We start from the raw sequence: 65,015 nt of genomic DNA on the forward strand, positions 1-65,015 counted from the left end.
AGCGGGACTTCGCCTTGAATGGCAACGTCCATTCTACTAACTCTACTCCCACCCATCTGAGACCTACTGGGAGTAAGTGTCATAGGGCAGACTGGAGCCACAGGACATAAGCCCCATCACTCCACCCCCTTCCTCCCTCCCTCCCTCCTTCTCATCCCTCCATCTCCAACCAGGCCGTACTGCAGTGTACCGTGTAGCTGCACTGGGCCTGGGGTCAGTGTAAAGCTGGCTTGGTAGGAGATGATTGCAGCCTAATTGTGCCATTGAGGGATGTGGTGCACTGGGGTTAGTATGGCCTGCATGAGGTCTGTCTGGCCACTGTGGTGGACCATTGGGACTAATGCATTTTCAGGATGACAGGGATTCCCCAAGCATCAGTGGGGAAGGGCTCTGTGGAGCAGGGGTCAATGGCTGACCAATTGGTCTCCTGTTGCTTGGTGCAAGTGTGGCACTTCTATGAAGGCCTTTTGATTAGCTGGTGCTTGTTTGGGATTCTGGCTTATAGATATGGATGAAGGGATGTAAATAAGTATTGTCGCAGATGTTGTCTTGTTTTGCCTTTTTGTTTTCTACGGTATATTGCCTGAAGAGTATATCACCCTGCGGTTAGATTAGAATTTCAATTTTTCATGTTAAGATAAAGAATATAAGTGTTACAAACTCAAGCAAATACAACACACCTGCATTTTCTGATATGCAAATCATCCCTTACCTTCTACCCTGGAGGAAGCTGTGTGATCATCAGCATCTTTCTCCATCTCCCTCTCCCTCAATTCTTCGATCAGTTGTGTGTGAACTGTACGCGTCTCCCTACATCCTCCCCTCCTGTGGGCCCTATCCAGCCCTCTACTCCCTGCTATTTTCTTCACCCCCCCCCCCCCCCCCACACACACACACACACATTCGTCGCTGCACTTATTATCCAGCCTCAGACGGCTGGTGGCTCAATGGCTAAATGGATTATGGAACAACAGAGCACCTTCCCCTCTTCGCTTGCTCGCCTGAATCCTCGTAGGCGGTGGCTATTGAGCGGGCCCAGGCCCTCCACTAGCCAGGCTTTATTGAGGCGTCTATGGGGCTTTATGCTGCCAGTGCTCGGCCTTGCCCTCGCCTTCATCAATCATCTAGGCTCCAGGGCTGCTATCACAGCGGAGACAGGCCTCCAAATGCACTGCAGCACCCTTCCAGGAAACTCTATAGGACAGAGAGAGAGAGAGAGAAGGGAAGGGGAGAAAGGAAAGAGCATCAGTCTGTTGGTGTGTTTCTTAGCCTGCCACTTGTTTCTGGGGGGTTTGAGTGCCATAGAGTGCATGACATGACAATGCAATGATTAACAAGGGTTGGGCTATTGCATTTGGTTTAATCATAACGTTGTGAACGTATATGTCATAATGTTGGCCCCTATGTATTCCTGATCATAGTGATAGTAGTTATGATATCAATAATGATCATTTCTGTTTGAAAAGAATGACTTTATTCAAAAATAGATAGACCATTGACAGATAGCGAACATACTGTATCTATGCTATAGGATATTGTGTAAAGCTAAATGAAGAAAGGTTATTTAGGGATAATATGTCTCATATAGGCTAAGGTCTGTTGGTGTTATCACTTTCCCCGTTTTTCAACATGCCTCAACAGTATGTCGAATTTTACTCTGTGCCTAACTTTTTTAATAAAGATTTTTTTTCCCTCCCCTTCAGCCGTAAGCTCTCACTCTCTCCTCCCTGGTGGAATAGCCTAATGCGATTATAGTTCTATTTTACAGCAGACGCCAGGGGCGCAATAAAAGGAGGGGAGCACGGAAACGGGACTTCAGCCATCAGTTAGATCTCTATTAGCAGCCAATGCAGACCTCACCGCAGAAAATACTGCGGCCGGCCTGCCTCAGCCAAGCGCCGAAATTAAAAAATTCTTAAAGCCCCTCGACAAGCTTGAGTCAAGTCTCCATTGTTTTGGCCAATTTGTTTTTCTATAACCGATACGATATCGTCTGAGTGCTAGGATTATAAGGCCACTTATGCGGAAGCAGTGACCTTGTGATCTGAGGCGGTGCTAACATGTCAATGTGAGGTAATTAGCTGCAACAATAAAGGAAATTAATGGGGAATACCTTAGAGAGACGTTTGTCTGAGATTAAGGGCTAGATTGTATCAGATCCACACTAGCCGACACCCGCATAGTGGTTGTTTTGGCGGTGTCTCAGATGGAAATCCATCAGAGCTGTCAAATCCACAAGCTGCTCCCGGCATTAGCCTATACCTAAAGTGGACATTGGCCGCACAGAGTCTAATTAAGAGAAATCCCATGCAGCCTTGTTTTCAAGTTGAACACTGAGATGTAATCTACACCTCGATTAGGCTGATAGAAATCCTCATTATTTTGTTTAAGAATTTAAAATTTGACCGTCATTATTTCTATATAGCCTAGGTCTACAGACTTTCTCGTTCTGAACTTCTAAGGCGAGTGGGACGGGTGTGGCTTTGTGACAAGGATCACAGGAGCAGATGCTCACCAATTTGACAGCTTCAACACAGTTACACCTCTGACACTGCCAAAACATCAGCTATGCGGGTGTCAGCTATCGCTGGTTAATGCTGATTGAATCTAGGCCTAATTCGTGATTGCAAAATGAGATGTTTCTGTCTATCTGTTTCCTGGCTAATTTGCTCTAACAGCACAATGGTGATGGGAATGTTAGTGATCTTCAAAACATCCATTCAGGTCCCAGGGACTTCTAGAATTGCCTTCAAAACTGGCCACTAGGGGCAACAGTGAGCCAAGTAAAAGCAACACTCCATTGCATGTTCAATCCCATTGATAGGCAACTGTTTTTTGTTTTTCTGTTTTAAGCCTTTCCCAAACCTTAACCACTCTGAACTTCACCAGATGAAAACTTAAACCTATTTTAACGCTATACCACACCTTAAGCGTTTAACTTCACCAGATGTGAAACCCCTAGGCCAATGGCAGTTTAGTGTTTGGTTTCACTTGAGTTAGGCAACAGTGGCTTAACCTAAACATTAAAAGTAACCGTTTTACCTTGACTTCAGCCACAGACGTTTGGAAAAAACGTGGACAAATGTAACATTTCCAAAGTTAAAAAGTGATATACGGGATTTGATCCACTTGATTAACCAACCCTAGCCTCCCATTAGGACAATTTGTGTTGTTTTGTGTGGAAACTTAATTCAGAACGCTCTCATGTGTTTGTAATGCATTTGTGTCATGTGTGAATTGTTCTGTTACGTGTTTATTATCTCATCTGAATGCCACAACCGAAGCGACCTCTGAGAAAAAGTCATTCTATTCTCGCTGATATTTTTTGCTATCAGACAGAGCAAACTGGATGTCTGATTTCACATTGCGGGAAAATGTCTCAAATAAATGTAACTATTGTTATACTAAACAAGTCGTGGAAGAGACACTGTTATGGCATATGAGTATGCTCTGCTCGTTCTCCATTGATGAAGAGAACATGCAGCTTGGTCTTGCTAAACTTTCCCAAAATTCACAGGTTATTCCAGAAATCCCAGATGGAATATTCCTGGAATCAGGTGGGAATAAGCAGGAAATCCACAAATCCTCCAACCAATTTCAAGAAAGTTAGGAGAATTTTGCAACCCTTTATCTGTTAGCAGTGGCACAGTGATGATGAAAAATACTTCCCTGCATAGGTAAAAAAAAAAAAAAAAAAATCCCTGTACCAAACCTTAACTAATGCAGCATTAAAATGTCCGTTCAAAGAGATATTAATGAAATCATTGACTTGAGCTTTGGAATTGGGCAAAGTTTGGAGAGGGACTGAAGTAGTGTACATTGTGTGCAGCACTATTATTGCAATGGCAGAAATATGTCACCAAGATGTAGGGCTGTAGTGTTTGTGCTGCATGTACAGTGCATTTGGAAAGAATTCAGACCCCTTGACTTTTTCCACATTTTGTTATGTTACAGCCTTATTCTAAAATCGATGAAATTGTTTTTTCCCCTCATCAATCTACACACAATACCCCATAATGATAAAGTAAAAACAGGTTTTTAGAAATGATTGCAAATGTATCAAAATATAAATATATTTAAAAAATTAAATCACATTTATATAAGTATTCAGACCCTTTACTCAGTACTTTATTGAAGCACCTTTGGCAGTGATTACAGCCTTGAGTCTTCTTGGGTATGACGCTACAAGCTTGGCACACCTGTATTTGGGGAGTTACTCCCATTCTTCTCTGCAGATCGGTTGGATGGGGAGCGTCACTGCACAGCTAATTTCAGGTCTCTCCAGAGATGTTTGATCGGGTTCAAGTCTGGGCTCTTGCTGGGCAACTCAAGGACATTCAGAGACTCTTACGTTGTCTTGGCTGTGTGCTTAGAGTCGTTGTCCGGTTGGAAGGTGAACCTTCACCCCTGTCTGAGGTCCTGTGTGTTCTGAAGCAGGTTCTCATCAAGGATCTCTCTGTACTTTGCTCCGTTCATCTTTCCCTCGATCCTGACTAGTCTCTCAGTCCCTGTCGCTGAAAAACATCCCCACAGCATGATGCTGCCACCACCGTGCTTCACCGTAGAATTGGTGCCAGGTTTCCTCCAGACGTTTCGCTTGGCATTCAGGCCAAAGAGTTCAATCTTGGTTTCATCAGACCAGAGAATCTTGTTTCTCTCGATCTGAGAGTCCTTTAGGTGCCTTCTGGCAAGCTCTAAGCCGGCTGTCATGTGCCTTATATTGAGGAGTGGCTTCCGTCTGGCCACTCTACCATAAAGGCCTGATTGGTGGAGTGCTGCAAAGATGGTTGTCTTTCTGGAAGGTTTTCCCATCTCCATAGAGGAACTCTGGAGCTCTGTCAGAGTGACCATCAGGTTCTTGGTCACCTCTCTGACCAAGGACCTTCTCCCCCGATTGCTCAGTTTGGCCAGGCAGCCAGCTTTAAGAAGAGTCTTGGTGGTTCCAAACTTATTCCATTTAAGAATGATAGAGGTCACTGTGTTCTTGGGGACCTTCAATGCCGCAGACATTTTTTGGTACCCTTCCCCAGATCTGTGCCTTAACACAATCCTGTCTCAGAGCTCTACAGATAATTCCTTCAACCTTATGGCTTGGTTTTTGCTCTGACATGCACTGTCAACTGTGGGACCTTATATAGACAGGTGTGTGCCTTTCCAAATCATGTCCAATCAATTGAATTTACCACAGGTGGACTCCAATCAAGTTGTAGAAACATCTCAAGGATGATCAATGGAAACAGGATGGACCTGAGCTCAGTTTTGAGTCTCATGGCAACGGGTCTGAATACTTATGCAAATAAGGTATTTCTGTTTTATTTTTGTTTTATAAATGTATAAAAAATCTAAAAACCTGTTTTGATGTGTCATTATGGGGAATTGTGTGTAGATTGATGAAGAAAAATAATAATTTAATCAATTTTAGAATAAGGCTGCAGGCAACAAAATGTAGAAAAATAATACTCTCTGAAAACATTCCGAATGCACTGTATAACCATTCATTAACACCCATGCCATGATTCTCTAGTCTAGGGATGTGCTTGTCACAATCTGCAACCAAGACAACATAATTCTTGCATTTTAGGTTTAAATAAATAAATAAATAAAATAAACAACGTTTGTGTGAGTTCATGTTGCTTCAGTAGTCCTATAATCTTAAAGTTCAACAAAACGTCAGTACCCAATCTTTAGCTGTTTCTTAGTAGGCCTAAAGGCTCGTATTTCTCTATTTGTTCAATCAAAGGATGCCCATTTATCATCAAGAGGGACAGCTTCGTATTTTCTACCTAGTTCTCTGAAGCCCAGACCCAAATTCAGCATTTTTATGGAAAACTGCAGTCATTTTGATTGATGAAATCTAAAGATGTCTAAAACAATGCAAGAGATCCCCAACTGTGGCGCGCCGAAGGGGTGCTCCACTGTTGTCATTGTTCCGCACAAATGGGGAGCGTTGGGAGAATACGCAAGAAAAAATAGAGATTTCAGTTCAAAAGGAATAGAAAAGTAGCATTTCTTTGCAGGCAGTGGGAAAGTTTCAGAAAACATTTTCCACTTCACTCGAAAACAAAGCTAGCTTTGGTCTTCTCTTGACTAATTCAAACATATAGGCTTGCATAGGAATAGGATATAAAGAATAGATTATTTTACTGAATATGAAAGTCGTTTGTTTGCATGCATGAGTGCCCTTATGTCTCCAATTGATCCAATAATAAAAATGGTAAGTTTCATGTGTCCTATATAAAACGATTATTAGTTGACTATCATGTAGCCCAGGGTTTCCCAAACTCGGTCCTGGGGCCCCCCTGCGTGAACGTTTTGGGTTTTTGCCCTTGTGCTACACAGTTGATTCAAATAATCAAACCTTGATAATGAGTTGGTTATTTGAACCAGCTGTGTAGTGCTAAGGCAAAAAACAAACCGTGCTCCTTGGGCTGGACCGAGTTCGGGAAACCCTGATGTACCCTACTGTAGATTTGTGACACATGGATTTGTTTCCTTGGCATGTAATACAAATAAATAAAATAAAGTACCATATACATTTGTTTTTGATAGAGGCCTACTTGTACTTGCTTGTTTTCCCTTCTGTCTGTCTTGTTTAGCGTGATACATAACGTAACCTGCTTAATTTCCACGTTATATTATTAATACCAGGAGCGCGTGGCATCCTCATCACCCGCCGGGAATATTTTACTTAATACCGCGACACCCAAAGGGATCAATAAATCTCCCTTTAAGTGCCTTCTCCCTCAAAATTCCTTCAGGCGATAGGAGGCCGTGTCAAGATTGCGTTTGTGTGCCAGTGCTTAGGACCAGCTGCTCCTAAAGACAGACAAGCCCTTGTCAATTAGCCGGTGACAAGCAGGTCCTCTGGTTGCCTAAGGCGCTCCACCACCCAGCTAGCATATTTGGCTGCTTGGAAGTTGTGGGAACTTTTGCTTTTGTTTTCAAATTGGTTGTTGGAACAAAGCAATACATTTCCTGACCATTTAAACTGAACCTTTTTTTTTTTTTTACAGGTTCTGAGAACAGAAGGGAAAACTTTGCCTGTTCTGGGAACATTTATTTTCAGGTTGCAGGGAGGTTCTGAAAACATTTGACTCTGGTTCCTTGATTTTTTTTCTTGGAGGTTTTAATTAAGCTCTGAGAATGGGAGAATAGGTTATTTGGAGGTTTTTTAATAACTTCCTTAAAAATTTCACTGAATGTTTCAATATAATTTTTAATAACACTACTAGCCTATTTTGAGTTAGTATTTTTTTAAACTCTAAGCACAAATGGGACACAGAAATTATTGTACTTAGGCATTTATACAACCACATGTATTTTTTTATTGTGATATGTCATTAGTGGGATTTGAATTTAAGATATTCTATTTTCTATCTTTTGAATTATTCAACTGCGCCACCAGAATGGAGCTAGCGTGCGTTTTTAAAAACTTTTTTTTAAAAACATACAAAGCTTTTAATTTTAGTCTATTCAAACAAACCCCATTTTAAAGGAAACACGCACTCATTAAGATCAGGTGTGGCCAGTTAGTGTGCGTGGCCAACACACCTGAACACACTTAACAAGACAGGGGCTCGAGTGAGTTTTGTTGAAGCTGAATGTCTATGTTTTAAATAACATTCTTAGAACGTTATCTGAACGTTACTAAAGTTTTCTTGTGTTTTTTTAATTTTCTGGAACATTTTCCATGAAGAAACCGGTGGGAAACTTTATGCAGAAGTACGGAAATTCCCACAGAACAACGCTGTTTCATAATGTTCTTGGCACAATTTGAGAACATGAATTTAAACAGAACCCTGAGGAAACCTGTAGGAAACATTATGCTTTATTATTGAAATTCCCACAGAAAAACGTAGATTTTTAACATTCTCTGTATTATTTGAAAACATTCCTGTCAAACCAATTGGAGAACCTTCCTAGAACATGACCAACATGTAAATGAAATGTAACCATGTTTGAACTTTTAGGAAAGGTTCTGTTAAAGTAATGGAATATCAAGAAAACGAAGTATTTTTATACCAAGAAAATAACGGTTTTTTTTGTCAAGTTCCTTAAAGGTGCTGAGAACGTTCCAAAGCCAAGCAACTATCATGCACCATTCCCAGAACGTCATGGGAAGGTTGTGTACAAAATAACCATAGGACAACCACGCTCTCACCAAGCTCTAAGAAACATATGGTTCTCAGAACGTTATGTGCAAGCTTGTCAGCTAGCCGTGTACAGTCCCTGCAATTAGTATACATTTCTGTCTGGACCTCCTTGGATCACACAAGGAGGTCCAGACAGAAATAACTGGCTAGGCCACAAATTACAGTGCGTAATAGACCATTTTAGCTGCAAGAGAAGGAAATGCTGGAATAGTAAGAAAAGGGAGACTTTTTTAGGGTTAAATTCAAACATGAAACTGTGTTTGGTTCCATGAGACTATTAACAAATTTCAGTCCAACACTGTCACAATACTGACATCCCTTAGAACGATTGCTCACCGCGAGCCTTTGTGGCCGGTGTCACCTCTAGCAGCTGGCGGTGCCATTCTGAGCCACGGACGGTGCCCTTTGGCCCGGGGGGGGGGGGGGGGGGGGTGGACTTCGGACAGGGCGGTCCAGCCGTTTCAACAGCGCAACTGAAGAGCTAAGTTTCCAGCAAGACATGCAAAGTCCAGAGTTGGAACACAATCCCAAAAGCTCGCCAGGCCTGCCGAATCATTAGTACGAGCGTTTATTTAACCAATTAGCAAGCTGGGCAGTCAAGGGAGGCTTGTAGTCGACAGGGCATTTATTTTGAGGAATATCCAGAGTTCAAAGTACAGGATGGGGACACGGCAGCGTCGCCTGGTGCGGCACACTGAAGTTCAAGAACAGTGCAAACAGCACATGCCAACAATGGGGGGACACACACTATTCAACTGTGGAGCCAAAGAAGTCCCAACGACTGCAAAATAGAGAGCGAGGGGGGAAAGATCCCCAGTTAAATATGGGAAAGTTTAGGGAACGGGTCGGCGGGTCAAGAAAAGTCAACAAGAGAGCAGTCTTGATGACAGAAGGAATTTAATATCAAAAATACATAAATCTTCGAGTAAGGGCAGGCGCACAATGGGCACAAAGGGGGCGAGTGTTCCGAGTCAACGTAGATTTGTAGTTGGCGGTAAAATGGATTAGGCCAAGTTGTTAACATTTAACACAAAACGTTGGCACTAGAATAGAAGTTGGGTGAAATAGAAGGGGGTTCCCTGTAGGCCAGGGCGGTCTACAGGGAAGAAAAACAGCTTATGGTTTTGCCTCGAGGCTAATTGGAGACAGCTAATTCCACTGAGGGTGGCTATTTTTTAAGCACGTAAAAAAGTTGGTCATGCGAAAAAGTGCACTGGCTGATTATTTTTTTTTATACAATTTAATAAGCTATATGCAAAAAGAAAGCAAAACTCACTCGCAAGAGCTATGAGTTAATGAGCAATGATATGTCAGGCCTTCATGCTGGAATAGTTCGGTGCACTGAAATGCATCATCAACCTAGTTGATTTTATGAGTAATAAAATTGTCACTAAAATTGTCGCATTTTGGAATATCGGTACTTCACCAACTGTAAACATTATGGGTTGAATGGTAAAAAAATACGATTTACATTTACATATAGCAGATAATACCAAGTCCCAATCCAGTCGTAAACTACAAGTGGCGCCACTTGTGCCTCCTCTCTCCAGTCATTAGAAGATGCCACACACTGAACAGTGAGTGACCATTACTGCGGAGAACTTCATCTGACCTTCGCCAGTTTCTCAGCGGTTGGCCGCCCTCACCCTTCCTAACTCCACACCAGGTCCCCCAGCAGTCGCCAACAACCCTGAATTCCATAATTCTTCGACGAAAAGGCATTATTAGGGAAATCCTTCCTTTTTGACAATTTAATAGTGAAAACTAATCATCTGCGTGACACGGGACATTCATCTCGTCACAGCGAGACAAAGACGAGGCTTCTTTGCATGTTGAGTCTGGGATCCTGCAGCTAAGACAAGGCTCTATTTTAAGATCAAGTGCACAATAAAAGCATTGTGACTGCTTAACGGTTATGTTTGTGAAACCAATCCCAGTGTATTAAGTCGATCTTTGCTACGGATTAGAAATCTAGCCTAACCCACAGAACTCACAACTTCCATGTTCCGTTTTCAATTTAGAAGAGGAGCGAAATGGTATCTGAAAAAAAAATAGCTATATTGAAATGCGTAAAAGTAAAGACAACATGATGGAGAAAGCAGGGGGGAGATAATGGTAGGGTGCCACACAATTAGGCCTACTGTCTGTAAAACCTGAAACAATTTAGTGGTTCCAAATCGTTTTCCAAACATTCTCTTGCGGGATGAACAGGCCAGAGAAATTGATCCGTTGAGACCTCACCTTTCAGTGCGCCTCAATAAAAGAGACATCAGCCTCGCGCGACGACCGTTTAATTTTTAATATATATGCAATAAATGTTCAATTTGTTTCCTGAAATGACGGGAAATAATAACGTCACATTTTAAACCCATCCATTATATCGCAACGATGTGCTTGCTCTATTGCGTGGCGCTTGATTAATTCATTTTCTGATTGTGTTTGATAAAGCAATAAAGATAGCGCTTTGATCTTGACATTGTGCTCTCCACGGGGCAGGTAGACCAATTCCCCTTTAGGGGGAAAATACTATGCAGGGATAGGCAGTTGTTTAAATATTATCAATTATTAATTTATGAATTCGACGTTATTAAGCTACGCCATATCTGGTTGCCCCAAATGTCAACATCAAAATATGTCTACAGATATGGGCCCATCTTTTAGGCCTTACCATTAGATTGGCGATCCGATCCAAGAATCTCACACACTACTTTTAATTTGTATGCCAACACAAATTGTTTATGTCTTCTACGGTGAAAGTGTCCTCTGTTTAAAATGACCTACAATAGGCCTACACATTGTTTAGTTTATAAACATCATAAGAAATATGGCGATTATGGTAGCCTTCCGGCTACCCCATACCATTATCACCAAACGAACAAAAGTGGCCTATCAGCATGCCTTGGCCACTGCACAACGAATAAATCAAATACGCCTTAAATTGGGTAATATTCCTCTAACCATTTGATTAATACTATCGTATTCAACCAAAAGGAGGCCTATGAGCTAGAGGGACGTGACATAATAGTCGAGCATCCCTGCGCGCCCAGATGAGTTGTGGTGACAGCCCAGGGGCCTCGTTTCCTAGTTGCAATGTAACTTAAACATGACGATTATCGTAGCAGTTGCGTCCTTATTTACAAGACAACTTTTTAAACCAACTTTTTAAACAAGCACGTAGAGAACGTTCGCTAAGTCCATCGTTAACAGATGGTCTTTAGACCATGCGTCGACACTGACAGGATCGACAGAGAAACATCAAAGCTGCTCTTGGATCAACCTTCTCCACTCAAATCTTACCTTAACATTATAATTATTCCACAATACTGAAGATGGATCAGCTCCTAGAGAAATATTACCACATATGGCTGCAAATATTGAGGCGGCCTATTATGCTTACCCAATAATACGGTACTAAATCACATCGGGCACATCATTGTGCATGATTGGGAAACAGATCGGCTATTAAAGATACATGGTACAATGGTTTTAAAGATGATCTTAACGCTACGAATGCTCTGGGAAACGAGGCTTCCTCGTCACTTTATTCACAGAAGATCTCCGCTTAACATTGAATCAATGTTGATAACTGCTGATAACTTCGGCTTGAAGTTGACTACAAATACAAAGTTGTCAAAGTATTTGCAATTGTTACAAACAAATGAAGGATAAAATGATGCTTCAAATGAAACCCAGATGACTGCATTAAAATATAGATAGGCTACATAGGCCTATGGCCATTTCAATCATATTGAAATCAATTTCATGTTCAATCAATTGAGTCCTATTTTGCGACTAGGCTACTGTCTGTCATTTTTGTCTACGTTTTTGCCTCAATGTGTGACAACATGTGTGCAATGATGTGCCCAATTTGTGATATCCTTATAGAACCAAAAAGGGTTATATCGCTTGCTTCGTATATGGAACCTCTAAAAGTTCTATATAGAACCCTTTTACATAGTTCTTTGATCAGAACCCTAAACGTTCTTCTTCTCTGATCCAAAATGGTTCCATATAGAACCCTGCATGGTGCCATTTATGAATTATGGATACTGCTATTAGTCATATTTTTTGTTGCAAATTATATAATTGAATAAACAATTAAATAATGGACAAAAAAATACCAGCATAGCTTGAATAAATGATTGTCATCATATGCAAACATAGTTTGGAAATATGCACAGGTAGCCAGGGAGGCATTTCTTTGTTTGAATAATGGCCCATGTCATCTCCATGTCAACAAGTTCTTTACAATACAATGCAATACAACTTTGTCCATTAGTTACAGAGAACAACACAAATATGTCTTCTGCTCCATTCTCAACAGTGGAGGCTCCACAGAGGAGGAGCATCCTCCTCAGTTCATTTCAGAACAATGAAAATAGTGAAACATTTAAAAAGTTATCCTTTTTAGATACAAGTACACTAAATATATTCACGTCAACAAAACATTTATTAAAACACACTGTTTTGTAATGAAGGTCTACAGTAGCCTCAACAGACTCTGTAGGGTATCACCATGGTGTAGCCAGAGGACAGCTAGTGTCCGTCCTCCTCTGTGTACTATGACTTCAATACAAAACCTAGGAGGCTCATGGTTCTCACCCCCTTCCATAGACTTACACATTACAACTTCCGGAGGATGTCCTCCAACCTATCAGAGCTCTTGCAGCATGAACTGACATGTTGTCCACCCAATCAAATGATCAGAGAATGAATCTAGTACTGAAAGTATAAGCGACAGCTAGATAGCACTGCAGTGCATAAAATGTGGTGAGTACTTGACTCAAAGAGAGAGAAAGACAATAGTTGAACAGTTTTGAACAAATTCATTTCTTTAAAAAAATGAAGGAGAAGCAAGAGAGGGAGAGCTAGCTGTATTCCGTTGTATCTTTTTCCACTTACTAAGCTTGCGAATGCAGCTAGCTAGTTGAGTCTACTCAAACACCCTGCACAAACAGAGAGGGATGCTATGTTAGCTAGCTGGCTATGGCTATCCAACAGTGGAACTCTTCCAAGTCAAGGTAAGCTTTTGGTTTTATTCAGTGCCTGATTTGGACTGAAATAGGTGCTGGTAGTCATTTTAGGTGCTGGTACTGTTTATATTTGAGTTCAGGAGCTCCACAATACTTTTGAGCTAATATTCTAAAAGAGGAACATTAGCTCAAGCGTTACAATATTTAAGGTGCTAGTACTCAGCTACGGTGAGCTCTTGCCCAAGTCAAGCATTGGTTTCATTAATTTATTGCCACCGGGGCCTGCTGGTGTAAACTGCTTGCTGACTGTACACTGTACTGCATGATTGTAGTCGGTTAACTAACACGTTAGTTGTAATAGCTATGTTGACTATGACATTAGCTAATAATGGTGACAACGAAATAGGCTGTGTGTAGAGGTTAGCGGTTATGATATGAAGGTTTGGCTTGGAGACGTTTTTTTCGCCTGGTCACAGACAGCTGATGTGCTGTGCACGGAAGTCCACAAGTGAAAGAAAAAGATGGGAGGAGGTGTGAGAAGGAATTATACAATGAGCAAAGTAATCATACTGTTTGTATGTGGCTGCTGTGAAAGTGAACTGTGTTTTTGCGTGTGATCAGGGGTGTATTCAACCCTCTGATTCTGTTTCTTAAATGGATGGAAACGGAACAAAACGGGGATAAACATACCCGAATTTGTCCAATAGAAACTTGTTTGCAACTGTTGGACTTATGATTACAGCCGAGATCAGCTAGATGCAGGCAAGAGTGTGCAAGCTTGTACTGAATGTGTCACTGACTGTCACCTTGATTACTAAAATGTTTCTCTCGACCTGTGTGCACCTACGTTGTAAACTTTCCCCCCCAAACAGCTGACCTCACACAAACAGTTGAGATGAGCACAGGTTCCAATCAAATTGTATTAGTCACATGCACCAAACACAGTAGGTGTAGACTTTACTGTGAAATGCTTACTAACGAGCCCATTCCCAACAATGCAGTTTAAAAACTATGACAATTATCTGCTAAATAAAAAAATATGGAAATAGCAACAAAATAAAATAACAATAATGAGTCTATATACAAGGAGTACCAGTACAGAGTCAATATGCAGCGCTACGAGGTAGTTCAGGTACTTGAGGTAATAGAGTATGTACATGTAGGTAGGGGTAAACACGACAAGGATAGCAGCGTATAGCAGGATAGCAGCGTATGTGAAGAGTGAAAGTGTGTCTCTGTGAGTGTGGTGTCAATATTCATGTGTGTGTGTGTGTGTGATTTGTGTGTGTCAGTGTAGTATGTGTGAGTGTGTGGACAGAGTCTAATGAGTGTACATAGAGCAAGAGAGTCAGTGCAAACAAATTAAAATAGAAAATCTATAATAAAGGGGGTCCATGTAAATAGTCAGGGTAGCCATATGATTCAATTTTCAGAAGTCTTATGACTTAGGGGTAGAAGCTGTTCAGGAGCCTTTTGGTCCCAGACCTGCTGCTCTGGTACCTCTTGCCGTGCAGTAGAAGAGAGAACAGTCTATGACTTGGGTGGCTGGAGTCTTTGACAATCTTTATAGCTTTCCTCTGACACCGCCTGGTATAGAGGTTCAGCCCCAGTGATGTACTGCCTTGAGGTTGGATGCCGAGCAGTTGCCATACCAAGCAGTGATGCAGCCAGTCAAGATGCTCTCAATGGTGCAGCTGTAGAACTTTTTGAGGATCTGAGGGCCCATGCCAAATCTTTTCAGCCTCATGAGGGGGAAGAGGTGTTGTCATGCCCTCTTTACGACTGTGTTGGTGTGTATAGACCATGATAGGTCCTTTGTGACCTATCATGCTACAGTGCAACACCCCTGGATGGAGAGAATGCTGTGGGGTTAAGGGCTTTGCTCAAGGGCCCAACGGTAGGAGAATGTTTTGATGATGTGAACCCAACAGCCCTCCAGTTGTCAGATCAATTCCGCCTGGTTTTTTTCCAGCACCTGGCCCAGGTTACCTACTGCCAGTACAGTATGGGTTATTGCCTGACTGGTTCCAGAGGATAAGACAATAGGAGCAAAAACATGAGTTAATCTTCAGAAATAAGCATGAGTTAAACTGACAAAATGAAGACAAAATTCTATGCATACATATAGTTATTATGATGTAGAAAAACAATTTACATGCAGTTGTCAGCAGCAGCCAAAAGACAGATGATCTGCCTCTGATAGTTCTGGGTTACTGCCAGACTGAGAAAAACATAGTGTGTTAAAAGTAATGTAATGCTTAACTAGGCTATTGAATCACCAATACTTATTATACATTATTTATTATAAATAATTTATGCATAGGCCTACCTCCTCTCAGTCAGCAACAGTCTTCTAACGGCTTCATGAAACATAGTCCCCTCTATTGATTCCACACTAAAATACTGAAATAAAACTAACAGTTAGCAAATGTCCTTTGTCAGGCTGTGTCTGTAGCTCCATTTGGCATACCCCATAATAAAAAACAATGTTTATTTGAAAGAGTTAACATTAGCCGGCTAGCTTGTAAAGTGGCAGATTAAAGTAAATCCTAGCCTAGCCACCTTTTTCTGTTTAACGCCAAATTAGCAAGCTAAGTGCTGTAGCTAGCTAGCTTACAAACGTGCTCAGATTCTAATAACATTTCAACTTTATTTATCTAGCCTATAGTTTATCATATGAATTTGCCTTCCTATATTTCAAATAAATAATCTACTTTGCTTACCTTAATACATTGAAAAATAACTTGCTTATTCATGCTAGAATGGCAGTTGGTTTTGAATTGACCAAAGGTTCTATACTTTTTTATCTATGCTTTTATGAAACACATTATTGGACGTCAAGCTAGCCATTCTTCTGACCAGGCGTAAACATGCAGCAGTATCATTAATATGTATATAAATGTCAATGCTAAAAAGCTGAAACAAATTAAAAGGGCACGTTAGCTGTCATTTCAGAGTTTGATGTGACTGGGTTCGCTTTTGTAGGCTAGATGTTGTTTTCTACAATCCCCATTACACTCTGGGCTAGGGATAGAACCCTCCAGGTTATTTGCCTTCACAGTATATAGTACAGTAGCCTATATATAAACTTTTTTAGTAAAGGGATCTTTAATCTCGACCAAAGAACCAAAATGATCTATATTGAACCCCAAATATCAATTTTTCTAAGTGTAGGAGCTGATCTGTTGTCCGTAGGCTATTGTGGAATCATTGTCATGTTAAGGTAGATTTGAATGGAGAAAGCTGATCTGAAAGCAGCAACGCTTTTCTTTCGATCCTAACAGTAGCGAACACATGGTCTAACAACACACTTAGCGAACATTCTGTCTACATGCTTTGTTTGGGAAACACTCTTTCTTAAAAGTTGGCTCATAAATCTACCACCTCTCACAGTCTCACGTCAGAATTAGACATTCATCCATGCCTCTCAAATATCACATTTCGAAGTTGTTTCAAATGTCAAACGTTGAAGTATTTAAGGTTAAGTTCAGGCATGAAGTCTAATTTCTTAAGGTTAGGCATTAAATCCGAACGGTCGATGTAAGGGTTAAGTTATGGAATATGAAAACAAAAATATCAAAAACAACTTTCTATTGCTGCATTCGAACGTGCAACCTTTGGAATCAGAGGCTTATAGCCTACTTGAAGGTGACAATGCTCAATGTTGCCCCTAGTGGCCGGTATCCACGTCATCTCCCAATGTCCTCAGAAACGAACGGACGTCGGACACTGACTTGACCTGGCTGCATAAATAACGATGCATCTGGTACCATCATTGCGATGCTTAGTTACATCGTTACTAGGAAAAGAGGCCCTTATCCGATCAATTCCATAGCCCAGTTTCCCGATAGCGATGGAATTTAGGCTTACGGGTGTTTTAAAGATATATCTTTCGTACAATGGACGAAGATGTAACACGCGTTCCCCCAAAACACCATGCTGAGAGAACTTTTGCTAAGTGCGTCGTTGAGGCATGTATAGATGTTAATAGAATCGAAAGAAAGGCGCTGCTCTCGGGATCAACCTTCTCCACTCAAATCTTACCTCAAAATTGGAATAATTACACAATACTGACAACGGATCCTAGAGAGATATTATCACCAATGGCTGCAAATACTGAGGTGGCTTATTCTAATGCTTACCCTTATAATAATGCACTAAATAAAGATTTTGCACATAATTGCGCGCATGTTAGGCTACACATCATAAAATATAGCCTATTGAGGCAGAAATTACATACAGTAGCCAGATAGCAAAATAAAATTAAATAAACATTACATTGATTTCAATATCATTTAAATATATAGGCCTATGTAGCCTATACGGTTGGTAGGCTATTTATATGGGTTAATGCAGGCATCTCGGTTTTCATTTGAAGCATATTTTAATCCTTCACTTGTTTGTAACAATTGCAAAGACATTGGCAACTTCGTTGTGATGTTATCAGCGGTCACAGAGACAGATAAACATCTTGATTCTATGTTTAGTAGAGATCTTCTGTGTATAAAGTGACGCGGTAGGGAAAAACGCACCGAACGACGCACTTATCTGTTCTACGAGTGGTCTGAGGCAGTCGGTAAATAACGAGCATTTTCAAGTGCAACTTTTGTAACGGCAGTTTTGGGAAACCGCTCGGAGATATAACAATGCTCCTACGAAGGTTCTAACGATGAACTTGGCCTTAAGATGCTTTTTGAGTGACCGGGCCCAGGCCATTCAGCTAAGAAACAAAACATACAGTACCTCCCCAAAATAAAAAGGCTTTATTTTCTAAAGAAAGCATTTATTCAATGGTGATAGTTTGGCTATCAAGTCAAGCATAAGGAACAAGAGATTAGCCTACATAACCCATCATTTGTAGCCTGTTCAATGGTCAGCGGGTTTGCACCCGCATCCACCACCTTATGTGCTCTACATTTTGTTAATGCGTGTTTATAATTACCTTTTTGTCTGCTTGACCATGCAAACATATCACCATGTAAACATATCACCATGCAAACATATCACCATGCAAACATATCACCATGTAAACATATCACAAATGCAAACATATCACCATGCAAACATATCACCATGCAAACAAATGCCGCAACAAGAGCTGCCAATTATTTACAGGCTACAATCAGAAATCAGCATTTATTGCATTATTGTATACTTGTTTTATATTTTCGATGCAATTCTGAAAGTCTGCTATTGTAAATAAATAGCATTAATATAATAGGCTGTTTGATCTCCCATTAACAGAGCTAATATAAGCTTTGAAGGGACTATAGATTCACCCTTGTCCCGTTTCCCCCTTCCACCAAACCAAGCCTTTTTTACACGTCTTCCTCGCTTGTGCAAATTTTCGTTGGTTTCAGCCCATTCCACACCCTGTTTGTTTTGGTCAGATACAGCTGTACGGACCTATTTTTGCCGATTACAACTACATTCCTTTTGAGGTAGCCCTTTCCCTTTGGCAGTCTTTCCCCCCGCTATACCCTGTCAATCGCACGCATGTTTTGTTCTATTTCTCGACGCAGCTTCAACAGAAAACGTATGGCCCTTGTTGATTGATCAGTTTTGAAATAGGTTAAAAAGGTTAAAGGTGGAAAAAGTTAAAGTGCGGGTTTAAAGGTTTCCCTGGCAATTGCTTTGTTTTTGCGAAAATGCTGTTATTTTTTGTCATTGGTGGAAGCGATTCGACAGCAGAAAAAGTGGGTTGCTGAACGAATTGTTTTGCATAGAAAATAGACAATTGTGGACTAAATCAAATAGATATAAAAATAGGAGTCAACAAAAAGCCTACATTTTATGACACAAAAATGTAGCCCTACATCATTTGCCCCTTCCACATATTAGAATTTGACGAACGGTGCAGACAGACAGGTGCGTCTGAACGCTCACGCTTTTATTGAGTTTATGGAGCATTTCTTCTCCTGCACTTTTGCATTGCAGTGAATAGAAAAAAATAGAGGGCCTTTTCATCGAAATCCTGATATCACATTTAAGCAACAACAATGCAAAAACGTTATACCTCGGTGAAATAATCAGAAGGCTAATCCTAAACTGGTTAAAGCAGGAATAAATCCTTTCTTTTCTACCACAGAATGCCTAGATTTTTCACCATTTACATTTTGCAATGCATGAGTTCACTCTAAGTTAGGTTATACGCTATAATGACAGTGGTTTAATGATATAGGGTCCTTGAGGACCTGACGCAGGAGAAATATCATGCACTGCAGTACTCATATATTGATGTCGCCATATATTGCGATTCCCTCCGGGAATAATATTTTTTTTAATAAATCATGCTGCAATATAATCTTCCATTCGTGAAAGGAAAACGACATACATTTCATAGTTCGATGCGTAGCCCATAGTTAATGCAGCGATTCCACCAATAAAACACGCTGTCTTACATGCCTCAGCTATAAAACTACGACATTTCGTGTAGACTCTGATGTTTTAATAACAGCAATACGAAAATGGGCTATAGAAGAAAAAAAAGGGCAAAAATATACATGCTATAGCCTACTTACTGTGACGATGTCCTGCTTTCCCATCTCAGATCTTGTCAAATGTGGTGTGTTTTGTCGCGACCATTTCTCAGAGATTCACTTAAACAAGTGGAAACTTAGTGTCCTGCACGATTTTATACACGATGAGCCGTCAGTAATGGGATTATTAAACAAAAACGGTTTCAGGCGCTGGCGTTAACCTTTTTTAATGCCTAATTAGGTTTTGCAAAGAAATAATTAGATTCAGTATTGCCCTGCCTATATTTTCTAAAGATATCTACCACAATCTCATCATTAGGCTATATGACCCTCTTGTCAATCATCTTTAAACATATATTTAGTGTCAGAGAACAGTAGATGATTTAAAAACATGTTGGCATCAAATACAGCTTTATAGATGAAACGAATTATCCTACACACAGCGACAGTCAACTCCACACTGCAGTGGGGCAATAGACCCAACTGAAGGGCTGACCGCGCCATCTAGTGAAACCATAACAAAACACAATTGTTCTGTAAATACAACCGTCACATGGCCTCATTTACAGGATCATTGAAACGAACAGAAAGCTGATTGACAATCATGCGGAAAAGGGCACGGTGCTGTCCATGGTGCTGAAACCAATCTGCAGCGCTTGCCTGGGCCACAGTCACGTGATGACTGTTTTCACCGGGGTCTCTGATGCTTTCCAAGTGATTCTTGCTGCTCTAAAGCCCGTCCGGCTTCTCGGTATCACAAATATTCGCTGCAGTCAGTGCATATTAGGCCTACATAGCTGTCTTTTCAACCAGCCTACTCCCTTGATGTCACAGATCTCACCCAGCGCTTGATTGCATTTACAACAGATTTCACACCCCTCCATTGCTCCACAACAGCTTTTTAAACGCTGGGAGAGGAAATCACATTGCAATTGTTATCACTGTCGCTCTCATCAGTGGTGAAGATGGTCTCAAACTTTCCAATTGCGTCAATAGGCCTAAATAACCAAACCTTAGGTCAAACCTAGTTACAATGTGGATTTATTAGACATGTTAGCCTATGTATTAACATTATTATCCTGCATCATATAATCAAATGTCCAGATTACGCTATACTAAATAGAAATTAAATCAATGGTAATTGCAGCTAGACATCACAGCCAGCCCTGCAAGTACCATTTATTGAGTAGAGGGCAGCATTGAGGTCAATTTTGTTAAAGGCCCAGTGCAGTCAAAAACGTGATATTTCTGTGTTTTATATGTATTTCCACACTATGAGGTTGCAATGACATTGTGAAAATGATGATGCCCTTTTAGTGTAAGAGCTGTTTGAAAAGACAGCCTGAAATTTCAGCCAGTTTTGGTGGGATTGAGTTTTGGCCTGTCTGGTGACATCACCATGTGGGAACTTAGTTTATTGACCAATAAGAAAGAGAGTTCCAAACCTCTCTGCCAATAACAGCTACTTACTCCCCACTCAGACCACTCCAAGACAATCCTAGCAAAAATGTTGCTTGAGAAATTGTTCTTTGTTAAGAAGCTATTTTAGTTAATTTTGTACTATTTAAACTGAAAACAATCACAGTAAGGTACTTAATTGTTACCCAGAAAATATTTGATATTGAGATAAACGGCTGAATTGGTCCTTTAATTATTTTATTTCAGTTTACTGATTTGTTTTTTCATGATTAGTTTTTGTTTCAGTTTTTGCTTACTATAATAACCTTCGCTCTCTCTCTCCCGCTACTCTCTCCTCTTCCATCCTATCATCTCTTCCCTCTGCTCAAACCTTCTTCAACCTATCTCCTGATTCTGCCTCCTCAACCCTCCTCTCCTCCCTTTCTGCATCCTTTGATTTTCTCTGTCCCCTATCCTCCAGGCCGGCTCGGTCCTCCCCTCCTGCTCCGTGGCTCGACAACTCACTGCGAGCTCACAGAACAGGGCTCCGGGCAGCCGAGCGGATATGGAGGAAAACTCGCCTCCCTGCGGACCTGGCATCCTTTCACTCCCTCCTCTCTACATTCTCCTCTTCTGTCTCTGCTGCTAAAGCCACTTTCTACCACTCTAAATTCCAAGCATCTGCCTCTAACCCTAGGAAGCTCTTTGCTACCTTCTCCTCCCTCCTGAATCCTCCTCCCCCTCCCCCCCTCCTCCCTCTCTGCGGATGACTTCGTCAATCATTTTGAAAAGAAGGTTGACGATATCCGATCCTCGTTTGCTAAGTCAAACGACACCGCTGGTCCTGCTCACACTGCCCTACCCTGTGCTTTGACCTCTTTCCCCCCTCTCTCTCCAGATGAAATCTAGCGTCTTGTGACGGCCGGCCGCCCAACAACCTGCCCACTTGACCCTATCCCCTCCTCTCTTCTCCAGACCATCTCCGGAGACCTTCTCCCCTACCTCACCTCGCTCATCAATTCATCCTTGACCGCTGGCTACGTCCCTTCCGTCTTCAAGAGAGCGAGAGTTGCACCCCTTCTGAAAAAACCTACACTCAATCCCTCCCATGTCAACAACTACAGACCAGTATCCCTTCTTTCTTTTCTCTCCAAAACTCTTGAACGTGCCGTCCAGCTCTCCTGCTATCTCTCTCAGAATGACCTTCTTGATCCTAATCAGTCAGGTTTCAAGACTGGGCATTCAACTGAGACTGCTCTTCTCTGTGTCACGGAGGCTCTCCGCACTGCTAAAGCTAACTCTCTCTCCTCTGCTCTCATCCTTCTAGACCTATCTGCTGCCTTTGATACTGTGAACCATCAGATCCTCCTCTCCACCCTCTCCGAGTTGGGCATCTCTGGCGCGGCCCACGCTTGGATTGCGTCCTACCTGACAGGTCGCTCCTACCAGGTGGCGTGGCGAGAATCTGTCTCCGCACCACTGGTGTCCCCCAGGGCTCTGTTCTAGGCCCTCTCCTATTCTCGCTATACACCAAGTCACTTGGCTCTGTCATATCCTCACATGGTCTCTCCTATCATTGCTATGCAGACAACACACAATTAATCTTCTCCTTTCCCCCTTCTGATAACCAGGCGGCGAATCGCATCTCTGCATGTCTGGCAGACATATCAGTGTGGATGACGGATCACCACCTCAAGCTGAACCTCGGCAAGACGGAGCTGCTCTTCCTCCCGGGGAAGGACTGCCCGTTCCATGATCTCGCCATCACGGTTGACAACTCCCTTGTGTCCTCCTCCCAGAGTGCTAAGAACCTTGGCGTGATCCTGGACAACACCCTGTCATTCTCCACTAACATCAAGGCGGTGACCCGATCCTGTAGGTTCATGCTCTACAACATTCGCAGAGTACGACCCTGCCTCACACAGGAAGCGACGCAGGTCCTAATCCAGGCACTTGTCATCTCCTGTCTGGATTACTGCAACTCGCTGTTGGCTGGGCTCCCTGCCTGTGCCATTAAACCCCTACAACTCATCCAGAACGCCGCAGCCCGTCTGGTGTTCAACCTTCCCCAGTTCTCTCACGTCACCCCGCTCCTCCGCTCTCTCCACTGGCTTCCAGTTGAAGCCCGCATCCGCTACAAGACCATGGTGCTTGCCTACGGAGCTGTGAGGGGAACGGCACCTCCATACCTTCAGGCTCTGATCATGCCCTACACCCAAACAAGGGCACTGCGTTCATCCACCTCTGGCCTGCTGGCCCCCCTACCTCTGAGGAAGCACGGTTCCCGCTCAGCCCAGTCCAAACTGTTCGCTGCTCTGGCACCCCAATGGTGGAACAAGCTCCCTCACGACGCCAGGACAGCGGAGTCAATCACCACCTTCCGGAGACACCTGAAACCTCACCTCTTTAAGGAATACCTGGGATAGGACAAAGTAATCCTTCTCACCCCCCCCCCCTTAAAAGATTTAGATGCACTATTGTAAAGTGGTTGTTCCACTGGATATCATAAGGTGAATGCACCAATTTGTAAGTCGCTCTGGATAAGAGCGTCTGCTAAATGACTTAAATGTAAATGTAATGTAAATGTGTGTGTGTGTGTGTAATATAGAGGAGTATTGGCCCAATTGAATGGATTTCAGGTTGGTCTCCAGATGAATGTTTCCTGGCTTGACACTTCTAAATTGTGGATTCTGTTTAAAGTACTGTTAAATATGCCATGTACCACAAATATATGATTAATAGATCAAAGCCATTTGAGCCACAACACTGTAATTAATCCCTTGTTAGCATCCCCGTATGGACATGATGCAATATAAGGAACCTTTATGCACATATCCCCTGTAGACTTTTCCTAGCCTACTGCACATGTGAGAACTTGGACTCATTAGCTGCCATATCTTTTACTGAGGGAGTATTTCCAGTGTATTTACACAATACCAATTAAGTTTAAACATTGAATCTTGACTAAAGTAGTCCTAGATCTCAAATCAAATCAAATTGTATTTTGTCACATGAGCCAAATACAACAGACCTTACAGTGAAATGCTTACTTACAAGCCCTTAACCAACAATGCAGTTTTAAGAAAATACCCCCCCCCCAAAAAAAGTAAGAGATAAGAATAACAAATAATTAAAGAGCAGCAGGTAATAACAATAGCGGGGCTATATACAGGGGGTACCGGTACAGAGTCAATGTCAATATGCGGTGGCACCGGTGTCGAGGTAATTGAGGTAATATGTACATGTAGGTAGAGTTATTAAAATGACTATGCATAGATAATAACAGAGAGTACCAGCAGCGTTCCAGGGGGGGCAAATAGTTTGGGTAGCCATTTGATTAGCTGTTCAGGAGTCTTATGGCTTAGGGGTAGAAACTATTTAGGCGTCTCTTGGACCTAGACTTGGCGCTCTGGTACCGCTTGCTGTGCGGTAGCAGAGAGAACAGTCTATGACTAGGGTGGCTGGAGTCTTTGACCATTTTTAGGGCCTTCCTCTGACACCGCCTGATATAGAGGTCCTGGATGGCAGGAAGCTTGTCCCCGGTGATGTACTGGGCCGTACACATTACCCTCTGTAGTGCCTTGTGGTCGGAGGCCGAGCAGTTGCCATACCAGGCAGTGATGCAACCTATCAGGATGCTCTCGATGGTGCAGCTGTAAAACCTATTGATCTGAGGACTCATGCCAAATCTTTTTAGTCTCCTGAGGGGGAATAGGTTTTGTCGTGCCCTTGTCACGACTGTCTTGGTGTGCTTGGACCATGTTAGTTTGTTGGTGATGTGGACACCAAGGAACTTGAAGCTCTCAACCTGCTCCACTACAGCCTCGTCGATGAGAATGGGGGCGTGCTTGGCCCTCCTTTTCCTGTAGTCCACAATCATCTCCTTTGTCTTGATCACGTTGAGGGAGAGGTTGTTGCCCTTGCACCACACGACCAGGTCTCTGACCTCCTCCTTATAGGCTGTCTCATTGTTGTCGGTGATTAGGCCTACCACTGTTGTGTTATCAGCAAACTTAATGATGGTGTTGAAGTCGTGCCTGGCCGTGCAGTCATGAGTGAACAGGGAGTACAGTAGGGGGCTGAGCACGTACCCCTGAGGGGCCCCCGTGTTGAGAATCAGCATATCGGATGTGTTGTTACCTATCCTTACCACCTGGGGGCGGCCCGTCAGGAAGTCCAGGATCCAGTTGCAGAGGGAGGTGTTTAGTCCCAGGGTCCTTAGCTTAGTGATGAGCTTTGAGGGCACTATGGTGTTGAGCGCTGAGCTGTAGTCAATGAATAGCATTCTCACATAGGTGTTCCTTTTGTCCAGGTGTGAAAGGGCAGTGTGGAGTGCAATAGAGATTGCATCATCTGTGGATATGTTGGTGCATTATGCAATTTGGAGTGGGTCTAGGGTTTCTGGGATAATGGTGTTGATGTGAGCCATGACCAGCCTTTCAAAGAATTTCATGGCTATAGGCTTCTGTAAATTTATATAGGATCAGTAGGCTTCTGTATATTCACAATAAAATAATTCCAGTAAGATGAATGTTTTACTCAGAAATCTTGCTAGGACAACATAAAAGAAGCCATACTTGAAATGTATCTAGCTAGTTTCAGATAATAAAATGAAACAGAGATGATTTGAATGATCTTTTCCCCTTTCAGGTGCAAGCCAAGGTCAGCTGATAAATTTTACTTCAATGTGGGAATGAAGCATATCGCTATAGTCAGGAAGGTACAGGAAGGAATTGATAAGGTAGAGCAGTGGGCATTAATGTGGGATTCAGGTTCTCTGTAGAGAAAACTGAGACAGTGTTCTTTACCAGGAGGAAGGTGGGAGATGAGGTATGCTTGAGGTTATATGGGAGAAAATTGGAGAGGGTGGTGACCTTCAGGTTCCTTGGGGTGTACTATGACACTAGGGCCAGGCTGACCTGGGCAGAACACATTGAGAGAGTGGTGGGAAAGTGTAAGAAGGTACTAAATGTGACGCGTTGTCTGACGGGGAAGGAGTGGGTGGCTGGGCGTTCCTCATTAAGGACCATGTATGTTGCATTGATCCGATCTGTAATAGACTGGCAGTATAGCATATGGTTCAGCAGCCCGGACCTCACTGGAAAGGCAAGATGTCATACAGTGTTAAGGACTCAGAATATGTAGTGGGACTTTTCGGACATCCCCATTGCCTGCACTACAGATGGAGATGGGGGATATGCCATTGCAGATTAGGAGACAGCAGATGGCAATGAATTATTGGGCCAATTTACAAGGGCATGGAGTGTCTCATCCTGTGAAAGGGATTTTACAGGCATGCTGGGAACATGAGCTTTGGGTGGGTGGGTAATACCCAGGCAAGGGAGATGGGACTGTATGGAAGGGAATTTCTCCCAATGGTAGCTATTCCTGTGAACCCACCATAGCTACTCCAGCCTCCAGTAGTTGATCTAGAAGTTTTGGAGAGACTATGGAAAGATAGGGAGGGGGTTGATCCAACTGATTTGTTTCATAGACGTCTGGATACTGTACTGTATACCAGGATTTTGTGGCCATTTACACAGATGGTTCAAAAGATCAAGGACAGGGCGTACTGGGTCAGCATTTGTACTACAGGAATGTGGGGTGTCAGTCAGGAAACGTATTACAGATCACCTGGCTGTATATATGGTGGGGCTGATGGCCGTACTGTTGGCTTTGCAATGGGTAGAGGAAGTCAAGTCAGACAGAGTAGTTATTTGCTCTGATTCATGTGCAGTGTTGATGAGTCTCCAGTCCTTTAGCTCACGTAGCAGACAAGACCTGCTTTATGACATACTACAAACCCATGGCAGGGTTAGACAGATGGGTAAACAGACAATATTTACTTGGTTCCCAGCCCATGTGGGGATGGAGGGGAACGAGGCAGCTGATGTACTGGCTAAACAAGAACTCAGTAGTGGAGATATTGATGTTGTAGTTTCAATGAGCAAGGTAGAGGCAAACATCCTGATATGGACCGTGACCAAGACCAAGGAGATGATTGTGGACTACAGGAAAAGGAGGACCGAGCATGCCCCCATTCTCATCGACGGGGCTGTAGTGGAGCAGGTTGAGAGCTTCAAGTTCCTTGGTGTCCACATCAACAACAAACTATCATGGTCCAAACACACCAAGACAGTCATGAAGAGGGCACGACAAAGCCTATTCCCCCTCAGGAAACTAAAAAGATTTGGCATGGGTCCTCAGATCCTCAAAAGGTTCTACAGCTGCAACATCGAGAGCATCCCGACAGGTTGCATCCCTGCCTGGTACGGCAATTGCTCGGCCTCTGACCGCAAGGCACTACAGAGGGTAATGCGTACGGCCCAGTACATCACTGGGGCTAAGCTGCCTGCCATCCAGGACCTCTACACCAGGCGGTGTCAGAGGAAGGCCCTAAAAATTGTCAAAGACCCCAGACACCCCAGTCATAGACTGTTCTCTCTACTACCGCATGGCAAGCGGTACCGGAGTGCCAAGTGTAGGACCAAAAGGCTTTTTACCCCCAAGCCATAAGCCTCCTGAACAGGTAATCAAATGGCTACCCGGACTATTTGCATTGTGTGCCCCCCCCCAACCCCTCCTTTTACGCTGCTGCTACTCTCTGTTTCTCATATATGCATAGTCACTTTAACTATGCATTCATGTACATACTACCTCAATTGGGCCGACCAACCAGTGCTCCCGCACATTGGCTAACCGGGCTATCTGCATTGTGTCCCACCACCCACCACCCACCAACCCCTCTTTTATGCTACTGCTACTCTCTGTTCATCATATATGCATAGTCACTTTAACCATATCTACATGTACATACTACCTCAATCAGCCTGACTAACCGGTGTCTGTATGTAGCCTCGCTACTGTATATAGCCTGTCTTTTTACTGTTGTTTTATTTCTTTACCTACCTATTGTTCACCTAATACCTTTTTTGCACTATTGGTTAGAGCCTGTAAGTAAGCAGTTCACTGTAAGGTCTACACCTGTTGTATTCGGTGCACGTGACAAATACACATTGATTTGATTTGATGGTGCAGAGATGGCAGGAGCAGTGGAATAGAGACACTAAGGGCAAGCATCTATTCCAAGTACAGAGGAAAGTCAGGGAGGCCGGAAGAGAGGAGGTTAAGATTAAGGGTGGGACACAGCCGGTTGAATAAGACTAAATGTGATAGGAAAGCATCCAATTGGAAAGTGTGACTATTTACAGGAAATATAAACAATAGGGCATGTAACGATACTGTGTGGGCAGTATGAGAGGGAAAGAGAAAGGCTGAGATCCAGTATGAGGGAGATACAGGAAATGAGTTTAAAGAGTACACTGAGTAGAACGTCATTAGACACAATATTCTCAAATATTTTGTTACCTTTTTTTATGAAAGGAAACGGGGCTGGCAGGTGGGATTTAGTTTCTCCCTGTCTCTGGTCCATACTCCGGTACAGTAGGTGGCGGTAATGCACCATAACGTTGGCTGCCAACCGCCGACAAACCCCACCGAATCAGAATATCGCTGAGTATTTAGCAAAATTAGCCAACAAAATAACAGAGTCATTGATGAAACTGCACATCTGACGTTGATCTCGACAGTTTCAGGTAATTTTCAGAAAATAAAGCCTTACCCGAATTGTTCGTGTTAGCTACATTGAAGTCAGACAGTCCACGCAGAGAACATTTAAGATAGTTTACGGCACATTACATGCTTGGTAGCTAGTCTAGCCAGAATTGAGCTAGCACTAGCTAACAAGCGTCAGAACATTCTAGAGTGTGAAGGCAGTCATGCGTTAGCTAGCTTACATTAGGCAAGCTCATTTATTTACCGGGATTGGCCAGTTTGATAACGTTCTCTCAATTAACTCATTATATAAAGCCAACAAATTTGCTTGCTAAGTACTATAGTTGGCTAGTTATTACTTCCTAATCAGTCTCACGTTTGTGAGGCTAATAATTGCTGTCTAAGTTAGCTAGCTAAGCTAGTTGAACAGCGACTATGCTATGTTCTGACAATGCTACAGCTGAGCCAAAGATATTGATGCCCGAACTGACAGTCAGCTAACGTTGGCTAGATAAGTATGTTGGGTAACGTTAGCTTGAGTCAGTTAACATTTTTTAGCTAGTCGCTTTGACGTTAACGTCTGCACTCAGCATATCAAAAGCAACTCGTGAACGTGTGTTTCAACGAATCAGCGTTTTCATTCTTGCCATTTCTTCAGAGTCAAGTGGGCTTTCTATGTCAGGGTGCTAGGAGTTATTCATTAAACGGCGTCTTTGTGTTTCATTCTCTCTTCAGGGGTAAACGAGAGTCAAAAAGATGGCTGACACAGAGCAGACAAGTGCGCCTCCCCCTCAATTAGGGCCAGTGGTGAGTAATCATGCACTTCTACTTTATCGAGATCATAGATTGTACTTGTTTGGCAGGATGTATACTCTGTAGTGTAGAAGCACTGTGACTTCACCACACAAATTTGGCTACATGTTGTAACTTTATGCACTCTCCAGTGATGGTTTGTTACGAACATTTGGTGTATAAACCCAGCGTAAAGCCTGTTTTATACATTGTGCAAGTACTCAACGCAAGGACACTCATCTACACTAATTGATAGTGATGCACCGATATGACATTTTTGGCCGATATCCGATATTTTCCTTGCCAAAGAAAACGATACCGATATAAAAAATGTTGCTGCCCTTTAAGCATTCTAGTATAGTTAAAACGCACACGGACGCAACGGTCTAAGGCACTGCATCTCAGTGCAAGAGGCGTCGCTACAGTCCCTGGTTTGAATCCAGGCTGTATCACATCCGGCCGTGATTGGGAGTCCCATAGGGCGGTGCACAATTGGCCCAGTGTCGTCCGGATTTGTTCTTAACTGACTTGCCTAGTTAGATAAAGGTTACACACTCCACACTGACCAAAAACATTTTTTTGTTGGCATTTACGCATGTCCCCATTACCAGTAAAACATAATCAAAACCTATTTCCTTCACTTACTTGCTGTGCTGTTTATTTGTTCAGTTGTTTCATTCTCAACCAGAATTTCTATGGAACGCCATTTGGGTCTTTGCGTGTCAAATAACACTATTTGACGTGTCAGATAAGCTTGTTGACCAATCAGGACCTGAATATGACTGTACGTCACGTAATAATTTAACGCATTCATTATTTTTTTTACGTAGTTATTACACTATCACTCGTATTTCATATCTCACAATGAATCATTGATACGTATGCTATAATGCTGGTAAAGTTGTCTCGAGCACCTACAGAGCTGGTCATTAAAATAAAATACAAGCTAGCAAGCTCATGCATGCTAACAATGTTCTTCCCCAAAAACAGAGCAAAACGACTGTTTCAGTAGCTATATAGTTAGCTAGCTTGGTGTCATCATCTAAAATAACCCTAATTTATAAGACAGGTATTATTTGATTAATCTTCGTCTGGCCCATCTATGTGAAGCTAGCCACAAGGATTAGCCACAATAGTGGACTTTGCTGTTAGCCTTCAAAACAAAAGTATGTCATTGACAATGATGCAAATGAATACAAATAGTAGAGTTATGCCATAATTGAACAGATCAGGCTAAATGAGGTTGGAATGTTATATAAAATCAACAGAAGACAATAATTTGTTAATTTGACAGAAGTCTGTTGAAATCACACTGAATGTATTATACTTTAGAATTGCATTGGGGGCATACTTAGTTCACTGTACAGCCTTACCTATGAATTGTGGATCAATTACATAGGCTATAAGTCTACTCAGTGACACCCAGAGAACATTAGCACTGTAGCTCTTATTGTGGGACTCTGAAACAACTGTGAATTGAGCCACATTTGACAACCTATGTGTATTGAACACTGTTCCCGAGGAAAAACAATATTGCGTGGATGTTTTGGAGTTTGAACTCTGAGGAGGATGTTGGGAAAAAATACACTGCTCAAAAAAATAAAGGCAACACTTAAACAACACAATGTAACTCCAAGTCAATCACACTTCTGTGAAATCAAACTGTCCACTTAGGAAGCAACACTGATTGACAATAAATGTCACATGCTGTTGTGCAAATGGAATAGACAACAGGTGGAAATTATAGGCAATTAGCAAGACACCCCCAATAAAGGAGTGGTTCTGCAGGTGGGGACCACAGACCACTTCTCAGTTCTTATGCTTCCTGGCTGATGTTTTGGTCACTTTTGAATGCTGGCGGTGCTTTCACTCTAGTGGTAGCATGAGACGGAGTCTACAACCCACACAAGTGGCTCAGGTAGTGCAGCTCATCCAGGATGGCACATCAATGCGAGCTGTGGCAAGAAGGTTTGCTGTGTCTGTCAGCGTAGTGTCCAGAGCATGGAGGCACTACCAGGAGACAGGCCAGTACATCAGGAGACTTGGAGGAGGCCGTAGGAGGGAAACAACCCAGCAGCAGGACCGCTACCTCCGCCTTTGTGCAAGGAGGAGCAGGAGGAGCACTGCCAGAGCCCTGCAAAATGACCTCCAGCAGGCCACAAATGTGCATGTGTCTGCTCAAACGGTCAGAAACAGACTCCATGAGGGTGGTATGAGGGCCCAACGTCCACAGGTGGGGGTTGTGCTTACAGCCCAACACCGTGCAGGACGTTTGGCATTTGCCAGAGAACACCAAGATTGGCAAATTCGCCACTGGCGCCCAGATGAAAGCAGGTTCACACTGAGCACATGTGACAGACGTGACAGAGTCTGGAGACGCCGTGGAGAACGTTCTGCTGCCTGCAACATCCTCCAGCATGACCGGTTTGGCAGTGGGTCAGTCATGGTGTGGGGTGGCATTTCTTTGGGGGGCAGCACAGCCCCCCATGTGCTCGCCAGAGGTAGCCTGACTGCCATTAGGTACCGAGATGAGATCCTCAGACCCCTTGTGAGACCATATGCTGGTGCGGTTGGCCCTGGGTTCCTCCTAATGCAAGACAATGCTAGACCTCATGTGGCTGGAGTGTCAGCAGTTCCTGCAAGAGGAAGGCTGTTATGGACTGGCCCGCCCGTTCCCCGGACCTGAATCCAATTGAGCACATCTGGGACATCATGTCTCGCTCCATCCACCAACGCCACGTTGCACCACAGACTGTCCAGGAGTTGGCGGATGCTTTAGTCCAGGTCTGGGAGGAGATCCCTCAGGAGACCATCCGCCACCTCATCAGGAGCATGCCCAGGCGTTGTAGGGAGGTCATACAGGCACGTGGAGGCCACACACACTACTGAGCCTCATTTTGACTTGTTTTAAGGACATTACATCAAAGTTGGATCAGCCTGTAGTGTGGTTTTCCAGTTTAATTTTGAGTGTGACTCCAAATCCAGACCTCCATGGGTTGATAAATTGGATTTCCATTGATTTATTTTTGTGATTTTGTTGTCAGCACATTCAACTATGTAAAGAAAAAGTATTTAATAAGATTATTTCATTCAGATCTAGGATGTGTTATTTTAGTGTTCCCTTAATTTTTTTGAGCAGTGTATATTGGGTATTGAGTAGACTGATACCCCATTTCATTGATCCCCAATCCTTAGGTAAAGCTGTACAGTGCAATATGAATGTCAATACACACAATAGGCTGACTGGGGAGGGGATTTCACACAGTCACAGTCCCGCGATAAGAGCTAAAACACTAATATTTGCGTAAACTCTTCAGTTGTGTTCTGTGGGTGTCATCAAGTAGACTAATACCCCATTACATTGCTTCACATTCCAACCTTGTTTAACGTTATCTAGTCTAAATGTGGCATGATTCCACCAATTGTGACCTTATTCATCACTTTCAAAGAGGTACTTTTATTTTGATGGCAAACCGCAAATTCAACTTTTGTGCCAAATCCTTATTGTGGCTAGCTTCACAAGCCAGTCCGGTCGAGCCTCACTAGCCAGAAGTTAGCTGGCTGCTTATAATGTTAGCTTTGGGCAACAGGGTTAAGTAGCTGGCTAGCTATTTATTTTAATAAGGAACTGAAATTCAATTTCAATAGGCGAACAACAAGTGGCTACCAAGCTAATACTTACTCACAAGGATTCCTAAATCATTGCTAAGAATAAAGAAAATGACTGCAGTTTCTACTGGTCATTGTTTTCAGGCTGGTTGTATTGGTGCTAGCTAGGTACCAAGATAAAGCTAGCTAGCTACCCCAGAAGTTGCGGTCAAACAAATAATGCGTTATTACCAACGCAGTATTGCAAACACATCGTTCGTGGCAGTGTTTGCTTGTTTTGTACAGCTTTGACAGTGCTACTGATAGTAGTGGTGATGCTTTGCTTGCACGTGCAAATTCAGAACACACAACATTCTATAATAGAACTGTGTTATTTGACATGTCAAATTAAGAGCTTATTTAACTCGTCAAATGGTGTTATTGGACGTGTATCTTTTTTGACACGCCAAGACCCAAACGGTGTCGGGAAGCTAATAGCAGTGCCGCTATTACTGTGTAACTCCAATAGGGTAACATCTGAAAAATAAAGCAATTGGTAGTGTGTACCGGTGCTCGACCAGTCGCAAAACCCAACATCACCCACAACAGAGAACGGTTGATTGTCAAGGGCAATGAATTCCATTATCTTGGCGTTAATGAATTTTGCCTTTGAGTTGTCTCGCTGAAATGTTGTTCTTACTTTTTCAAATGACTGCTCGACTTGTTGACTGCTCGATCCACACAGCAGACATTGTGGGCTAGGTTAGGAATGCTGTGTTGCACGTGTAGCGCAACATTTTACGTGGCGTCATTACGTCATGTACCTACGTTATATAGGTATGCACGTCAGCTTTGACATCGGTTTGCACATCGGCGTTAAACTAGACATCGGGCTGATACCGGTGTTGGTGTTTTTAGCTAATATCGGTCGATTCCGATATGTTCACCAATATATTGTGCATCCCTACTAATTGGCTGTCCTGTGCAGTTGTATTACAAAAACATGCAGAAGTGTGCAGCCCCAAATTTGTAGTGCAATGCAAGTGTGCAGGGAAAACATATTTCTGTAGGTAACTGCGTCATTGTAGACGTGAGGTGTATTTATTTTTTTGGTCTCACATTTTGTTGTATTGCAGATCATTTGGATAGTGCTCAATGATACAATATAGGCTTGTGGATGGTGATTTTAAAATCTATTTAAAGTTTTTCTAACCTCATGAACTTGAATGTACTCAATTTGTTTTCACAGCAATTCATGTTGGCTAACAAACTAGAGACGGCAATGTGGCTGTCACGGCTCTTCACCATCTATTGCTCAGTAATGTTCATTCTACCACTCTTAGGGTAAGGGTCAATGCTCAGATTTTTTACTTTGTCTATATCAGGTCTCTCCAACCCGTTTCCTGAAGCGCTACCATCCTGCAGGAGGTTTTCAGTCCAACCCCAGTTGTAACTAACCTGACTCAATTTATCAACCAGCTACTGTAGTGTGCAGTTTGGGTTTTGTGTTATTGTTAATGTTAACACCAGGGATAATGTTTTTCTGGTTGTGCATATAGCAACAATAGCTGACACAGAAAACCAATGCAGAACTGCAAAATTAACAATGTTTTGGTGATGGCATTATCAAATGAATGTCTTGAATGGTCACGTGATGCCACCACATATTCAATTTCCTAGCATATTGTCGTCCAAATTGTTTCACCTTTTCGATATACTGAAATGTAGTTAACTAGTCCTGAGTTCCCTCAAAATAATGCATTGATCCGTTTTTCTTTTTTCAACTTTTTCCAGACCCCAGGCGGCTGCCAATTTCTACCAGCGTGCGCTGCTGGCCAACGCCCTCACCAGTGCTCTGCGACTACACCAGAGGCTCCCCCACTTCCAGCTCAGCAGAGCTTTCTTAGCCCAGGCACTCCAAGAGGACAGCTGTCACTACCTGCTGTACTCCCTCATCCTGGTCAACTCTAACCCCATCACAAGTATCCTCTCAACCATACGTAAAGGCTTTATCACAATAGCCTGGTCCCAGACCCGTTTTGTGTTGTATAGCTGAATCCCAGGGTCATTGTCATGTCAGGCTAATGTCACCATGCCTTGGTGGTTCTGTCATAAGGGTCTCTGATGAAGCTAGAGCTTGGTATATCGCCACCAAACTGGTTTGGGGAGAATGCTAATTGGTAATGCAGGAAGGTTTTTGTAATGCTTGGGGTCACGGTTTCAGTTATGCAAACCTACTAAACCTATTTACCTATTAACAAGAAGGCGTTGCTTGAAAACACTTTGAAGCTGCCCTTCAATGTCTGTTTTGCGTTGTCCATCTTAACTGCTGTTTACCCTTTAACCGCTGTCTACAGTGAGCATATTCCCAGTCTTCCTCTTCTCGTTGCTTCATGCAACTGCCTACACAAAGAAGGTTCTTGATGTAAGTATCCTCTCTTGATTGCAAAACATTTAAATGTTAGTGAAGCCATAAAAAGCCAGTTGGGTAAAGCATAGCCAGCACTCGAAAAAGTGTATTTTGTGATTTGGATGATGACAATGACCTTTATGCTCATAAGGCATTTCTAATTTAGGAAATTCATGGAAAATCTAGTGTGTTAGGTGCCCTTTAAGTGCTAGTTTAGTCATTATTTGGTCATCCTGATGTATATAATTCCCCTTGTAGGCAATGGGACCCAATAGCCTGCCCTTTGTGAGGAACTTCCTCAACAAGCTCACAGCCAACCAGCAGAACATCCTGAAGTTCATCGCTTGCAACGAGATCTTCCTCATGCCAGCCACCGTATTCATGCTATTCAGGTATGTCTTATTTCTTGGTACATTTCTCTGCACATTGTAATGGTAACTTAGACTGAAGTCTGAGTTTTTTTTCCTTTTTGTCTGTCTTGCAATACCAGTATGCACTGAGATAAGAATTCATCGATTGTCCGTCCGCGCCCACACCCAGTCACTTGATTGACTCGTGGCTTTTGTTGTGTTAACAGTGGCCAGGGAAGCTTGCTGCAGCCTTTCATTTACTACAGGTTTCTAACTCTCCGCTACACCTCAAGGAGAAACCCATATTGCCGGTAAGTAGCCTCAATTGACTTCTGTAGGCGTAGTAATTTCAATATGTTGGATAATTGTACAATAGCAAATATGGCGACTTGCATTTCTCAACCTATAATTTCCCTTCATCTCCCTGTCCACCCCTCCCAGCACCCTATTCTCAGAGCTGCGGATTCTGCTGGAGCATTTCATCATGAAGCCCGCATGCCCAGCCTTCTTCAGAAAGATGTGCCTCAACAGTATCGCCTTTATGAGTCGCCTGGCCCCCACCGGAGTGTGACCTCACTTTCTGTCCCCCCTCCCCCACAACCACAGTTTGTACTGTAAGGGGTGTGGCGGCATGTCAACTCGAAAGGGACCGACGAGCAACAACAGAGTAAAATACTTTTGAATGTTACATGTCAGGTCTGTGTTCCTGCTGCTCTGTTCATTTGCTACAGCGGCGGCTTAGGCTCAGCCTGCGATGCACTGAAAATCCCCCGATTTATTTGTTTTTTTTAAATGGCTTTATGGAGTAGCTGGACACTGACTCACTCCCCCTCCTCCACCCCCCTTTCTCTCTCTTTGGGAAGAACACCAGCTGATGATCTGATGTGTTCTACTTCTTTTAAGGATTGACCTTATGATGGTAATTGTCTTTGGTCTGTCCTGTATGATTTATTTATTCATGGAAAATACTTGTTCTTCTCTTGCAAAAAAAAATATTAACTTCTGAGATGAGATATTTAAATTGTACTATACATAGTTGTAATCATTCTTTTTTTTTATTAATCATATTGTCTTTTTCGAATGCAACGAGATGTCAGTTTCTCTGCGATTTCTACATCCACCAATTCCATTTTATACATTTATTTTTTCTTACGTGGAAAGCATCGGTTGGTATGATTGTCTTAACACATTTTTACTCTTTGAAATTCAAATGTGATCTATGCCATGTAACTCACTACTTGGTGTGTTACATGGCACTGAGAAGAGAAAGGGGAATATCTGCTGTACTTCTGAAGACTTGAATGGTACAAGGACATGCAGTCAAAAGGATTTATGCTAAAAATTAAACGGTTTCACTATACCAGCAGTTCCTCAGTCTGTGCACAAATCACATGGTATGCAGTAAATGGGGAAGGACTAGGCTGGCTTCAAATGCAAGTGTATAGTTGCATTTTTAATAGGTTTTCTAATTTAAAAAAAAGGATTCAATTCAACTGATTCGTGGCTAATACCCCTAGTTTTACAGTTCACTGCATGCCCACGTTAAATGTATTTATTATTTACTTGTAGAGAACATGTTTGTGTAGCTCTGGAATAAATTCATCCATATTAAATCAATAAAATATTAAAGGAAAGACCTTGTTGAGTGACATTAATAACCTCCATATTGACTAATATAAACATGATTAGTATCAATGAGTTATTTATTTTTTTACTCCTTTTTGGAGCGTCAAGGATTTTAAGGTCTGCTTGGTTTTTGTCAGTGGTTGGTCAGCGCTATCCGGGAGCCAACGGCGCTGGTCCCGTGAATGTTTATTTTAGAACGCTTCCGCATGGAATTATTACGTAGTCGTTTTTAACGTAGCTACTATCGAGAAAGACACTGGACCACGCTAAACCAATCAGAATCTAGGTTGAACCTCACCGACACCATCACCCAATGATCTTGAAGCGTCTTCAAACGACATCGTTGTCCATGGTAACGGGGCCAGTGTTGTCACAGAATAATCATGCTAGCTCGACAATGTGAATTTTCTTCTAAAATGTCGATAAACTAGCTAACTTGAACAACGATGTGCCAGTTATATGGAATTTATTAATGATATTGGTCCGTGTGTGTCACGTGGATTTTGAGTAACGCAAACCAGCTAAATTAGTCAACTAGGGGTGTGTTCGTAAATTCAGAGCGTTGTCAGATTGTCCGTTCGTAAACTGGACGTTCTGGCCGAGAAGTAGGGTTGATCCGAGCGTTCTGACTGACTGGGGCATACTGACCTCACAACGGCAGTCAAGCACCCAAGCTAACTGGCTAACGTTGGCTAGCTACTTCTTGTCACACATTATAGAACACCTCACTGTAACTGTTGCTGGCAACAATTTCTTGACGTTTTTTTGCCGGCGTTTACTGTCACCGGCCACATTCTGGTGTTGAGCGTTCGTAAATTCATAGATTCTGCGCTTTTGGCACACTCAGACGAGAGTGCTCTGAAATCGGAGTAGATAACCAGAGTGAATTTACGAACGCAACATAGGCTAGCAAATCCCTACTACAGAATAATCCCATTCTGACAAAATGTTTTATTTGCTAATTTCGGATGTTAGCTAGCCAGTTGACGTTGATTTAGATATCTGTAACCCGGTCGGAAATAGCGTCTTAACGTTTCTGGACAGAAACCCAGCTTCTTTGGATAATTGAGCTAGCTAATCAATTAAATTGCACACCAATTTCTGATGTGCAAATACTTGCATCAAGCCAAGAGAACATCAGCTGGATTTTACAGGAGAGCTATATTCCCAGGTGTAACAGGAGCAATAGACTGTACACACATTCCTATTCCCAACCCTGGTGGTGAGAATGGAGAACTATTCCGTAATCGGAAAGGTTACTGCTCCATCAACGTGCTGTCTGTGATGACAAAGGTCAGCTCACCAACATCGTAGCTAGATGGCCAGGATCCACCCATGACAGCAGAATCTTTGACACGTCATCTGGGTGCAATGCTGGAAAGGGGGGGCATATGAAGGCCACCTACTAGGTGACTATGGATATGCCTGTCGTGGGTACCTTATGACTCTCCTTTTAAACCCCCAGACACCTTAAGAGAGAGAATACAACTCCTCTCATATCCTGGCAAGTGTGGGGAAAAAAGATTCCCCTGCCTAGAGGGGCTCCGCACGAAGATGGACACTACGCTGACAATCATTATTGCAGTTGCGGTTCTGTATAACTTTGGCAAGAGGCAAGCTACCCGAGGCTGAGGAGGACCTACCTGAGAAGAATGAAGATGGCCAGGTGCAACATGCTGCCAATGCAAATGGAAATGCTGTGTGAACCTTGATTGAGAACCATTTTTCAGCCTAAGGTGTGTATAATGTAACATTGGTAACATGTAAAAAGCAATATTATATTTTGATCAACACGTACAATTCCTAATTAGGCTATCTGTATTAAAATGTATTATTAAGACTTTGTTATTCTCAATACCATACAGGGTGGAACTGGAAGCACCGGAACACAAGAGTGGAGACAAGACTGGAGGATACCAAATCGCTTGGGAAAGCATTGTTTTTAATAAATCATTGTTTTAATAAATAATTGCTTAAATAAATAAAAAGATCAGCATTCTTTACACAGCGGGCATTTGTTTCCCTGAAGGGGTTTCTGAATTTGCAGTAGCTCTTTTTGTAAATTCAGGACCTCAATCTGCAGTAGAATTTTCTCTCTCCAGCTCCAAAACATCAATATAAGCTTGGTTCATGTCAGTTCTGGGGGCGTTTTGTTTGGCCTGTGTCGTGTTTTTGCTGCTGGCACGCAACATCCAGGCACTGCTGTTTCTCCATGGCACAGTGTGTCAGCTCAACTAAAGGAAAGAAAAGAAAGAAAATGAACTCATTATTAGTAGGCTATTTACCTGCCCATTTTGTACAACAACTGAATTGGGCCCTATGATATGCCCAGCCTTGGTACGAATGATGATGTTATGTGACATGCTGTAACGGGCCTGATAGCGGTAACATTGTGAAGTAGCATTAACGTTCGTTGATATTTACCAGTTATTTACACTTACTAAATATTGGTGGTTGAGTTGTCCGTTGTCATCATAGTGGTTAAGGAGAGGGGGAAACTGGTGGGGAATCATCTCGCATATCTTCTGGGAGAGAGGATCAGTTCCCTTGGACGGAGGCCCCCCTCTGGTCTGAAATAGCCCCCCCTCTCCTCCGCAGCATCCTTTTTGGCTTTCACTTTTAAGTTTTTCGAGCACACTTTCATCTGATTTTGGTCCCACTTTTCTTTAATCCTTGTTGATCCATTAAATCTGTCGCATAAAATGGTCCAGGTGTCTTACTTCTTTTTGAGTCGCGTTGTCTGTCTTTTTATCCTCCAGTACGTTACTAAATTCCTCCATCAGCTCCGACAAGTTTTTTTTTCAAAAGTGGAGAAATTTGAACTTCGTGTCATGATCAGGTGGCTAGCTGACAAGTAATAAATGCCTAAATAAGTAATGACAATAATACATTACATTTTATGCTAACTAGATTTGTTTCTAAACAAGCTATCTACAGTAGCTAACGTTTGATAACGAATTATATATCTGTCTAGTACTGGTATATAACGGATTTTATTTCAAATCAGCCAACCCACCGTTCACGATGGAGTTGCAGTAGTTCTAACTTTACATTGTTGTTATTTTATCAAGGAACCGCAACTTTGTGGCCTCATTTGTCAAGTAGGATAGCTACTTCGTTTCAACTCACGAAATACCTCGTATATTGGTGTCACATGTCACTAATCATTGTTTTTCACATTGAAGTTTTATATGGCAGCCATTTCGGTGTGTCATGTAGGGATTGATGGCTCTACCCCAGGCTCTCATCCTCTGGTGGTGCGGTTCCACATTGAGTGAGCCTCCGTTTGAACCATTGGAGTCTGTGAACCTGAAGGTCCATCCTACAAGACTGCCCTGCTGATGGCCTTGGTGTCAGTATTAGTACACCCTTAATGTTTGGAGTTCATGCCTGGTGACTCAAAAGTGAGGTTACGTCCTAATGCAGTTTTTACTCCCAAGGTTATACCTACAGTGGCAAGAAAAAGTATGTGAACCCTTTGGAATTACCTGGATTGCTGCATAAATTGGTCATCAAATTTGATCTGATCTTCATCTAAGTCACAACAATAGGCAAATATAGTGTGCTTAAACTAATAACACACAAATTATTATATTTTCCTTGTCTATATTGAATACTTCATTTAAACATTCACAGTATAGGGTGGAAAAAGTATGTGAACCCCTAGACTTCTCCAAAAGCTAGTTGGAGGCAGGAGTCAGCTAACCTGGAGTCCAATCAATGAGATGAGATTGGAGACGTTGGTTAGAACTGCCTTGCCCTATAAAAAACACTCACAAAATTTGAGTTTGCTATTCACAAGAAGCATTGCCTGATGTGAACCATGCCTCGAAGAAAAGAGATCTCAGAAGACCTAAGATTAAGAATTTTTGACTTGCATAAAGCTGGAAAGGGTTACAAAAGTATCTTGAAAAGCCTTGATGTTCATCAGTCCACGGTAAGACATATTGTCTATAAATGGAGAAAGTTCAGCACTGTTGCTACTCTCCCTAGGAGTGGCCGTCCTGCGAAGATGACTGCAAGAGCACAGCGCAGAATGCTCAGTGAGATTAAGAAGAATCCTAGAGTGCCAGCTAAAGACTGACAGAAATATCTGGAACATGCTAACATCTCTGTTAACGAGTCTACGATATGTAAAACATTAAACAAGAATGGTGTTCATGGGAGGACACCACGGAAGAAGCCACTGCTGTCCAAAGAAAACATTTCTGCACATCTGAAGTATGCAAAAGTGCACCTGGATCTTCAACAGCGCTACTGGCAAAATATTCCGTGGACAGATGAAACTACAGTTGAGTTGTTTGGAAGGAAAACACAACACTATGTGTGGAGAAAAAAAGGCATAGCACACCAACATCAAAACCTTATCCCAACTGTAAAGTATGGTGGCGGGAGCATTATGGTTTTGGACTGCTTTGCTGCCTCAGGGCCTGTACAGCTTGCTATCATCGACTGAAAAATGAATTTCCAAGTTTAACAAGACATTTTGCAGGAGAATGTTAGGCTATACATCTGCCAATTGAACCTCAACAGAAGTTGGGTGATGTAACATGACAACGACCCAAAACATGGAAGTAAATCAACAACAGAATGGCTTCAACAGAAGAAAATACACCTTCTGGAGTGTCAGAGTCCTGACCTCAACCCGATTGAGATGCTGTGGCATGACTTCAAGAGAACAGTTCACACCAGACATCCCAAGAATGTTTCTGAACTGAAACAGTTTTGTAAAGAGGAATGGTACAAAATTCCTCCTGACCGTTGTGCAGGTCTGATCCGCAACTACAGAAAACGTTTGGTTGAGGTTATTGCTGCCAAAGGAGGGTCAACCAGTTATTAAATCCAAGGGTTCACATACTTTTTCCACCTTGCACTGTGAATGTTTACACAGTGTGTTCAATAAAGACATGAAAATGTATAATTGTTTGTGTGTTATTACTTTAAGCAGACTGTGTTTGTCTATTGTTGTGACCTAGATGAAGATGAGATCAAATTTTATGACCAATTTATGCAAAAATCCAGGTACTTCCAAAGGGTTCACATACTTTTTCTTGCCACTGTATGTCTTACAGGTCCCTGGTTTTTGAGCTGTTGCTCTGTCACCTCCTTCGTTTGCTTCCAATGACCATGGAGGTTGCATGGCCTGGGTCCAGTGCACGTTATGCACGTATATGGATAGAACCAAGGATATCGGTGTTTGTGACCAGCTTTTTGTCTGTTTCGCCAATCCAGCTTGGGGTAGGGTGCTTTCTAAGGTGCATCTTTATCATTGGATTTTGGAGGCTATCTCCCTGGCATATGACAACAAAGGATCAAGTCACAGCAGGTTCCCTGTTGTTTTGTACTTGCGGTTCCTTGTGTGAGTTCTGGCATTCGAGACTCCTCAGGTCTCAATGTGAGCCTTTTTGGAACCAGTAGGGTCTAAGGACTTGGGCCATCGTGGTCGATGTTAGGCAGTATTTTGTTTGGGTACCACAGTTTTGCTGTGGGTTTGAGCCTTGGGCTGCCTTGATGTGCGGCAGTGAACAGAATGCGCATTTATCAGGTGTTACCACAGTTTCCTGTGGGTTTGAGCCTTGGGCTGCCGTGGCCCCGCACGAATACACTTTTACTGCAGGTTTCCTGTGGGTTTTAACCTCAGGCTGCCGTGGTTCATCGACTCTGGTCCGATGCTATGCATCCCGCGTGTGCGCTTTACCAAGTCACGACAGATGTTCTGTTTTGGACATGCAGTACCTTGTACAAGTTCTGACATTTCAGGCTTGCAAGGTAAGTATTGTTCTTGGGGTCTAGGGACTTGGGCTGCAGTGTAAGTGCGCATAGCGAAGTTCCAGCAGATTCTGGTTTCCTATATGGGGCTATGACAGTTCAGGCTTCTAGGGTAAGTATTTGGGGGGAAAAGGTAGCTTCTGTAACGCCTTTTTGGAGCTGGTGGAACCTGGGTGTGCTTAGGTTGCCACGGGCCTTCTAGTTTGGTACTCGCTCAGCCGGCTTGGAGCGTGATTGTACAGTGCCTTCGGAAAGTATTAAGACCCCCTTATTCTAAAATTGATTAAATATTTTTTTTTCTCAGCAATCTACACATAATACCCAATAAAGACAAAGCAAACACAGGTTTAGATTTTTTGCAAATGTATAAAAATGTGTAACAGACCTTATTTACATAAGTATTCAGAACCTTTGCTATCAGGTTCATCCTGTTTCCATTGATCATACTTGAGATGTTTCTCAACTTTATTGGAGTCTACCTGTGGTAAATTCAATTGATTGGACATGATTTGGAAAGGCACACACCTGTCTATATAAGGTTGACAGTGCATGTCAGAGCAAAAACCAAGTCATGAGGTCGAAGGAATTGTCCATAGAGCGCCGAGACAGGAATGTGTTGAGGCACAGATCTGGGGAAGGGTACCAATACATTTCTGCAGCATTGAAGGTCCCCAAGAACACAGTGGCCTCCATCATTCTTAAATGGAAGAAGTTTGGAACCACCACCACTCTTCCTAGAGCTGGCCGCCCGGGCAAACTGAGCAATCAGGGGAGAAAGGCTTTGGTCAGGGAGGTGCCCAAGAACTCAGACAGAGCTCCAGAGTTCCTCTGTGGAGATAGGAGAACCTTCCAGAAGGACAACCATCTCTGCAGCACTCCATCAATCAGACCTTTATGGTAGAGTGGCGGCAGGGATTGGGAGACTAGTCAGGATCGAGGGAATGATGAACAACGCAAAGTACAGAGAGATCCTTGATGAAAACCTGCTCCAGACCACTCAGGACCTCAGACTGGGGTGAAGGTTCGTCTTCCAACAGGACAACAACCCTAAGCACACAGCCAAGACAATGCAGGAGTGGCTTCAGGACGAGTCGGTGAATGTCCTTGAGTGGCCCAGCCAGAGCCTGGACTTGAACCCGATCAAACATCTCTGGAGAAACCTGAAAATAGCTGTGCAGCGACGCTCCCCCTCCAACCTGACAGAGCTTGAGAGGATCTGCAAAGAATGGGAGAAACTCCCAAAATACAGATGTGTCAAGCTCGTAGCGTCATACCCAATAAGACTTGAGGCACTAATCGCTGCCAAAGGTGCTTCAACAAAGTATTGAGTAAAGGGTCTGAATACTTATGTAGATGTGATATTTATTTTTTATTTGTAATAAATTTGCAAAAATGTCAAAAACGTTTTGTTTTGTCATTATGGGGTATTGTGTGTAGATTAATTAGGGGGGGGCAATTTAATCCATTTTAGAATTATGCTGTAACGTAACAACATTTCGAAAAAGTCAAGGTGTCTGAATTCTTTCCGAATGCACTGTAGACAGTCTCACATTTGTATTTGCGGCTCTAATTTTCAGATATCAATGACGATTCGGTGGGCCACACACTCAAGATGATTGATCTGAAGCTTGAGTATCAGCTGCATTTGGCCAAAAAGGTTCAGCTGATTGACTCATTAAAAGTAAATAGGCCTACCAGTGTTGCAAACTGTGATTTTTTATTTTTTTTGTATTACTGAAAGTTGTTGAATATTGCAACCCTTGCACACATATCACTCTCTTTCTCTCTCTCTCTCTGTGTGTGTGTGTGTGATGATCATGTTTACTTGGGGAATGCGGACTTCCTTATTCCTGAATATTGAAACATTCTAGACGAGTCTGCCTATCTGCTAGAGGAACCAACTCACCTTGAAAGACTTTAGTTACAGTTATTGCTGTAACATTATCGTTTCACTGAAATAAAAAAATCAGCCATCACAGTAGCCTAGCTTGCCAGGGATCCTACATCTCCTGGGTGCATAATGAACGTGACAATATGGTTATGCAAAACTACAATCACAGTAACGTGTGTATTTGTTTCCGTTTCCCCAGGTACGATAACTGACCTCTTCATCGACAAAATCAAAGGACAGAATGTCAAGAAAAAGGTGTCATTGCTGCTGGATATTTTGGATAACTACGATTTCTTCAATGAGGCATAATATCAAATGTCAGCAAAGAGGATACAAACTTTGACTCTTCATTTGTAATAGCTTTTGTTTTGTTTTGTATAGAGTTTATTTTTCAGCTTTGTTTGTTTTTTTGTAAGATACTAGAATCAATTATGCTACATAATATGAATTATTTATGTCAATTGTCAACTCTGGATGTGTAAAGGCCTATATTCTGTTGGCCTAGCAATATCATCTGTTGTATGTTCTCTTTTATATGTTTACACATGAAAATAGAATTGTTAATGTTTGACAAGTTATATTTCTATTCAAGTATATGTATGTGTACCGCAGGGGTCGGTATTGAGACCTGTTGTCTTTACTATTTATATAAACAATATTGGTCTATCTGTTAAAACTTGTAATATTCATCTGTATGCAGACAAGACTGTTATTTATTCCAAAGACCCAACTGTTGAACAGGCTGTTAGAGCTACAATCGGACCTTGTTACCTTACAGAAAGCCATGGTTGGTTTAAAACTTGTACTTAATGCGGGCAAGACTAAATACATGTTGTTCTCTAATTCTCACCAAAAAATTAAGATGGACTACGTGTTTATTCATGGTTGGTTCTCCCACCGATCGGCTTCCTGCCTATAAATATTTGGGCATTTGCATTGACAAAAATGTAATGTTTGTTTAAAAAACGTATAGATGAGCTAGTTAAAAAGCTACAATTTAAAGTGGGCTGACTTCTTTTTTAGAAATGGATCTTGCCTCTCACTAAATAGCAGGAAGCAGATTGTACAGTCAACTTTCCTGCCAGTTCTTGACTATGGTGACAGCATTTACCAGATTGCAGCAGCCACTACTCTTAAACCTTTGGATTCCGTCTATTATAGCACCATTTGTTTTATCAAAGGTGGCATTTTTAATACTCACCACTGCATCCTGGATCAAAAGGTTGGCTGGTCCTCATTAAAGTCCCGTAGATCCCTTAATTACTGCCTTTTTGTTTACAAAGCTCTACTACATAAGCTTCAAACTGACCAAACTTGGTTGTTAAAGTATAAAAACATTAGCTACAAAACTGTTGAGATTTCTCTGGTCTCCCCAGAACTTGGTAAATCCGCTTTTAGTTATAATGCGCATCATTGCTGGAACCAACTACAAAATACATTACAATTGGATGTTCTGGTCCCCCTCCGCAATTTAAAATATTGATTTGGGAACTTCTTACTGAGGAATGTAACAGTTTTTCTTGAATATTTGTGTTGTGCTGTATTTTAGTTTGTTTTACATTAGTATATAATTTTGATTTGATTTTGTCTTATGAACTGTATATGCAGGCTTTCTTGTGAAAGAGACCCTGGTCTCAATGGTAACTCCCTGTTAAAATAAAGGTTCAAATAAAAAAATATAAAATAGAGTATTTAAATATATCAAACGTTCAATCATTTGTGGTTTATTTGTCATGGGGGGTTGTCTACTCTGTATAACATAAGTGAGTGTAACAATACTTTGAGATGCTCTCAGAGAGATCATAATTGTTTATACAATATTATATGAATTACAATGATAAAAAAATCGACCTTTGAGTATTCATTTTCAGGTTGTCCCGCCTGACAATAAAAGTGTACACCGAAATCTCAACGGCTGTACATTCGCGGCATTCGCGGACACAGGGAATTTGAGTTCTATCAGCCGCCGTAGCTTCGTGACGTCCTTTCGCATTCGGCTCTGATTGGCCGTTTCAATGGTCGCGGGCTACTTGAATTGAGAAAAAGCAACATATCTAGCTGCATGTTCTGAGAAACAAGGGACTTGGTCTAGTTAGCAGTTATAACATTTTGTCAAACAGTATGGCCAGCTAATGTTGTGGTTTCATGTCGAGGATTTTGTTGCGTCAACGTTCCAGATAGGGTTTTACATTTGCGGCGCCGACTTTTGCTAACGGTACGTTGCCATCTCAACACGAGACTTGTGAGATAACTAGCTAAACTAGCCTCTAGTTCTAAGCTAATTTGTAAGTCCAGTTTATATTTTATTTACCATCAAGGTTCTGTTTAATTTTCTGTAACAAATTCCACGTTTCTGCAGTGACTTGTTTGACGTCAGTGAGCCAGGAACGGTGGAACGGAGGCTAACATGTCAGGATCAACCCAAGGACAAGGAAGCGCAGTTGATGTTCCATTGGCAGAATACCAAAACCAAGAAAATATGCTGTCCGTACTGAGGGGTACAATCAAAAACCGTGTGGACAACCAGGAGAACATTGTCCCAAAAGCGCCACAGAGAACTGTCCTGGGAGCCTTGCAAAACAACAAACGCAGCAAACCTCAAACTCTGCGCGGCACAAAACCGGTTGGTAACTTGCTAACTAGCCACTAGCCAGCCAACACCATGTACTTGTAGACTAGCTAGCTAACATAGCAGTAGCATGCAGATTGAGCCTAGTGGCTAGCTTGCTAGCTAATTTGCTACATTTAGGGAAACACTTTAAAAGGTAATATTTTCACTACCAAGCAGTTAATTTTGAACTTAATATAAATTTTACTGAGTATTTGTGTCTAGAAATGTTGGGTAGGTTCACTTCCAAGTAACGTTAGTCCGCCATTTTATACTGTCAATCTCTTCTGCTTATTGGGATGGCCAATTTGCTTTCTCAAACACAATTCTTTCCATAATAAAATGTATTAATTTCACTTTAGAAACCATGAGCACGGAATTAATTGTCTGCTCTTTGAAATGATCTGCCCTCATTTCAGCTGCTATCCTGTGAAAATGAAGTACCTAAAAGTTATGCAGAGAAGCTGGGCAGCAAGCAGCCAGCTTTCCAGATTCATGTGGATGAGCCTGATGGTGCCTGCTCCAAGAAACAGGTGTCCCTCAAGGCCAAGCCGTCCACAGAGATTCCACCCCTGACACTGAACCCAACAGTTACCCTTCTCAGGCAGCCTCTCTCCTCTCTTGATATACCAGCAACATGTGTATCTAACATGAATGTTAGTTTTGACGGTGAGTAATCCAACTAGACTTTCTATATCCCATATTTATTTACCCTTTTAAAACTGATATGAACATGATGTTGTCTCCATATGGATTAGAAAGTCTAACATTTTCCAATTATCTTGATATATACACAGATTCTCCCATGGATATCTTGGTTATTGAAGGCGACGAGAAGCCAGTGAACGTGGCAACGGAGTATGCTTCAGAAATACACACGTATCTTAGAGCAATGGAGGTGAGCAAACTGGCGTGTGTTCATTATTCAATTGTCACACAAATAACTGAACCGTAACTATAGAGTATTGTGGGTACTCCTTGTCTTTGGACTCTTGTCCTTAGGTTAAGTCCAGACCAAAAGCAGGCTACATGAAAAAGCAGCCAGACATCACCAACAGCATGCGGGCCATCCTCGTTGACTGGCTGGTGGAGGTTGGAGAGGAGTACAAGCTCCAGAACGAGACGCTATACCTTGCCGTGAACTACATCGACCGTTTCCTGTCTTCCATGTCAGTCCTGCGGGGGAAGCTGCAGTTGGTCGGGACCGCTGCAATGCTGTTGGCTTCGTAAGTGTTGTAGACTCCTCCACAGCATTCTTAAAGGGAGTTTGTGTGTCTCAAAGGTGGTCTAAAGGTGTGCAGAGTGAACTGAGTCTTTGCTGTCTGTGTAGCGCTCACTTGATGTATTAGGCCTCTGTCCCAAATGAATGGAAAAGATTGGCACCAACATCTGACACTGGTTTTCATTAATGCAGGAAATTTGAAGAGATCTATCCCCCAGAGGTTGCAGAGTTTGTTTACATCACGGATGACACCTACACGAAGAAGCAAGTGTTGAGAATGGAGCATCTGGTGCTGAAAGTGCTCTCCTTTGATCTTGCCTCTCCCACCATCAACCAGTTTCTCTCACAGTACTTTCTCACCCAGCCAGTCAGCAGCAAGGTGGAGAGCTTGTCAATGGTGAGTAGAGCACACATTGTGGTGGTCACATCTGGTAATTTAAGTTGAAATTGTGGTTTTATTGTTCTGTTTGTCTTAGTTCCTAGGGGAGCTCAGTCTAGTTGACTCGGACCCATTCCTGAAATACTTCCCTTCTCAGACTTCTGCTGCCGCCTTAGTTTTGGCAAACCACACAGTAACAGGAGGCTCATGGGTAAGTTTGCAATGCCACAGTAAGTGTTCCAGCAGGGCCGGAGTTTCCTTGGCCTTCAGGTTTGGCCACGATGCCCCCACTCAAAATAGGGCAACAGAATGTAGTGTCTTAAACAGGTCTTGGCCTCAGTGCACTAGGCCAGGATATAGTAGCTAGTGCTAACAGGAAACCCCTCCCTGCAGTACTTTGCCATGGGCACTCACTGTCTTTTGAAGATGAACATTAACACCATTTTAAAGAATCTCCTTTATATGCAAGGCTTCACAGTAATAATCAGAGGATTTTTGTCTCACTTGCTGCCAAGGCATCATTTGTGGGCCAATGATGCCTTGGCCAATTTGGCATCACTGAAGGTCAAGTGCCCTTGTTCTATACCCTGACTTGGCAAATACAAAACATTATTTTCAACTGTCACTAAATTCAGTGCCATTATTAAGTCTGCTTTTTTAAGTTGAATGTTTGATAGGTAGTCTATACCCTAGTTGACAGGTTTGCTTACTGGCAACATGGGAATACAGTCTCTAATTCCCCCCTGCTGCCCATGTGTTTATGATCCTCCTCCCTGACACACAATCTCTTGATTGCATTTGAATAGTTTAACAGTTAAACCTACGTTTTTCCTTATACTGCTGTAGTGTGAGCTTGTCATACCCTGAAGAAACCGCTGGCCTGTGTGGAATGAAAGTTTTCAATTGATCAACAATTTCTCCCAAACTCAAATGACGACTAGTCTTTGCCCTAAAACAAATACATTTGCTGTGCCTTTTTTAAATTCCTTTTCCTGACTCGGTTTTTCTTTTTTTTATTAGTCAAAGTCTCTGGCAGAGGTGACTGGCTACTCTCTAGAAGACCTGATGCCTTGCATAGAGGATCTGCACCAAATGTATCTCAACACTGCTACGCATGCACAGCAGTCAGTGCGGGAGAAGTACAAGGGTGCAAAGTAAGTGAACCCTGCAGAATAATTTCAAAATGTTCTTATCTGAAAGTTGTTCATGACTCACTAGTGGTCACCGTAATCCACTGTATATACCAAATTTGCCATGTTGGCATATTTTGCTAATTAACAAGTCATCTATCTTATTCATTTGCTAATCTATACTGAACAAAAATATAAATGCAACGATTAACAACTTTACTGAGTTACAGTTCATATAAGGAAATCAGTCAATTGAAATCAATTATTTAGTCCATAATTTATGGCTTTCACGTGACTGGGTAGGGGCGCAACGATGCCACCCATTGGGGAGCTAGGCCCAGCCAATCGGAATTAGTTTTCCCCTCAGAATAGTTTATTACAGACAAATACTCATCAGTTTCATCAGCTGCCTTGGTGGCTGGTCTCAGACGATCCCACAGGTGAAGAAGTTGGATGTAGAGGTTCTGGGCTGGTGTACTTACAGTCTGCGGTTGTGAGGCCTATTGGCTGTACTGCCATAATCTCTAAATTATTTTGGAGGTGGCTTACGGTAGAGAAATTAGCATTCAGTTCTCTGGCAATGGCTCTGGTGGACAGCCCTGCAGTCAGCATGCCAATTGCACCCTCCCTCAACTTGAGACGTTTCTGGCATTGCATTGTGTCAACTGCACATTTTAAGTCAACTTTTGTTCCAGCACAAGGTGCACCTGTGTAATGATCATGCTGTTTAATCAGCCTTTTGATATGCCCACCTGTCAGGTGGATGGATTATCTTGACAAATGAGAAATGCTTACTAACAGGGATGTAAACAAATTTGAGAGATATACCTTTTTTCTGTGTCTGGAACATTTCTGGGCTTTGTAATTTCAGTTCATGAAACATGGGACCAACACTAAACATGTTGCATTTTATATTTTTGTTCAGTATAAAATGTCCAGTAAGCTTACACGCTTGGCTGTTTTTTTTCTTTTTTGAGTGAACCACTTAATGTTAATTTGACAGATTTCTATTAGATTAAACATGACTGAGTGTTGGTTTTTCTACCATATTGTGTTTCTCGTTGTCCAGGTACCAAGAGGTCTCTCTCATCGAGCCCCCAGAGAAGTTGTCATTCAATTGATTTTTTTCCTTTGCTCACCAATGTTGAGAACTGGTTTAATTTTTTTTCTTTCATGCACATATTTTTTTTACTACATGAGACATTTTGGCAAGATGTCTAACTGAACCATGGCAGCAATCTTTTGCAGCTTTGGACACAATTTAGTGAGCTTTTATGTAATTTATATGTACAATCCTGTAGGATTGTCTTTTATGCTTGATGCAAACCTGAGCTTTAATGTAGTTAATCAAGCAATGTCATCTGTCAGTCTTTTCTCACTAGACAAATGTGTTCAGTGGTTTTTAACTGTTAAAAAGCTGTACAGATGCGTCTTTCAGTCTGCATTCTTGTAATTACACTTCAGCTTATTTTCCCTCTCAAACTAATACACATGCTTGTGAATATTTCCTGACAAATCTTTCCCAGACTTGCTGTCTTGGTTTTCTGATTACTTGATATTTTATATGGGCTGTGTGGATATTTTTTATAGCACGTTTATTCTGCTCAATGGTATTCTAGCCGAAGTTGGACGCTTAAGTCTAGTTTGGTTCAACATTCCGCAGAACGGTGCCTTTATTTTAATTTTTTTTTACCGCTTGCCTCATTCAAAGGTGTCTGGGAGTTCACTTGTTATCAATCAAGGCATCTGTGCTGTAAAATATCTTGTAAATAAATTCCATTCCTGCCAAGACCCTTTATTACTCCTTCCCTTCGATTTCAGTTTTATTTCATGCATGTTGGAGCTCAAAGCCTAAGATTTTCACTGTACTCTGCAATCACATCTGCAACGCTCTGACTGTTAAATTTCAGGTGTCTTAATACAGTTTTGAGCAATAGAATAATTTGGATTGTAAAATAATTGTCCATTTGGTCTGATTTGTTTCACATTGTCAAATGCCTAAACAAACCAAGTTGATACAAAAATCTTAAGTTAAATCAGTCTTATCAAGAAGCTGAACTTGTGTCCCATACTTCATATTACTTTTATTGGTCTTCCAACATTGTGGAACTAGCGCGATAGCCCATTCACGTCGCAGTTAGAGCTGCTATGTTCAGTGGCCTATAGAGTACCACATTATCAGTCTTAATACCCATAAAACCTTACAGTCAAACAAGGAATTGGTTCCAATTGTTATTCCATCATTATCCCTTAGGGCATTTCAGAAACACTTCATATAAGGGCTCTGTTTCATGTAGGTTTACCCTGGTGTGACGTGATAACCGCCTAATGTGACTTATCAATATATTCACTTGCATTCCCCGCTCCCCTCCCCAAAATGCTAACGTGGCTACAATAAAGAACAAATGCCATGCTCTGCATGAGACGGCTGAATTGAGTCAAATGTAAACCTTTGGATTAACTTTATAAAATTGGTTACATTAGGTTGTTCTTTTGAATTGTCTTGTGCAACAACAAATGTATTCGACACTACCTTTTACGAAAGGTGCCCGCTAGACATGACTTGCAAAGATTTGTACTCCATGTCTATTGATAATTTGCATTTTAGAATCTGGGTGAATAGACAAGGTGACTTATCAATATATTATTTTGTTTCTGAGTTACATGATAAATGTATTTGTCACATGAGCTGACTACAACAGGTCTTGAACTTAGTGAAATGCTTACTTGCAAGCCCTTAACCAATAATGCAGGTAAAATATTTCAAATAAATTAAAGGAAAAAATAATTAAGGAGCAGTAAAAACAGGGGGGTACTGGTAGTCAATGTGCTGGGGAACTGGTTGAGGTAATGTAGAGGGAGTGACTGCATGGATAAAGTATAGCAGTAGTGTAAAATGGGAGGGGAGACAATGCAAACAGTCCGGGTAGACATTTGATTTGCTGTTCAGGAGTCTTATGGCTTGGGGTTAGAAGCTGTTAAGCTTTTTGGACCTAGACTTGCGCTCCAGTACCGCTTGCCGTCACCTGAGGGGGAATAGGTGTTCTCGTGCCCTCTTCACAACTGTCTTGGTGTGTTTGGACCATGATAGTTTGATGTGGACACCAAGGAACTTGAAGCTCTCAACCTGCTCCACTACAGCCTCATCAATGAGAATCGGTAAACCGGGAGTACAGGAGGGGACTGATGACGCACCCTTGAGGGTACCCTCTGTTGAGGGTCAGCGTGGCATATGTTACCTACCCTTAGTTTGCAAGCCCTGCCACATCTGACAAGCGTCGGAGCCGGTGTACGATTCAATCTTAGTCCTGTATTGACACTTTGCCTGTTTAACTTAATATTGGTGCCATCTGACAACTTCCGTATTGATTTGCCAAATGGAGGGCAAGGGAGAGCTTTGTACACGTCTCTGTAATGGTGTTCTAGCGTTTATTACATTTTTTTCCCCTCTGGTTGCTCATGTAAAATGCTGATAGAAATGAGGTAAAACGGATGTAAGTTTCCCTGCATTAAAGTCCCCGGCCACTAGGCGCACCGCCTCGATGAGCATTTTCTTGTTTGCTTATGGCCTTACACAGCTCGTTGAGTACGCTCTTAGTGCCCGCATCGGTTTGTGGTGGTAAATAGACAGCTACGAAGAATGTAGATAAACTCTCTTGGTAAATAGTTTGGTCTACAGCTTATCATGAAATACTCAACCTCATGCGAGCAAAACCTCGAGACCTCCTTGATATTAGATTTTTGCACCAGCTGTTATTTACAAATGGACACAGACCTCCACCCCTTGTCTTACCTGAGGCAGCTGTTCTATCTTGCTGATGGAGCGAAAATCCTGCCAGCTGTATGTTATCCATGTCGTCGTTCAGCCACGACTCGGTGAAACATAAGATATTACAGTTTTTAATGTCCCGTTGGTAGTATAGTCGCGATCGGAGCTCATCTCTTTTTGTTATCCAATGATTGCACGTTGACTAATATGACTGATGGTAGAGGGATTGATTACTCACTTGCCGTCGTATCCTTACAAGGCACCCCAACCTATAAGTGACGGTGGCAGAAACATTATGTATAAAATAAGTTACAAATATTAACAACAACAAAAAACACTAGCGGAATTGGTTATGAGCCCGTAAAACTTCAGCCATCTCAACAGGCGCCGCCGCCATCAAAATGTCAAGCCAGGTTAAGTCTACACAAAACACAGCCCTTTAAGTGTTTCTAAAGTCCCCGATGGGAAAAAATGAATGGTCGAAAAATGTTTGCCACCGTTTTGACTTAGGTTTTATGGTTATGACACCTCCACTGTGGGGCTCTAACCTTTTTGAGGCGTAGTCTCTCTTTTCCCAAGTAAGTGATGCTGTTGTATCAACTTCTTTTAAAAGTTAATTTTTTTCATTGATTGCTGCCATCAATGTGTTGCTCACTGCACTTTTACTAGAATAGTTTAGGAGTGCATATACTATAACCTCAAATCATTTCAGGACAGGTTATCCAATCTGTATTTTCAATATGCAAGTTTTCACTCGTTTTTAAACGACAGTAGACAACATTTTTACAGGCCTAATTAAGGGCAACTTGTGACAAGATACCACCAAATAAGCTCTGACAAACTGTGTGCGCGGGTTGTCCTATGTTCCACGTTGAAGCTAGGGAGATGTGGGTGTGTCGGCCTACAAATGCCACGTGCACGTTCCCCAGGTGTCACAACAGTATTGAACAATTCCATTTTCCCAAATCCACAGGTGAGCTGACTAAAATAACCACTTATGTTGTTAAATATTATGTACCATTATCCTCCATAAATCTCCTCTGCGTGCTGCTGTGTTGTGATAGGCTACATGAGCAATTATTTGAATGGGAGGGATTTGTACTGTACTAACAAACATTTGACATTTTTGCAGAAAGTTTAGTGGGACATGACACTCCTTACAAACTTAACTGTCTTGCTGGTAGTTGCCTGCATATCTCAGCAGCTTATGGTGGCTGACTGTCAAGGATCCAAAAAAAGGTCTGAAGAAAGGGGGAGCAAAGGACAGCAACCAAAGCCCCCCGGCCCGTCTCCAGACAGCAGCTTCAAAAGAAATGTGATCAGGGGCAAATTCTCCCCCAAACACCAGACGCAATGCACTTTGGTCCGGGCTGCGTTCTCACCTGCAGCGAGCCGAATTAGGATCGGACCGAGACCACCCCTTTTGCTCACCAGATCTTCTAATTTGTGAAGTGTGAAAGTTTTTAATCACAATTTGTGGGTGGCATTAGTCGAATGTGTAAGTATGCTATGTCTTGTTTTGGCCTCATGGTGGGAGCAGAGCACTACTGCTCACAATTGCCTTCAGATTTAGGAAATGTACACTTTTCCTACACACTTCTCAGTAGTTGATATTCAGATGTACCTTTATGCAGGTGTGTAATGGACTTTGCTGGTGTTATTCCCTTGTGCACACTGATTTAAATTGAATTCAACCGCAGAAATTCCTCCCACTTGCTGGACAACAGAATTTCTCAAGGAGTTTTCATTCAATAGGATTTTCAGTACGTTTATCTAAAGCCATCCCTTTAATTTGGTTTACTTTACTTTTGATCAATAAAGGAAAGCAGTGTAAATACACACACTTTCATCATTTTAGCACCAATTGGTAGATAAAAAAATACTCTGATCTTGTATATTGTTTAGGAAAGTATATACAAAACATATTAAATATATTGGTGAATCAAAAGTAGTGGTTTGATTCATCCTGAAAGTTTCCATATTAAATTGTTCTATCCTTGAAATATTGGAAGTTGAGAAATGTACAATGTGGTTGACCAGTAGTTCTATAAATCGACCCTAATAATCCTCACTCATCATGGAACTGTGATGACAATGGTCAAGGTGTCGGAAACCGTGCTCAACATCTATCCAAAGTATTATCCCAACACATGATACATTTCTGAATTCCTCAAGATGTCTCCTAAATCACACAACATTGAATTGACTTGTCATTGGGGTACAATTAGGGCAGTCCCAGTTTATCTAACCTGCTGTCCCAGTTTACCAATCGCAAACTGAAAATTAGGATTTTGGTTCAGTCTACACAAATGCGTGTGTCATGCCTCCTGTGAATATGATATCAACATTTTGTCATTTTTTGCGTGATTGTGAAACATCTTGAGAATTTCAGAAATATATCATGTGTTTGGCTAATATGTTGGATAGATGTCCAAAGTGTCCCACTTATTCCGAATTCCCCCTTTATGTACATGCTTGCATTCAAATCACATCCCTAAGTTTGAAAATCGTAACAGATCTAGGCATCTGTGACATAAATGCATCTTTTCTCATCAATGTACTATTTATGGATTATTATGGTTGGCATCTGGCTCTTTGTATTTGATAGCCACGATTCAAAGCTGAGGCTCCCATCTAAATGGATGAAAGCTGCTTACAAATAGATGATCTGATTGACACTTCAGAAAATGCTATTCTAGTTATTTTAAGGCCTTTGTGCAACAAATAATGTTATCCTCAACATGTGAACGTATATAACATCACATACAGCTAGGCTACATAATATATTGTTTCATGAGATAAAAGAAGCAGACTGATCATGTAAAGAAAAATGTCATCACAATTTAGTTCATCAATGTAAACACGTCTGTATATTTCCTCATTTAATCAAACTCTCACTCACAAAGACATAATACCGATTAAACAACATATTGAAGTTTTCTGTTCCCAGCTCGCCTATGATTTGATTCTCTGCCTGTGATTGTAGACAGAGGTAGCCAATGGCAGGGAGAGGGGTTTCTTGCTCTCTTGGTGTGTGTTGAGCGCTGACAGCAGACGAGAGTACGGAGCCCAGCAACAGAAAGCTTACCACACATTTCCTCAGTCTGTCTTGACGAGAGCACAAGTCTACACCATGGACCGCCTCTCCCTTGCTTCTTCTCTAGATAACGATGACGACACAACTCAAAAGGAGGACACATGGAATATCTGAGGAAAAACAAAACCATGGAGGGAAAGAAAATTCCCAAGCCAACCAGCCCTAAGGATCTAACATTCTAAAATGACAACCATGACCTCACCTCAGCACCGGTCCAAACGTTAAAGGACCAAGAACGCATCCAGGGGGGACTCCAGAGCTGACCCATGCCTTCGCCGATGAGGTTCTTGGTGGCGTCCACCTCGCTGCCCGTAGCCTTGGGCTGGGGCTGGAACCTGAGCGTGTACCTGGGGCTGTTGCTGCTACTGCTCCTGCTCATGGGGCTCCTGCTCTGGATGCTCCTCAAGCAGCTGAGGAACTCCGTGGGATCTAGTCTGCAGCCCGGGCGCTCTCTGAGAGACCCTCACCATGGTCAGAGAGGAAACTATGTCCTGTAAAGGAAGAATAAGAGTGTGCTGACTTTGTTGGACTGTGTCTCCATCTTGTTGGATGGAAAGACTGTCTTCTCCAGACGGTGCCTAAAAAGACCTTGTTATAAGGAAAGACAGTTTTTTTCTGAAAGGAAGTTGGGCTTTGCCTTGCAGCTTGTTCAATGGAAAGACAGTATTTTGAAGATCAATAATTCTATTGGACTGTTTCAAAGACACTGTTGGAAGGAAATACTGTCTTTTCTGAAAGGGTAAAATACCTTTCTTTTCAAGAGGTGTCAGACTCTGCTGTATCAGTTACGTTCAGCCGTGGACCGATTTATCCTTGAGCGGATGGTCGAGGGGGCTGGAACATAGTTATAAATAATTTGTACACTGCAAATAGAATTCAATAATTCCAATCAGAGTCATTTCAAACTTGGATACGATCACACATTGTCTATTTATGCGTGGTAATATTTGGGAACAGATTTCCTAAATGAAAATCACTGACATTTCCTGGGGATTTTACGGTCTTATGTCAAATAATGAAAATGATTAATAATAGTAAAATATGTATTTATTCTTTGCTCAGAAAACTTGGGCCAAATAAAATCACTGGCAGGACGAATTGGCAGGCCCATGGCCCGCATCACTGGCAGGCCCATGGCCCGCATATTAAGGAACCCTGCTGTAGACCTTTGTCATAAAGAAAGTGTGTTGGACTATCCCTCACAGCTTGTGGAAAGGAAAGACTGTTTTCTCTATAAACCTGTTTGAATGTACTGTACCTCATGGTTTGTAGGACACTTACCATAAAGCCTTCTTCAGAAGTTTGTTGGACTGTGCCTCACAGCTTGTTGACTCACTGGAGCTATACGCTATGGAGCTTAACATGCCTATAACCTGCTATAAACTGCTTATTCTCCTCTCAACTGAATAATGGATCATAGAGACCACAGCAGTGCTTTGGACTGCTTAGTTGTGATTGACAGAGGCCGTGACTCTGCAATCCTTGTTTTATTCATGTATTACATCTTATTTCCATGTATGTATTGTGGCCAAAATTGTACATAATGTATTCACCACTGTATCAGTAGATCTTTTCTGAGGAGTGCATACGATGTAACATTTACTGAGAATATACTCTGATATTAAAAAGATATCACCCAAATTACAAAATGACACATTGATTACAGAGTAAGGAAACCAGTCTTTGGACAAGGTATGATGGCAATCCATGGCTTGGTTTTATTTCCTTGGCACTGTTTACAAATGCTAAGTTTTAGCACAAATCCCGTTCAAGTCATAGAACCCATATTAGCATTTTTTTCATCTATAATCATCTAGAAGTGACTGTTGAGATTCAGTACTTTCGGATTATTTGGACGTTAAAATTATAATATCGGTACCAGGACTAGGATGGGATTTGTGCCACAAATTTGGAAACAGTGCCTGGGAAACTAAACCAAAGCATGGTTTGTTATCAAACCTGCTTACAGAGGAAGGGAACGAATGATATGATTTGGGTGAACTAGACCTTTAAGTTTATTTCCTCTTTTCAAGGCGTGTTGAAGTCGTATCAAATCAATCTATGCCCGTATACAGTGTAACTCATTATAGTATTGATTGGCCACAACAGAGCAGGAGTCTCTCTCAGCATTAATTATTGATGATATTTTCATGCAATTTGTACCGCAGAAAAAACACACAAGCCATTTTTACCTACTTCTATTCATCTTTCGAATGCGTTTCCACAGTCACTTAAAAAAAATCTGCCTTTCCAAGAGAAAAACACAAGCAAGATCCAATCTGCATTTTGATATGCTGATTAAAGCAATGCTCTCAGGATGGCAATTTGCACTCCTCTCATCTCAGTGGTGATTTGTTTGGCTAGTAGTGAGGAAATGTCTCCAATAAACAATCAGAAGGGAGCTTGGCCATTTGTTTAGTTAATAAATCTACCCCACATCCGTGTCAAACCAATTTCTGAATGAGTCCCTCTGGGAAAAGGGTAATATCTTTAATGTATTACTGCCTTGGGCGTGTATGTATGTAATTTTCCAACCCATCTTGTTCAGAAGCCCTGTGTGTTGCATCATAAGGAAGCGGTCCGTGGGGGTGCCAGGGTAGGTGTGTCTGTGTGTTCACTGCGTTGTGATGAATGGGAAGATTCGTTGCTTTTCAATGGACTAGAGCTTATCAATGATAATTAACCTTCAATAGCTGAATCCACCATTCAAGTAGCTCACAACATCAACAATATGCATCCTTCACTCGGGCTCCGTTACGCAGTGGCGGGAAAAAGTATTTGCCCCTTACTGATTTTCTCTATTTTTGCCTATTTTTCACACTGATGTTATCAGATCTTCAACCAAAACTTAATATTAGATGAAGGGAACCCGAGTGAAAAAATAACACCAGAATGTGATACTTATTTCCTTTGTTTAACCTTTTACTGCAGTGGGCTAAATCAGGGTCACACGGAGTGTTTCTTGGTCGTCTTAAAAGTATACACCTCACACACATGGTTATGGGCTTAAAAAAGAAGAAGACACCATGTCAGATATAGAGTTGAAATGTATTACATTTTGAGTTTGCATCCCAATATTACACTTTATATACATCACACAACACTGAAATATAACAAAACCATTTGACATAGAAACACCAGATTTTCAGTGTTTTTTTTTATGATGTTGATTAACTATGAAAAATATTAATAACGTTCCACCCATGAGGCCACTAGAGGGTGATTTGGTCTGACTGCAGGAAACTGCAGGAAACTACTAAATATGCAACATCCAATGCCCCTGGGTGAAAAAGTAATTGCCTCCTTACACTCAATAACTGGTTGTGCCACCTTTTAGCTGCAATGACTGCAACCAAATGCTTCCTGTGGTTGATCAGTCTCTCACATGGCTGTGGAGGAAGTTTGTCCCACTCTTCCATGCAGAACTGCTTTAACTCAGCGATATTTGTGGGTTATCGTTTATGACACAGAAAATGTGTGTCATACACGTACACAAACATACACACGGCTTCCTAAATTAGTTACTCTTCAGCCATTCTGATGCAGACTTGATTGTGTGTTTTGGATCATTGTCTCGCTGCATGACACAGCTGTGCTTCAGCTTAAACTCACGAATGGATAGCCTAACATTCCCCTGTAGAATTATGTGATACAGAGCAGAATTAATGGTTCCTTCAATGATGGCAGGTCTTCCAGGTCGTGAGGCAACAAAGCATCCCCAAACCATCACACCACCACCACCATGCTTGACTGTTGGTATGAGGTTCTTACTGTGGCATGCAGTGTTTGGTTTTCGGTCTACTTTTAACTAATCTGTCCATAGAACATTCTTTCAGGAGTCTTGATGATCATCCAGGTGTTTTTTTGGCAAACTTGAGTCTACTTTTTGGATGACATGGGTCAATGAGGGTCAGGGCCCTGGGAAAGTGCCCTGCGTGCCAGGTCAGTATTCCGCCATGATTACTACAAGTTTTTAGATAACTGGCTAGAGTAATTTACCAATCTAAAAATTGTTAGCTGACATGGGCTAATTGAGGGACTGTCAGTGACTGACAAAACAAGAGAAAAACTGCTGATGCACAACCAAATTTCAAACTTCCACCTTGTGCATTCTACTATTCTAACGCTCAACAGTAAGTTAAGACAGAGTTCCTACATTTTTTAAATAAAAGCTTATGTCGCTTATGCCCTGGTTGCAGGTATTGCAGCTAAAGGTGGCACAACCAGTCGTTGAGTGTAAGGGGGCTATTACCTTTTCACACAGGGAGAATGAGTGTTGTATCTTTGTTTATTAAATAAATTAAATAAGTATCCCATGTTGTATTTGTACACTCAGGTTCCCTTTATCTAATATTAGGTTTTGATTGAAGACCTGATAAGATTCAGTTTAAAAAAAATATGCAAAAATAAGACAATCGGAAAGGGGCGAAAAGTTTTTCAAGGCACTATGGCCTCATTTGTGACATTGTACATTTAGATTCAGATTCGATTTGGATTCCGATTTTGTCTTCAGTTTACCTCAGCAAAAATAAACTCACACGTGGCATTGACAGACAGAACATTATTCTCTGAATTACCAACTATTATGGCGATATTTTTTGTCCTATTTTTTTTTTCTTCTTCTAATCAACAAGACAAAAGTGTCACGTTTTCACCAACAAAGCTTTGTTAAGGTCAAGGATAAGGTCAAGGATGTGCTACTATGTGCTGAACTGCTAATCTTAGCTACAACCTTGAGTGTCATATACTACCGTGCCCATCACATACACAACCCAAGTGGGTTTACTTTAACTATGATGTGCCTAAACCTAACCAGAGATGCCCAAACCTTTTGACGTCAAACATTGTAACAGTCGAGGAATTTGAACAGTTCAAATTCCTTGGTTACAGTGGGTCCATCCACTTCACTAACAAGCCACACCAAAATTTGGAGATAAGAACTCAAACTGGGCATAGGGACACGTGGCTACAATGAGAATTCATTATGTGACCTGTTGGGTACTACAGTATGTTCTGTCACCGGCTGACGGTGTGTGAGCCCACAGTGGAGGCGAAACGCATTGCATTTCTCTTTTTCTCTTCTTTATTTTGGTGGGCGTTCAGGGGTTGACTAATGTCGTCTGTCACCACTTGGTCATCTGCAGGGCTCAATAAACCAACGTATGACCTTTAGCCAGTCTACATCTCTTATCTCGTCTCCCCCTAGTGATCACCGTGGCCTCGGGGCCTTCGTTATCCTAACGGATTCTGCCCCTGTCAATTGAAGTGAATGGATGGATAGATAGATGGATGGATTCATGAATTAAATGAATTAATTATGGTTACTTGTCACTTCTTTCTATAAGCTTTATAGCATCCGTAATGTGATGACTGGACATTTAAAATAATACAAATTATTTTATATTTATTAATAGCAAACATGTTAGCCCTTTTAGATTTTTTAAATTGATTCTCAGGCCTGCATAGTCTGAGGTTATAGTAGCTTAATAATAAACACTTGGGTTTCACTGTGAGTTCAGAACCTGAGAAACAGGCAGATATATTTTTTTTAATCACCCACGTCTAGAACCTCACACTGCAATTCATCCCAATGTGACAAAAAGTATTTAAGGAAGTCACTTCAACCCAACCAAATCTCATGATCTGATTTGAGAAGCGCTCCCAGACAGTGCTCTCAATAACTCAACGTGCTCTCAATATCCGCGGAAATGTATCCCTCTCCATTTTATCAGCCACCTCCTCAGAGTATAGGAGTACGGGACCAAATAAGCAGCGGGTGTCACCCGAAACAGACGCCTCGATTTATGAATTGAATTTATTGTCCATCTATCAGCACTTGGAAAGTGAGCTGTCCTGTGGGATGTATATCATTCTGTCCTAACTGAGGTGGAGATTGTAAATAATAATCCCTCCATATCGACCAGCTGTTGAAACCGAGATTGAGGAAGAAAAGCTGCTGCTGCAGAGGGGTGAACTCTGTCCGAACTCAGGGCAAACTTCAAACTCCAACAACTGGTGGCAGTATTCTCGAGAGGAAGGAGAATACATATAGCACTGCACTCCTAGGCCTAAATGTGGCACCCTAGGGAGACAAGTATAAAATGTTTCCACTTGAAAACAGGAGAACCATCACATTTTACATTTTACATTTACATTTTAGTCATTTAGCAGACGCTCTTATCCAGAGCGACTTACAGTAGTGAATGCATACATTTCATACAATTTCATACATATCATACATTTTTTTTCTGTGCTGGCCCCCCGTGGGAATCGAACCCACAACCCTGGTGTTGCAAACACCATGCTCTACCAACTGAGCTACAGGGAAGGAACTAGGTTACACTTCATACCTAATAACTTAAATATATAAGCAATTATAAATGCATTATAGATTGAAAGCAATGTAATAAATGCTTATGAAATGTACCACTTATAATGCTTATGAATACTTTAGAAGTAATTCAATATATGATAATAGTATGTAGCATACACTATCTGTAAATACTTTATTTCGGCTTATATCATAAAATGATTCAAGTTTAAGTCATTCAAGTTATTATAAAGTCTTACCACTGTTTTTATCATACAGTCAGACTCGCGGTTGAAAATGGAGTGAAGTCTTTGGTGGCGTAAGATTCTGTACGTTGTTGTTGGTATGTGTTGGTATCTTTGCTTGTTTAGCCATGACTCAACTCCAAAACCCCTAAGATGAAACCGAGATCTGTGCTCTATAACTCGGTAAGAGGCGATGTTTACCTGGGCCCCTGTCTCCTCGCAAGTGCTCATTTTAATTAAGGTTTGCTGTGTGCAGGACAGGAATGGGGATATGGGCGAGATAGGATACAAACACCTTGTTCTTGTGATCTGCTGATCTCACTCCTATCAACAATCTCACTCCGTCTTATCACAGACTACTCACTCAGCCTCTCCCACATCTCAACATGCTACTTTCAGAGTTGAGTGTAGATAAGGGAAGCTGGTGAAGAGGAGGCAACTGTTTGCGTTTGTAAGCTCTTTTTTTTTATCATAGAACATGAAAGTCAGACTCATTATGAAGATTGGTGAGATCTACTGTAACCTTGACTTGCTCTGTCTTTCCAAATACAATGTGACAGGAGCGAAGATCAAGATAAAACTTCAAACAACTAAGATCTGCACATTTGCTCTGGGTAGGTTGCATTGATTCCACACTTTGTCGTGTGAATTAAGTTGCGGAGTGAAACTATTGGGAAGACTGTCTAATTTTTTAAAATGTATTTTTAACCTTTATTTAACTAGGCAAGTCAGTTAAGAACAAATTCTTATTTACAACGACGCCCTACCCCGGCCAAACCATAACCCGGACGACGCTGGGCCAATTGTGCGCCGCACTATGGGACTTCCAATCACGGGCAGTTGTGATACAGCCTGGAATCAAACCAGGGTCTATAGTGACGCCTCTAGCACTGAGACGCAGTGCCTTAGACCGCTGAGTCACTCGGCAGCCCACATAACATTGACTCGTTCAGCATTCCTCCTTCTCTCAAACAAATAATATGTATGAGCCATGTTCGCTTCAGATCTGGGCTGAATACATTGTTTGAGAGATGGAGGAATGTTGAACGAGTCAATGTTATGTGGGCTGCCGAGTGACTCAGCGGTCTGTCACTTTCAAATCCTAGAAAATATTTGAGGTGACCGCTCTTGATTTAGCTTAGAGTTTACACTTTTCGGTGTATGTATTACATTTGTATTATTGCGTTTTATTACTATTCTATTGTGTGCTGGGAAAACAAATTCAATTGCATCTGAAGAAATTCAAAGTATTTCAGATGTATCTGACCCAGG

General features: G+C 41.9%; 2 protein-coding genes and 1 long non-coding RNA gene across 3 annotated transcripts; all 3 read left to right on the plus strand.

Annotated features, from left to right (window-relative positions):
* The first annotated feature begins 28,484 nt into the window (after positions 1 to 28,484).
* On the plus strand, positions 28,485 to 37,331 carry LOC115205090 (transmembrane protein 33). Its single transcript, XM_029770697.1, has 8 exons — positions 28,485 to 28,598; positions 29,293 to 29,364; positions 34,187 to 34,281; positions 34,732 to 34,919; positions 35,295 to 35,362; positions 35,606 to 35,739; positions 35,925 to 36,008; positions 36,139 to 37,331. The coding sequence occupies exons 2-8, from the start codon at positions 29,314 to 29,316 to the stop codon at positions 36,266 to 36,268; spliced, it is 750 nt and encodes a 249-aa protein (XP_029626557.1). The 5' UTR covers positions 28,485 to 28,598; positions 29,293 to 29,313; the 3' UTR covers positions 36,269 to 37,331.
* Positions 37,332 to 38,204: 873 nt separating this feature from the next.
* LOC115204875 (uncharacterized) lies at positions 38,205 to 40,030 on the plus strand. Its single transcript, XR_003880498.1, has 2 exons — positions 38,205 to 39,059; positions 39,189 to 40,030. It is a non-coding gene; the product is annotated as an uncharacterized LOC115204875 (long non-coding RNA).
* Positions 40,031 to 46,982: 6,952 nt separating this feature from the next.
* LOC115205091 (cyclin-A2) lies at positions 46,983 to 52,113 on the plus strand. Its single transcript, XM_029770698.1, has 9 exons — positions 46,983 to 47,198; positions 47,343 to 47,606; positions 48,011 to 48,260; positions 48,389 to 48,489; positions 48,594 to 48,817; positions 49,006 to 49,210; positions 49,290 to 49,403; positions 50,213 to 50,346; positions 51,392 to 52,113. The coding sequence occupies exons 2-9, from the start codon at positions 47,391 to 47,393 to the stop codon at positions 51,441 to 51,443; spliced, it is 1,296 nt and encodes a 431-aa protein (XP_029626558.1). The 5' UTR covers positions 46,983 to 47,198; positions 47,343 to 47,390; the 3' UTR covers positions 51,444 to 52,113.
* Positions 52,114 to 65,015: the final 12,902 nt, after the last annotated feature.

Source organism: Salmo trutta, chromosome 13 (genome assembly GCF_901001165.1).
Source record: "Salmo trutta chromosome 13, fSalTru1.1, whole genome shotgun sequence".
NCBI classification, from domain to species: Eukaryota; Metazoa; Chordata; class Actinopteri; order Salmoniformes; family Salmonidae; genus Salmo; species Salmo trutta.

Bases quoted from the DNA above. Each gene is read 5' to 3' on its own strand.
- LOC115205090 (XM_029770697.1), top strand. From the start codon at position 29,314: ATGGCTGACACAGAGCAGACAAGTGCGCCTCCCCCTCAATTAGGGCCA. The intron at 29,365-34,186 runs GTGAGTAATCAT...TTGTTTTCACAG, and splicing joins CCCCTCAATTAGGGCCAGTG to CAATTCATGTTGGCTAACAA. The intron at 35,363-35,605 runs GTAAGTATCCTC...TTCCCCTTGTAG, and splicing joins ACACAAAGAAGGTTCTTGAT to GCAATGGGACCCAATAGCCT.
- LOC115205091 (XM_029770698.1), top strand. From the start codon at position 47,391: ATGTCAGGATCAACCCAAGGACAAGGAAGCGCAGTTGATGTTCCATTG. The intron at 48,490-48,593 runs GTGAGCAAACTG...TCTTGTCCTTAG, and splicing joins CGTATCTTAGAGCAATGGAG to GTTAAGTCCAGACCAAAAGC. The intron at 48,818-49,005 runs GTAAGTGTTGTA...TCATTAATGCAG, and splicing joins GCTGCAATGCTGTTGGCTTC to GAAATTTGAAGAGATCTATC.